This window comes from Arvicanthis niloticus, chromosome 30 (assembly GCF_011762505.2).
Source record: "Arvicanthis niloticus isolate mArvNil1 chromosome 30, mArvNil1.pat.X, whole genome shotgun sequence".
NCBI lineage: Eukaryota > Metazoa > Chordata > Mammalia > Rodentia > Muridae > Arvicanthis > Arvicanthis niloticus.
Genome location: NC_133438.1, coordinates 24769779 through 24841867, shown reverse-complemented (window position 1 = coordinate 24841867; position 72089 = coordinate 24769779). Strand labels below are relative to the sequence as shown.

The 72089-nt window shown below is 38.4% G+C and overlaps 2 protein-coding genes and 1 pseudogene across 2 annotated transcripts; all 3 read right to left on the bottom strand.

Annotated features, from left to right (window-relative positions):
• Nucleotides 1-12780: 12780 nt before the first annotated feature.
• Nucleotides 12781-17369, bottom strand: LOC143441059 (uncharacterized; annotated as a pseudogene).
• Nucleotides 17370-35293: 17924 nt separating this feature from the next.
• Nucleotides 35294-65871, bottom strand: LOC143441056 (uncharacterized). Its single transcript, XM_076928132.1, has 6 exons — nucleotides 65792-65871; nucleotides 65535-65595; nucleotides 40704-40898; nucleotides 37914-38040; nucleotides 37653-37713; nucleotides 35294-36513 (listed from the first exon to the last, which is right to left on the bottom strand). Exons 3-6 carry the CDS (start codon nucleotides 40761-40763, stop codon nucleotides 35610-35612), a joined length of 1152 nt encoding a protein of 383 aa, XP_076784247.1. The 5' UTR covers nucleotides 40764-40898; nucleotides 65535-65595; nucleotides 65792-65871; the 3' UTR covers nucleotides 35294-35609.
• LOC143441057 (uncharacterized) lies at nucleotides 59423-65869 on the bottom strand. Its single transcript, XM_076928133.1, has 3 exons — nucleotides 65792-65869; nucleotides 65535-65595; nucleotides 59423-64987 (listed from the first exon to the last, which is right to left on the bottom strand). The coding sequence occupies exon 3, from the start codon at nucleotides 64458-64460 to the stop codon at nucleotides 63528-63530; it is 933 nt and encodes a 310-aa protein (XP_076784248.1). The 5' UTR covers nucleotides 64461-64987; nucleotides 65535-65595; nucleotides 65792-65869; the 3' UTR covers nucleotides 59423-63527.
• Nucleotides 65872-72089: the final 6218 nt, after the last annotated feature.

Below are 72089 nucleotides of genomic sequence, written 5' to 3'. Positions count from 1 at the left end.
TGAAGCAAACAGCTGGCTCAAGTTATATCCTTTTGTGAGGGGCTATGGAATATTGTCCAACTCATAATAGATCCACATTTCACCTGATAAAACATAACCCATGTTCATAATGATGCTAGGAGTATTTCCTCAAAATTCTTCATATATTACATAGGATTATAATAGAAGAGAATCAGTGGTTGAATATAACCTTATTAGGGGTTGTCCAAAATTCCTCAATATTTTTTCACCAAACTACTGGCCTTACAAGAAGGTCAAAAATATCAGTCTTCTAACACCTAATACAAAGCATGACATTGGTTTTTAGGTGGTACTCTTGCCTATTTTCTTCCTATAATAAGCGTAATGCTGCCCGAATTATGTTAACTACATCCTGAATGGAAATATGATGGTCCTAACAGTCTGGTTTTTGTGTATTGTGGATGTTACCTGACTCGCATAACAGAATCCTTCCATGACTGTCTTATTTTGAGAATCTTTGTCATTTCTTTTGTTTTATTTTGTCCCCTTAGAAGGACTCTTCTCTGAGGCACCATAACTGCTACTCTTTCTATATCACCCCTTTGGTCAGTTTAACAATGTAGAAGGATCCGTTGCACAAACACCAAGAATGACAGATATCCTCTCAAAGGTGACTGCAGTGCCAGTCCACTCATATTTATCTTGTCACAGCATCACCAGTGATGGATTCATGGAAAGACAGGAGAATTTGTGAGAAACCTGAAGAATGGGAAAGGCTAAATACAGGAATGTAAGACACGTTGACATACAATCATTTCTTCAAATGAGATAAGGAAGGTAGCTCAGGTATTTGCGGTGGCCGTGCAAGCCAGAGGATCTGAGTTAAATAAAATGGACCCTTGAAAAACACCTAAGATGCTGATTGGAACTAATACTCTGTGTGAGTTATGGATTACATGCAGATCCATTGAGAAAGCTTGGGAATGAGGGAATCTGTCGTACATATCACCCTCTGTGACTTTGATATATCTATTCCTTTAACATACCTGGATTTATCAAATTGTGTATACAAAGACTATAAAAATTCCCAACACAGGTGTCATCAAGTGCTCACATACACACCCCACTCAGACAGACACACACATAAACAAACACACCCACACAGACACACACACATGCACACAACACACAGACAGATAGACACACACAAACATAACCACACACACCCACACAAACACACAAGCACACACACACTGACACACAGACACAGCTCGACACACATACACACACAGAATGAACACAGACACCTACACAACACAGAAACACAGAGACACACACAAATAAAAGTTCCTACAACATGAGGAACTTCACTGTATTCTGTATTTATTTAATTTCCACTGAAACTGGAATGAGATGTTCTCTCATTTATGTAAGTTGAAGTTTACAGAGAAGGACCAATTTCGTTTACATCAGGAGAAGTATAGAAAGTTTATGCTAAAATCACAAAGTTTAGGATATTTGAAAACTACAATCATTATACAATATTAATGACATGTGAGTCTAAGCCAAAGAAGAGGAAGGAGGAGGAGGAGGAGGGGGAGGGGGAGGGGAAGGGGAAGGGGAAGGGGAAGGGGAAGGGGAAAGGGAAGGGGAAGGGGAAGGGGAAAGAGAAGGGGAGGAGGAGGAGGAGAAGGAGGAAGAGGAAGAGGAAGAGGAAGAGGAAGAGGAAGAGGAAGAGGAAGAGGAAGAGGAAGAGGAAGAGGAAGAGGAAGAGGAAGAAGAAGAAGAAGAAGAAGAAGAAGAAGAAGAAGAAGAAGAAGAAGAAGAAGAAGAAGAAGAAGAAGAAGAAGAAGAAGAAGAAGAAGAAGAAAAGAGGACCATAGAGAAGCCGTCTGACAAGTGTTACCATTTGATGCTGGGAAAGGCCTATGTGCTGTTCTCACTACACGTAATTTCTGATAAACTGTGATCCAGGATGATCTCAAACTCATTGTGTCCTGCCTTAAAATACACTTAAATGTTTTTCTTTCTGCTCCAACTCCTGGGTGCTGGGGTTATAAGCATGGGCACTAAGTCTAATCGTACAGTACTTGTGAATCAGACTAGATCTTTGCTCCCATTAAACAAAAACTCTACAAATTATCACACCTATCAATATGTTTTTAAATTAAATAAGAGTGCAAGAGAACAGAGTTCCCTGAGGAACAGTGCACATGATAAAAACTACACTGGCAAGGTGGATAACAATTAACACTTATGTGGAACATAACAGTTAAAATGATAACATGTATTTTAAAAGAAAAATTAATAATACGTGGGTGTTCAACCTGCTGAATGTCTTTGCACCACATGCATACAGTTCCCAGAGAGGCCAGAAGCAGGCATCAGATTCTCCAGATTCCGAGTTAAAGAGGTTTGTAGCAGTCATGTGCATCCTCTGAGACTGCAACAAATTTTCTTAATGGAGAACACATCTTTCCTGCCCACACTACACTTGACTTTTGTCCTTCCAACCAAGTGTTCTGGTCTGAAAGAGACCAATATTGGTCAACACTGATCAATAACCAAAAGTGGGAAAAGAATTTCTAGAATCGAATGAAACAGACACATGACAGTAGTAGTGATTAAATAAACAAATAGATCATTCATAAATGCTAATCAATAATCAATAGTAATCAATGACCAATATCAGTCAATGCTGATCAATAACCAAAAGCGGGAAAAGAATTTCCATCATTCTTCTCGGATCTCCCCTGCAATCTCCCTTGATTTGAATTCCCTTCTTCCCATTTATTGATTATTGATTGGCATTGATTATTGATTGTTATTCCATCACTGTTGTCCCCCTGCCTCTGCCTCCTGAGTGCTGGGATTAAAGGCATGTGCCACCACCACCCAGTCATCTCCCTTCCTATTTAACTAGGTCTGCAAACCTGTAGTGACAGGTACATGAGTTAGGCATGCTAATTGTCTTACACTGCCACACATGCATGGAAGACTCTTGTGAGTTCAGGATCCAGCCACAGGATCACTGATCATCAGTTTGCAACAAATTTGTCACCTCACATCTAGGATAACAATGCATATTAGGACCATCAGATGACATATACATTTGAGAAGCCCCTCCTGGTTGTGAAGGGGTGTGGGTCGTTGTGGCTGGGAATGGTGAGGGTTCCTCCAGGTAGGAAGTTAGGTACAGTGGCTGTGGCTACAGGGGCTCATTAAAGGCTGTGTCCTTCTTCCTCATGTCAAGGCCCCAATGACAGGAGAAAGTCTTTGGGTTTTTATAGGCTTTAATGACATGGCAGATGGTGGATGGATCTGGATGTGCAATCCCATAAAACCCAGGGCAGACTTGAGCTAAATAGGGAGGGCGAGAAAGGGGAGGGGCTGGGGAAGAATGCTTAATTGGCTCCACCCTCTGGCCTTCAGGCATCTCATTAGTATGTAAATTTCTCTAGGGCCTGAGGCTTTTTCCTCTAATAGCCATAGTCCTCTCTGTGGGAGGGGCTGTGGAGGGCTGAAGCTAAATGAAAAAAACCAGGGCCTGGGAGCAGAGCCGAACTCCTGTAGTCCAGTAAGGGTCTGGGGTTCCAGGCTTATGCTCGACCAAGCACCCAGCTGCTTCTATAAAGCCACCACCCCACAAAGGTGGGTAAGAGAATGGTGAACATCCAGGTAAACAATGTTGAGAGAATCTTTACTACTAGCTGGAGTGGATAGAGCATGCCTCAGGGTTTACATGCATCTGGTGGAGAGTGAGTCTCTGCAAGGCTAAGAATGGAGAGGGTTAGTTAGTGCTGCTCTCTCACTGCTGGAGATCTCACAGCACACTGAAGAAGTGTTTCTTCTAGTGCTTTATTCTTGTGAAGATCCCTAGAACGAATCTGATTTCTGAGACTGGCAGTGAATCAGCCAGTCAATGTGTGGGACAAGAAATCTTACAGGTCTCCAGACTGGTGCTGTAAAATCCAGACTGATGCTGTAAAATCAAAGAATCTCCTGTTATCTGATCTTCATGTGAGTAGGGGTGCCAGGTCTTGGCCTACAGAAGCTAAGACATCTGGTTTCCCATTCCTCACTTAATCTTGAGTCTCTCTATCTGAGGTCCTTGTACAATTGTATTATTTGTGTTACATTTTTTCACTTTTGCTATTGACTTTCTTTTCCAATAGCTGAAACAGCCCAGCATCAAAGTATCACCTGAAGAAAAGGTTAAGGGAAGGTGGCCATTTTGAATTTGTATCTGAGCTGAGATGGTTGTGAGGCCCAAACTGCTCTAAAAGTATTCAGTGCTTGCCTAGTATATTAGTCAGAGTTCTATAGAATACCAAACTAATCGAATAAATATCTCTTTATTTAAAGGGTATTGTTTAGAATGACTTAGGGCTGTGATGGTCTGGCTAATTCAACAATAACTAGCTATAAAGGCCAAGTGCAAGGATGCAGTAGTTGCTCAGCCCACAAGGCTTGATGTCTCAGCTTAAGTTTAGAATAAGCTGGAATTCCAAATAAGGTGACCCTAATGTCAGTGAAGGAATGGACTTGCTACCAAGTTGAGAGGAAGCAGCTAAAGAGCGAACGCCTTCTGTTGTAGTAGTTATTTTAAAACAGCAGCCACCAGTTAAGTCAACTGGTTAAGCTGCAGAGTCTCTGTCCAGCTCAGCCAACATATTGCATGGCCAGCTAGAAATGGTCAGCCAGAAACACCAGCCCTGCCACCGATGGGATGCCAGCGTGGGAGATGGCTCTGTCAATTTTCCACTCTGTCTCTGCAAGGCTGGGCATTGCCCAGACCATCCTGCCAATCACTTGGGCTCAGTACAAATGAGACGCTAATGCTTAGATTATCCAAGGCTTATATATTTAGTAAAGTTCAATAACAAGATGTCCTTACAATCAGAGGTGTAACCCAGTACCCAACCTAGATATACCAACTACCTTTGACTGCTACAGACAAGCAAACATCAGCCTCTGTGTTCCACTCTCTCATCCTCCATCTCACCCTTAGTTCCTCCTCCCACTTCTCCTCCTCTCCTTACTCCTCCTCTTCCTCTCCTTGCTCCTCCCACCTCAGCTCCTCCCACAACCTTCTCCTTCCATGTCATTATATAGGCTTGCAGTACAAGTCATGGATCAGATTAGAGCTGGGGCTTTTTAGCTCAAACATCTGAATTAAAGCTGTGTCTTCCACTATCAAGATTCAGATTAAAGTCACTTTTAGGGTTTTAGTTATTTCCAGACGTAATAGAGTTAACAATCAAGACAGCAATCTCAACTCTACCCCATGTCAACTTCACACACAACCATATCTTCTTTGTCATGGTAAATTTCCAAATGAAAAAAAAATGTCATAATAATGCCTAAATATTACTATTCCAGCCAAAAGGAAAACCATTATGTATTGTACCAGGTTACAATTATGCCTAAAATGATTTAGCTACCCCTTGTACAAGGACAGATTCATAAAAATGCACACAGCTGGCTTCTCACAGAATAGATCACCCTAACTACTTGGTTACTGAGTGTATACTCAGCTGAACTTACCTTTTGGTCAGCATTTACATGGGATATAAGTATCTTTACATCCTTTGACCATTGTGAGAGATTTATCCACATACTGCTTCCTTTTATGTGTCTCTCAACAATATTCTAATCGTTCTGTTTCCAAGTCTCTGACAGTTAAGCCATCCCACTGTTTATAACTGATGATTCAGTGAATAATCACACATTTCCAAACAAATGCATGAGCATGACTACTGCATGAAGCTCTGAACTGTGGTGATTTCCCTTTACTGGTGTCTTTTAGGATTGTCCCAGAAACATGTTTTCATGCTGCAGTTGTTCAATTTTGGATGGGGCCTGCATAACAGGCAGAACCCTTAGTAAAGCAGGACCTAGTTATTTCTTCCTTAGTCACTTGATGATAGGGCCTATACCAGGAAGTTCTAGGTGCACGTATAATACCAGGGGCATTGTACAGGAATATAAACTGGGCTTCTAGGCAAGTCAGGTACCTAGCATTAGTTTCCAAGTTGTCCCCTACCCAGCAAAACTAAAGCCTAGCTTCACTCTCTAGGCTAATCCCAAACAAGACTAGAGTTTCCAAGCTAGACCCTCATCAATACCAGCGTCTCCAGGTTATGCCCCCAACAAACCAGCACTTAGGGTTACAAGTCCATGACTAATAACCTCTAATGCAGAGGGGAGGTGAACTTAAGTTTATGAGGTGACTCCCAGCACCAGCCAATTATGTCAAAGGCCACAGCAGCTTTCCAATTAGATGCTTGCACACATACTCCCCACTTGCTGCTTACAATAAAACCTTTCCTCGATAGACATTTGGGGCTCCACCATCACCAAAACATTCTCGGCTGATGCTGGTGCATTGGGGATGGGGGCAAGCTAGCTCAAATAGAATAAAGACCCTGCTGTGAGTTGCATCAGATTGGCTCCTGGGTGTGTCTTTTGGGGATCACTAACATTTCCCTGGCATGATATGTTCAATTTCTACTAAAATGGAATAGCAGGCCAAGATATTTCTTTTCAAGAGAAGATAGTTGGATAGAGTTGATGGTAGAGCCTTGCTCCTATATTCAAAATCTATAATTCACAATAAACACCTGCCAAAGGCCCCAAACAACATTCTTTGCAGCACTGAACAGCAAAGGAAGGATTGGGTGCTCAAAGCAATTTTCAATTACATACAGAGGCAAGCCTCAGCTACGGGCAACATTCCTATGAACAGAAATAAATAATAAGCAGGAGTTTAAAAAATGGAAAAATCCTTTTTAAAAAAAAAAGATTTATTTATTTTGAGTACACTGTTGCTGTCTTCTGACACACCAGAAGAGGGCATTGGATCCCATTACAGATGGTTGTGAGCTACCATGTGGTTGCTGGGAATTGAACTCAGGACCTCTGGAAGAGCAGTCAATGCTCTTAACCACTGAGCCATCTCTCCAGCCCAGAAAGAACTTCTTAATGACTTGGGATTGAAGGGGAATGAGAACTGATAAGAGAGTATATTAGTGTTGCATTTGAAATCAATAATTGACTTTTAAAACAAATATATGTAGAATGAATTAGGTAGCATTCCTTCTATTTCTATTTTGTGAAATAGTCCAAAATGAATTGGTCTTAGCTCTTCTTGAAGGTCTGGTAGATTTCTGCACTAAAAGCATGTGCCTTTAATCCTGGCACTTGGGAGGCAGAGGCAGGCAGATTTCTGAGTTCAAGGCCAGCCTGGTCTACAGAGTGAGTTCCAGGACAGCCAGGGCTACACAGAGAAACTTTGTCTCGAAAAATCCAAAAAAAAAAAAAAAAAAAATTCTGAACTAAAACTACCTAGTCCTTGCCTTCTCTTGGACAGGAGGTTTAAAATGCCTGCTTTGATTTCCTAAGGGGTTATACTACAGTTTAGATAATTTATCTGATCTTGATTTAATTTGGGTTCATGGTATTTGTCTAGATAATTATCCATTTCTCTGGCTACACATTTCATCCAGTTTGTAGAAAGAACTAATGATTTTTTTTTAAAAATTTCCTCAGTTTCTCTTGTTATATCTCCCTTTTCACTTCTGATTTTGTTAATTTGGATACTGTCTCTGTGTTCTCTGGTTAGTCTGGCTAAGTGTTTTTCTATCTTGTTGATTTTGTCCAAGGACCAAGGTTTTCTTGAGTCTCTGTACTGTTCTCTTTGTTTCTAATTGGTTCAATTCTGCCCTGAGTTTGATTATTTCCTGCTGTCTCTTAGGTGTGTTTGCTTCTTTTTGTTCTAAACCTTTCTGGTGTGCTGTTAAGTTCCTTGTGTAGAATCTCTCTGGTATGTTTATGAGGGCACTTAGTGCTATGAATTTTTGTCTTACCACTGCTTTTACTGTGTCCCATAAGTTTGGGTATGCTGTGTCTTCATTCTCATTGAATTCTAGTCTAGTCTTTTATTTCTTTATTTCTTCCCTGAGCAAGTTATCATTGTATAGAAAGTTGTTCAGTATGTGGCTTTCTGATGTTTTTGTTATTATTGAAGTCCAGATTATTCTGTACTGATTTCATAGGATGCATGAGAATATTTCAGTCTTCTTGTATCTGATAAGGCTTCATTTGTGACAGATTTTTTTTTGTTTGTTTTTTTCGAGACTAGGTTTCTCTGTGTAGCCCTGGCTGTCCTGGAACTCACTCTGTAGACCAGGTTGGCCTGGAACTCAGAAATCCACCTGTCTCTGCCTCTGAAGTGCTGAGATTAAAGGAGTGTACCACAACTGCCTGGTGTTTTGTGACAGATTACATGGTCAATTTTGGAGAAGATACCATGAGGTGCTGAGGAGAAGATATATACAATTGTATGTCTCCCTTTTTATTTCTGATTTTGGTAATTAGGATATTGTCTCTGTGTCCTTCCATTAGTTTGGCTAAAAGTTTATCTATCTTGTTAATTTTCTCTATCTATCAATCATATATACATATACATCATATACATCATATACATATACATACATATGTATATATACACTTATATGTATATATATGTATATATACACACACATATATATTCATATATATATGTGTATTATTATAGGGTGAAATGTTTTATATGGAAGAGTCAGAAGAAAGACTTAAGGAGGTGAAGAGGATGGCAACCTCATAGGAAGAACAACACTGTCAACTAACCTGGACACTTCAGGGCTTCCAGAGTCTAAGCCAAAAAACCAAGGAGCATACAGGGGATGTTTCATGGCCCTGGGCATGTGTGCAGCAGAGGACTACCTTGTCTGGACAAAATGGGAGAGGATGCACTTAACCCTGTAGAAACTTGATACCCCAGGGGAAAGTGAAGGTGGTGGAGGTGACATCCTGGTGGGTAGGTGGGTGGGAGATAAATCTGTCAGAGGCAGCAGGGAAGAAGATGGGGAGAAGACCTCAGGGAAGAGGGACCAGGAAGGGGGCAACTTTGGAATGTAAAAAAAAAATTAAAATTTAATTAAAAATTGAAAAAGAAACATAATTGAAAAATATACATTGCCAGGCGGTGGTGGTGCATGCCTTTAATCCCAGCACTTGGGAAGCAGAGGCAGGTGGATTTCTGAGTTTGAGGCCAGCCTGGTCTACAGAGTGAGTTCCATGACAGCCAGGACTACATAGAGAAAACCTGTCTTGAAAAACATATATATATATATATATATATATATATATATATATATATATATATATATATTGTTTGAAAAAGAGAAGATAGATGGTTTCCTGGCAGAGAAAATGGCGTTAATTCACTACTCTTTGACATGGTTTCTATGTGCAATGTTAGTGTCTGTGATCTGTAACATGACACACAGCTACAGCCAATGGCCTGAGTCTCAATCATCTGACCTGACTTAACACTGAAAGTGCATTGGACATATCTCCAAAGTTGGAAATTCAATATTCCTTGGATTATGCTAAAGTTCCAAAATTATATACATATTAATCTAGTTTGTCTTCATTCACCTGAAATAAACAAATACATGCTGTCAAATTAGAAAATTATTACCCTGTCACCATCAGGTCTTTTTTTTGTAATGGTGATTGCAGGGTTAGTGACTGGAAGCAATCTTATTAAAACCATCATCTCAACAAAGTAACTTATTTAAAAAGTGCTTCATTTGCCTTCCTGTCCAATTTAAGGTGAAAAAAACAACCATGGCATTAATCAAACATTGGGTTAAATGTAAGCTGAATACTTCACGGAATCTATCCTGGAACCTATGGTGGGTACCACCATAAATTTCATTGTGTGGACACAAACTATTGTATATCAAGTACATTGACATAAAACAGACCTTTTAACTTCCAGAAGTTATAGCCACATTCCATTCCATGATGTTGGTACTTGATTATGTAATAAGGAGTAAAATTTATCACCCTCTGGTTAATGAGTGTGAGCCCATTTATGTTGCCAAAGAAGGTCTTAAATATTACAACATAGCTGAAGTACAAGAAAAAGGCTTTGAAAACAACTGTATGAAGATGATAGAGGTCCTTAAAGTGGAAATGATGAAATCACTTAAAGAAATTAAGGAAAGTACAAACAATTGGGGGAAATCAATAAATACCTCAAAGACAGCCAGGAAAACACAAGCAAAAAAGTGGAGGAAACCAACAAATCTTATAAATAAAGCCAAGAAAAACAAACCAAGAATAGAAAAAAACAAAACTGTTTAATACCTAAAAGTGGAAATAGAAACAATAACAAAAGGAATGATGGAAACAAAACTTTAGGACTGCAAAAAGAAAGTATAGAGGTGCCGGGCAGTGGTGGTGCACACCTTTAATCCCAGCACTTGGGAGGCAGAGGCAGGCAGATTTCTGAGTTTGAGGCCAGCCTGGTCTACAGAGTGAGTTCCAGGACAGCCAGTGCTACACAGAGAAACCCTGTCTCGAAAAACAAACAAACAAACAAACAAACAAACAAACAAAAAAGAAACTATAGTGGCAAAATTCACAAACAGAATACGGAGATGGAAGAGAAATCTCAAGCATTGAAAATACAATAGAAGGGATGGAAAATATTATATCTAACCCTTCCTGACATAAAATATCTAGAAAATCTAGGACATTGTGAAAGGATAAAGCATAAGGATACTCGGGCTAGAGGAAGAATATTAGATTAAATTCTCAGAAAATATTGATGACAAAATCTTAGAAGAAAAATTTCCTAACATAAGGAGGGAAGTGCCTATCAAAGTAAAAGAATCATCAAAACACCAAACAGAATGGACCCTAAAATGAAGTCTCCTCTATAATAATCAAAACATCCAGTACAAAGAAAGAATACAAAAAACTACAAAGATCAAAAGCCAAGAAACATACCAGTGAGGATCTATTAAACTGCAGATGATCTCTCAATGGAGTCTCTAAACATCAGAAGAGCTTGGATGTATATGATACAGAAACTACAGATGCCCAGATTATTATATGTAGAAAAAAGCTGGCTGGGCAGTGGTGGCACATGCCTTTAATCCTAGCACTTGGGAGGCAGAGGCAGGCGGATTTCTGAGTTCGAGGCCAGCCTGGTCTACAGAGTGAGTTCCAGGACAAACAGGGCTATACAGAGAAACCCTGTCTTGAAAAACTAAAAAACAAAAAACAAAACAAAAAAAGCTTAATCACTATTAATGGAAAAAATCAGATAGTCCATGCTAAAATCAAATTTAATCAATATCTATCTATACATACAAACTTACACAAAGGAAGTTAACAATCCACATGAAAACACAGGTAGTAAATAACCTCATATTATCTGCAAAAGAAAAGAAAGCACACAAATACCCCAACACCAGCAACCACCACCATCAGCAGCAGCAACAACAAAATACAAGGAGTTAACAATCACTGTTCATTGACTCTCTCAGTATCAATGACCTCAGTTCACCAATAAAAAGACAAAGGCTACCAGAATAGATGCTAATAAAATCTATCCTTCAATTGCAGACAAGAAATACAGCTCAACATCAAGAATAGCATTAATTTAAGGTAAAGAAATGTAAAAAGATATTCCAAGCAGATGGACCAAAGGAGCAAGCTGGTGTAGTCATTTTGAAATGAAGCAAAATAGATATTTAAAAAAATTAATCAAAAGGATTGGAGAAAAACACTATAAATTTCTTAAAGGAAAAAAAAAATCACCAAAATGACATTTCAACTTTTAACATCTATGCCTTAAACACATGGTCAGCAACCTTCATAAAGCAAAGTTTTTTAAAGCTAATATCACATAACATTCATTCACTTATATTCCAAGATTTCAATACCCCATTCTCACCAGTGGACAAATTCTCCAGACACCTCCCCCCACCAAAAGAGAAATATTCCAGCTAGCTGACAACATGAGTCCAGCTGATACTTAGAGAACATTCTACTGAAATATAGGAGAATATGCCTTCTACTCAGCACCTCACAAAACTTACTTGTAAACTGAAAACATATTCAGACACACTGCCAACCTCAATTCATACAAGAAAATTGAAATAACACCATGAATCCTATCAGACCACCATTGATTACACCTGGATATCAACAAAACAAGAAAGAACAAAAAGCTTAAAAACTCATGGAAGCTGAACAACTCACTGTGAATGAAAATTAGCTTAAGACAAACATAGAGGAAGATATCATAGACTTTCTAGAATATGATACAAATGAATATGAAACATGTACAATTTCACAGAATACAAAAAACATGAAACTGGTTCTAAGATGAAGGTTCATAGCACAAAATCCCTGCATGAAAAATTTGGAGACCTCTCATACTGACAATTCAACAGCATGCTTTAAATTCTCGAACAGAAACAAGTGAGCAATGAAAAAAAGGATTAGAGAACAGTAAATTATCAAGTTGGGGCTGAAATCAACAAAATAGAAAGAGAAGAATGCAAAGAATTAATGAAACATGGAGTTGCTCCTTTGAGCCTTTTATTAGATAAGATAGTCAAACCCTTATTAAAAGATAGAGAATATCCAAATTAATAAAATCTAAAATAAAAATGGGGACAAAATAATAGACAATGAAGAAATCTAAAGAATGGTAATGACATAGTTTTAAAAAGCCTCAACTCCATTGAACTGGAATTTCTAAAAATAATGGAAAATTTTCTCAATAGGTTCCATTTACAAAAGTTAAATCAAGCCGGGCGGTGGTGGCGCACGCCTTTAATCCCAGCACTTGGGAGGCAGAGGCAGGAGGATTTCTGAGTTCGAGGCCAGCCTGGTCTACAGAGTGAGTTCCAGGACAGCCAAGTCCATACAGAGAAAGCCTGTCTCGAAAAACCAAAAAAAAAAAAAAAAAAAGTTAAATCAAACTAAGGGAAACAACTCAAACTGCCTAAACGTCTAGAAAAAGAGAAATTATTACAAGTCTGCCAACAAGCACAGCCCAGGGCCATCAATTTTAGGGTAGAATCCTCCCAGACTTTCAAAGAGGAGTTCATGAGAATACTCCTCAAAGTATTCAACAATATAGAAAAAGAAGAAATTTTAGCCAATTTGTTTTTTGAACCCATGGTTACTCAAATATCCAGTCAATATAAAGACTCAGTAACAAATGAGAATTGTAGACCAATTTTTCCTTAAAACCAAATATGTAAAAATATTTAATAAAACAGAAAAAATAAAATAGAAACCACATCAAAAGATCATTCACCATGATCAATGAGGTAGGCTGTGTTCAAGAGGTGCAGGGATGGTTTAACATAATGTGATTAAAGTGTAAGAAAAAAAGTTGTAATCTCTTAGATGATGAAAACTTCTCTGACAATACTTAACCCCACTGTATGATAGAGTTCTTGGAGTGATTAAGGATACAAGGAACATATCTAAACATGATAATGTCACTTTACTGCAAACCTATAGCTGACATTAAATTATGGAGAGAAATTCTAATTAATTCCACTAATTCACAAAGAAGAGAAGGTGATCCATTCTCTCCATATCTATTCAAAATACTATCTAAAATTTTAATGTTAACTAGTGCTATATTGAAGTTACAATTTAATGTTAACTAGTTTTTTACTGCTATTTACAGTTTAATGTTAACTAGTCCTATATTCCAAGTTCTATATTGCAATTTACCATTTAATGTTAAATAAGTTAACATTCAATTGTAAATTTAAGGAGGAAGTAAAATTATCTTTATCTGCAGACGATATGATAGTAAGCACAACTGAACTAAAACTTCTCAAAGGCAATTCCTAGAGGTGATAAACACTTTCAGCAAAGTTGTTGGATACACGATTAACCAAAAAAGAAAAAGAAAAAACAGTGGTCTTTGTATGTACAAATGAGTTTACCAGTGTAAACAAAATAGAGAGACATCGTAAAGTTTGATGATAACAAACTTTACGATAGTTGACATCATAAAGTCAACTGATGGTTGACGCTTGTCAAATTTTTGTTCTACATAATGAATAACCTTGAGTAACTCAGTGTGTGTTGGATAAGATCATACAAATTATTTGTAGTCACAGATTACTTTTGATATTATTGAAGGTGCTTAAAGACTACTGTGATATAGAAAGTCTTTAATAGACTGATTACTTACTAAAGAGTTTAGTCTTCTATAAAGATATCAGAAAGTACAAGACTTTAACACACTGACCACGTTTATGGGGTTTCTCGAATTATGACTTTATCTCATGGTTTCTAGGACGACTGCCACATGCAAAGGCTTTACCACATTGCTTATTCATAGCGTTTTTCTCCAGGATGTGTTCTTTTATGTTCATCGATAACTGTGTTGTGAAAAGGTTTTATCTCATTGATTACATTTGTAAGATATGTCTTCAATATGTGTTCTGCTATGTATTCAAATATGTCTATAATATCTAAATGTTGGGAAGAAGCAAAAGAAACTTGCCCTAAGGACTGCCTTTTTGTTACCAACCTTGACTTAATCATGAAATGAAACTAAGTTCAAGTCTTAGGTCATAGGGGACCTGTGCACTAACAATATCTGACCAGCTTTCATCATTCATGTTTTGTTACCTAAAACATAGCAACTGTTCCTAACCATGATTTCTGTTATTCATGTTTTATTCCTCAAAATTTAATGCATATTTCTAATCACAAAAAAACAAATGGCTGTAATAATGTAGACCATACAACCTACATTCTGTATCCTTTGACATAGAGTAAAACAAAAGCTCGGCTGTCCTTGAACTTGCTTTGTAGATTAACCTTGAACTCAGATCTGCATGGCTCTGTCTTCTGAATGTTGAATAATACCTATGTAACACTTTGCCCATACCTAAGCTTTTTATTACCTAAACCTTGTTCTGTACCAGGATGACTTGAATCAGAGATCTACTTGATGTTCATCTCCTGGGATTTAAGGTATGTACCACCATGCCTGGACCTAAGTATATCCTATATGCTTTTAGAGTTTAAATTGAAAACACAGTATTGTAATCACAATCCATCAATTGTCAAATTGACACATACATGTATCTCCTTATGTTGACATAAAAACAATAACTAGTTAATAATAATGCCTAACATTATACAGTTCTCATCCATACAACTTCACATCCATATGTTTAGGTGGATGGTATCTTACCATATCAACATTTCTTTGATACCATTGTGTATCTTTGATCACAAGATATACCTTAATTCAACTTCCTGGTGAGATTTTCTCTTTGAACTTAACATTTTATATTTTTCTTTTCTAAGATTACTAAGCATGATCAAAACAATCACCATGAGAGTAAATAGAGGCTAAAGACTGTACTTGATGTCCTGAGACTTCCTTTGTCAATGCAATTAACCAAATAAACCTCTTTACCTTCAGGTGAGAGCAAAACACAGCAACATTCTTCAACAAAGCATTATAAAAACTATATACAAAGTTCAAACCACCCTTAGTACATATGTGTTCTACTAGGATGGCCCATGAAGTTCCACTTAATGCATGTACAAACCCAAAGTCTAAAAATCCACATTGCTTCCAACAAAAGCATGGTCAGGCCTTCCAATAAGAATACTTAAACCTGGGGTACCAACTTCTGTCTTAGAATTTCCATTGCTAAAAGAGACACTGGGACCAAGGCAACTTTTTAGTAAATACCAAATAATTTTGGTATTTACTAAAGGTAAATAGTTAATTGAGTCTGTCTTACACTTTCAAGTGTTTAGTTCATTACCAACATAGCAGGAAGAATGTCAGCATGCAGGCAGCCATGATGCTGGAGAAGGAGCTGAGGGTTTTGCATTTTCATGAGAAGGCAGTCAGGAAGACACTGTCTTCCAGCCAGGTGGTAGGAGAGTCTGTTTTGTACTGGCCAGAGCTCCAAAGACCAATAACCTAGGAGTTCACCTCCTTCAAAGCAGTTATATCTACTCCCACAAGGCCAAACATATTAATATTGTCAGTGATAGGAACAGGCTTCTCCACATTTGTTACATGTGTAAGGTTTCTCTAAAAAGTGTGTTACTTGAAGTATTTGGAGAGTACATTGTCATGCAAAGACTTTACCTCATTCATGGCATTCATGCAGTTTCTCTACAGATGTATTCTTTTATGTATCAGGCAATGCCTGTGACATGCAAGGGCTTAACACATTGATGACACTGAGTCACTCTCTTGAATGGGTTCTATTATATAGTCACAGATAAAAGTGAATTGTCAGTTTTTCCACAGTGATAACATTAATGAGGCTTCTCTCCAGTGTGATTTCTTTGTGTATGTGTAAAGAACTCTGACATGCAAAGGCTTTACCACATTGTTAATATTCAAGCAGGTTTCTCTCTGGTATGTGATCTCTCCTGTCACTGCAGATGACTGTGATTTGCAAATGCTTTACAACACTGATTACATTCATGAGGCTTCTCTCCTGTTCCTGTTCTTTTATAATAATAAAGATGCTAAAGTTGTGAAACGTCTTTACCACATTGATCACATTCATGAAGTTTCTTCCAAGAAGGGATCTTTTATGTTTTTGAAACTAGTGGGACATGCAAAGGCTTTAGCACAATGATTACATTCATAGTTTTGTTCTTTCATGTTTTGGGGGAAAATTCTTATGGAAAGGCTTTTACCACAATGATTACATTCATAGGTTTCTTTCCAATATGGGTTCTTTTATGGTTTTGGAGACAAAAACTTTGTGAAAAGGCTTTTACTATATTAATTACATTCATAAAGTTTCTCTCCAGTATGTGATCATTTATGTCTTTAGAACATTTTCACTTATAAGTGGTTTTTTCCACATTGATTACATAACTAAGGTTTCTCTCTTGTATGGGTTCTTTTATGATATTGGAGATGACTTTGTTGTGTAAAGCCTTTACCACATTGATTACATTCATAAGGTTTCTCTCCAGTATGTGTTCTTTTATGTTTTCGGAGACCACTGTGACATGAAAAGGCTTTACCACATTCATTACATTCATAAGGCCTCTCTCCAGTATGTGTTCTTTTATGTCTTTGGAGATGACTGTGATATGAAAAGGCTTTACCACATTGGTTACATCCATAAGGTCTCTCTCTGGTATGTATTCTTTTATGAGATCGGAGATGACTGTGACTTGAAAAGGCTTTACCACATTGATTACATTCATGAGGTTTCTCTCCAGTATGTGTTCTTTTATGTCTTTGGAGATTACTGTGATATGAAAAGGCTTTACCACATTGAGTACATTCATAAGGTTTCTCTCCGGTATGTGTTCTTTTATGACATTGAAGATGACTGTGACATGAAAAGGCTTTACCACATTGGTTACATTCATAAGGTTTCTTTCCAGTATAACTTCTTTCATGCCTGCAACAATAATGGGCACATGTGAAAGCTTTACCACATTCATTAGCTTGATCAATCATTTTACCAATATGAAAAAAATTTACAGTTGGTCTAATAATAAAGAACACTCAGATCTTAAGGTTTTATCACGTTGATGTTCACAGTTGTACTTGCTCCCTGTGGGTTGCTTTACCTCTTTGAAAATACCTGTGATGGTAAGAGCATTTATTACATGGCTCACATTTATAGCCTCCTTTTTCTATATGAGATTTCTATATGATTTTTTTAACATGTCATAAGAAATATGGGATAACTAAGAGCATTAAAACACTGATTGCATTCTTAGTTTTTCCTGTAGTGTGCATCACACAACAGCAGCACTGTGAACCAGGATTAACAAAAGAATTTACAAACTTTTACTACCTATAGAGATTTCCTGCAGTGTGACTTTGGGGATGTTCCCAGTAAAGTCAGAAAACCAATTAATTGCAAACATCTATCATATTCAGAAAGTCTACCAAAGGCAGAATACTACATGTCTTCTCATTGTTCTGAAGTAGATAGAGGTCCGTTGTTCCTTTTAGTATCTCTATGCTCACATGGTTTCATCCATTCTGACAATTGATATACCCATTTAAAAAGCAAAACAAATGAAAGGTTTCCACATTGAATTCACATGCATTGACTTTTTGTTCATTGTAGACATGATTAATGTTTCTCCAGGACAACATTCTTGACTCTCATAAAATGACCTCACAATAAACTTAAAAATTTCACTACAAGAATATGAGTTTCACCAACTTTATCATGGAGTATTTGCTTATTAGAAGGTTATGGATACATGTTTATCACTATTCAATGTGCAATATCTAAATGTTATGAGACTACACAAATTGGTAGTTCCACAACATAGTTCTAATGGAGATACATATCAAATAAAGGAATCTCTTAAAGCATTGTTTCCTTCTCTTTTTTCTTACAGAAATGCCTTGCAAACACAAATCAGATAACTGACATTGAGGTACAGAGTTTTGGGAGAATATTATAATCATAGCTACAATAAAAGAACTGATATTTTACACACTTGCTTTCCTTTAGAGCTTCCAGATCATATTAAAATTTTCTCAGAGGCATATTAGTATCAGCTTACACATTAAAATTACCTTTCATGACTTCTACAAGTTTGACATTGTTCTTCAGTATGATGGACTTCCAAACTATAGCCTAAAACAGGGTACCAGAAAATAAATGATATAGTATTGGAGTTAGGCAAAATTCAAGTTACACTGAATTTTTACAGCAATGAACCTGATTTACTCAACTCAGTATTACTTGCTCTCTATTGAAATAAGAGATGATCATCAGTGATGCAGAAATTTTTTTCCCTTATTTTGAGAAGCAAAAGAAAATTCAGTCTTACCTATAGCAGTGAGATTCCAGTAGGTCTCAAGCATCACATCTTTGTAGAGATTCTTCTGGGAAGGATCCAGCAAATTCCACTCTTCTGCAGTGAAGTTTACATGTACATCATCAAAACTCACTGCTTCCTAAAATATCACATACATGTGTACAACACAAAGCCTGATACTGATATCACTACAATGTAAAGTTATGCTTCCTAGACAATATAATCTTATAATTTACATGATTCCTCCACTTATTTGCTGACACACAAATTATAATATAATCACCATGTCAGTTTAGAAGAAACTTGAAATACTGACATTTGAACCCTTGACACAGGGTTCAGCTGTGTCACTCCTGAACCCTTTGAATAAGATATAGCCTTGCAACACAAATGGCAATTGTGAGAGATATGCAGAGAGAAACAGATCAACTGTACTGAGCAAACATCTAAAAAGCTGTATTAACAATTACTAGCTACAAAAGTGATGGGCAAGCTGCATATATTTGCTCATGTCTTTAATCACAGAGGTACAGGCAGGTGTATGTCATTGAGCTGGATGCCAGCACGGTCTATGCAATGAGTTTCAGGACAGCAAAAGTTACATGTTAAGAACCTCACTCTGGGGGCTGGACAGATGGCTCAGTGGTTAAGAGCACTGACTGCTCTTCCAGAGGTCCTGAGTTCAAATCCCAGCAACCACATGGTGGCTCACAACCATCTGTAATGAGATTGGATGCCCTCTTCTGGTGTGTCCGAAGACAGCTACAGTATACTCATAAATAAAATAAATAAATAAATCTAAAAAGAAAAGAAAAACAACTGTTTAAAAAATGTTTTTTTTTTAAAAAAAAAAAAGAACCTCACTCTGCTACAAAAATAAACCAGGAAACAAAATGATAGAATGAACACACAGTTCTTTACTGAAGTTACTGCAAAGAATTGTACATTCACTGCAGTTCTGTATTCATCTTGCATAAACATAAAGTGAACCAGTTTAAACAACATTAATTAAATTTTGCTAGAAGGGAATGCATGTTTAAACAGTTAAAATGGACAGATATTAGTAATGTATATGTTTTGGTTTTTTGGGGGGGGTTGTTCGGTTTTTTTTGAGACAGGGTTTCTCTGTGTAGCCCTGGTTATACTGGAACTCACTCTGTAGACTAGGCTGGCCACCAACTCAGAAATCCACCTGCCTCTGCCTACCAAGTACTGGGATTAAAGGCATGCACCACCACCACCTGGCAGTAATGTATATGTTGATCAGAAATAAAGAATGTAGGTCAGGAGATATAGCTCAGGAGTTGAAAGATCTTGCTGATCTTCCACATAATGGTGGCCAATTTCTAGCATACACATGTGGACCAACACCTGCCCATTTCTTCAAGATCAGGAGTTCTGAGGCTATCTTCTGACAACAGCAAAAATGAGGCACACATGATATTCATATTCATGCACCCAGCCATAATACACTTATTTATTCAAAAATTTCACAACAAACATAGCAGTTAGGCAAAACATCATACAGCTGCAATTCAATGAATCTGAAGCATCAGATAATATTGATGACATGAGCATAAGCCATCTGAAGAAATAGAATATAATCTATGCATTTGGCTGAATTTCAAAATTGAAGATGTGGATGAAGAGCAGCACAAAAGCATGTGCTTATTGAACAAAAACATGCCAGGGGGCTTATGTGGTTTTTATATCTACAATCAGGACAGAAAGTGCTTCACAGAAAAATTTGGTCTAGAAAACCAAAAACAGAATGAATAAAGTTAAAAATATAAAACCACCAGGTTTGCAAAATAGCATAGCATAGAATAGCAAATGTGTGCACAGTATCTTATGTGATTGAGGGACAGAGTCCAAATGGGGAATGTATGGGAGCATGAGAAGAAAGCTGAAGGATCAGACTCAACCACAACACTGGAGACACCCAGAACAAAATTTGTCCTGTCTAAGAGAAATGCAGAATTAAAGCTGGAGCAGAGACTGAAGGAATGGCCAATGAAAACTCATTCAATTGGAGACACACATGGACAAGCTTGAATCCATGACATTATTAAGGATACTCTGTGATGCTCCCACACAGGAGGCTTGCGTAATTGTCCATTGAGAGGCTCCACCCAGCAGCTGACTGAAGCAGAAGCAGAGATCCACAGTCAAACATTGCATGTACCTTGGTAACTCTGATGGAAGAGTTGGGGGAAGGATTGAGGGCCCTGAAGACGACAGGAACTCCACAGGAAGACCAGCAGACTCAATTATCCTTGATCCTTTGGGACATTCAGAGACTGAGCCACAAACAATAACACACACAGGCTGGACAAAGGACCCTGGCCCATAAGTAGCAGATGTGCAGCTCAGTCTTCATGATGGTCCTCCAACTACTGTAGCAGGAGCTGTCCCTAAAGCTGCTGTCTGTCATTGGAATCTGTTCCTTTAACTGGGCTGCCACATCTGGCCTCAGTGGAGAGGATGAACTTAACTCAATAGAGACTTGATACACCATCATGGATACCCAGGGGCCCACACCCTCTTAAAGGACAAACAGAAGATACAGGAGGGACTCTGTGAAGGCAGGTGACCTAGAGTAGGGACTCCACTAAGTTCATATACATTTTATTTATAACAACTTGAAAATGGAAGGAATTCAGATGTCCCTCAACCAAAATATGAAATAGAATAGAAAATAGAAATAATAAAAAATAATAAAAATAATAGAAATAATAGAAAAATAGAAATAAGAAAAAATAGAAAATGTGGTTCATTTACAAAATGAAACATTATTCAGCTATTAAATACAATGACATCATGAATTTTGCAGGCAAATGGATACAGCTAGAAACTATCATCTCGAGGGCAGTAACATAGCCCTAAAAGTACATGCATGTATGAACTCACTTACAAGTGAATAATCATAAAATACAGGAAACCCACACTACACTCCATAGACCCAAAGGAACTAAACAAGAAGGAAGGCCGAAAGGAGCACAGTTGAATCTCACCCAGAAGGGGGAATAAAGCAAATCATAGGAGGCAGATGGAAGAGAGAGAACTGGATGGGAGAGCAGATAAGAAGGGGAAATCGGGGAGAACCAGGAACAGGTTTGGTGAGAAACAAGAGAGGGCCAGAGGGGGAAATGAATCAAATCTGCAGCTGACTGGGGTGAGGGGTACATTTAGGATGTGCCAGAGACCACGAATTGGAGGACACCAAGGAGTCTATTTGGGGCTAGTAACGAAATCGACTAGTGTGGAGTCTGTTTCATTTCCTCAGTGAGACAATAACAAAATGCAACATACAAAATAGCCACAAGGAGGTGGTAAAGGCTAGCCAGCATATGCCAACACTTGTACAGAAAAGAAAATGAAGATAGGAAGGTAGCTGTCAGCCCTGTAGCAGGGCTGTAAGTCTGCTCTAACCTTTCCAGAAATTAAGACCATGGACACATTATGCCCTACACCAGGCTCTGAACCATCTTCCCAGCTTTTTGTGGCTTCAACTCTACAGTGCATCCATTATACTGTGCTTCCACAGTCACTTTAGTCATCTCCCTCCACAAATACTCAAGAAAAATCCAAAAACCAAGGCACACAGACACAAATCTGACAGACAAGCCACTTACACAAAGAACAATGACACATCTTAACAGGCAGCCTTTCAACCCTTCACTTGGGATTCCTGAGGGTTTCAGGGTTCCAGTCCATGCTCCAAGATGTTGTGCCCAAGTCACTGGGACCCCAAAGACCACCAAGAACCTATTGCAATGTAAATATACAAAGGTCTGTATTATGAGCTCAGTAACAATAATTCGCAACAGTCAATCTCACATCAGGTCCAAACTGAGAGACCAAGTCTAGGGGTGCTGAGTATTTATTGCAGATACAAGATTGGGGCATTAACATACAGGTCAGCAACTTTTTTTTTTTTTAAAGAAACGGCATGTCTGGCATAATTGGGAAGAACAAAACAGGGGACAAAACCATCTGACAACTATGATGGGTAGGATAACCTATTTTTTCCTCTTTAAGGTTTATTAGTTATCTATATGTAGCTAAACCCTGCTGTTGTACCTTGACTGGATGTTGATAAGAAGGTTTTATCATAGAATGTTTGCTCAAGTGGACTTTGTGCAATCTCAAAAACAGAGTTGGTTGCACTTCATAAACTCATCTTTTTGACTAAGCCCCTTATTATCAAAAGATACTACTTTTTACCTGCAAGACACACCTGACAGTAGAACAGGTACTTTATCCAAAGGCCTACTTCACTATCTGTTACTGCAATCCCTAATATCAGTTGCCCTTACAACTAGAACAGAATACCAGTGGCTCTTACCATTGGAAAAGAATATTAGTGGAAATTACCTCTCCCTCTGTGCATGCCTCCTGAAGATACTGCAGACAATCCCCACTTGCCCTTCTTTTCCTGTCTCATCCCTGTATCATAGCCCCAACTTGGGCAGATAGTTCCTGTTCACCCACATGCCATGCTGGAAAGGACACAAGGTAAACTTTCTATAGATCTACCACAATATTTGTTATCCCGAATGCAATTTTCACAATTTTACTGTACTAAACACCAGAAGCAGCTTAACATCACTAATGACAAAGTCTCCTTGTAGATTACTAAGTACATCTCTTCCTGCCCACCTCTTCTCCCAGCTTTCAACATTAGCAAGCATTCCCTCCTGAACATAACAAACAAACAGGTCAGTAAAAGAGGCAACACTCAGCCAAGGCTCTCTGCAAATCCAAACATTAAACAATAACCCAGGAACAAAACTCACACCCAAACAAGACAAATCCAAAAATCAGTACCTAAATCAATAATCACTTCAGAGGCCTAGACACCAGCATAGGAATATAATAAATAACAGCCAGAAGAATAAGTCACCAAAAGCACCAACCTCTCCTATCACAACAGGTCCTGAGAAATTAAAACATGCAACAGATATGGTACAAAAGAGGTTGTTTTGGGGGCAGGGAGATGAGTGAGAATCTGGGGAAGGGATAGAGGCACAGAAGAGGACCTGCAGACAGGCAGACAGACAGGGAGCAGAGAGAGAGAGAGAGCCCTGAGAGTAAAGAAAGAGAATAGAGGGGGGCATGGGCAGAGAAAAGAGACAAGGAACATAGAGAGCTGTATAGCTGGTGGTCCGTGTATATAAAGCACACCTGATAATAGCAGCAGGTGATGGAGGCAGGGAATGACTTAAGCAGTTGCTAAGTCCCTGAGAGCAGGGCATTGAAATTACCTGTGCACTGACAACTAAGGTAAGGTAAGGTAAGGTAAGATAAGGTAAGATAAGGTTCACCCACAGAACAGGAAAAGACGAGAGAGACTCACACATTAAGGATGAATAAAACAAAATGGATAGGTTGGTCAAAAAAAATGTGGATTCTAAAGTATTCTGGTCCTAAACAACCAGGAATTCTGCAACATATGAGAAGGGAAAAACTACAGATGACTGGAATAGAAGAAGGTATCAGCCCAAAGGTCTAGAAAATATTTTCAATGAGACCATGAAGAAAAAATTTTCTAAACCAAAGAAGATGCCTGTTAATGTACAAGAAGCATCCAAAACACCCAACAGATTAGAGAAAAAAAAATCCATTTACCACATAATAATCAAACACTAAACATAAAAAGTAAAGCAACATAAAAAACTGCAACGGAAAAAATTAACAAAAACTAAACGAAACAAAAACAAGTAATGTATGAAAGCAGATCTATTAGGTTTATGCCTGTCTTGTTAAAAACAGGTTTTGTTTGTTTGTTTGTTTGTTTGTTTTCGAGACAGGGTTTCTCTGTGTAGTCCTGGCTGTCCTGGAACTCACTCTGTAGACCAGGCTGGCCTGGAACTCAGAAATCCGCCTGTCTCTGCCTCCCAAGTGCTGGGATTAAAGGCATGCACCACCACTACCCAGCTATGCCTGTCTTCTTAATGTATTCTATAAAAGACAAAAGGGTTTGGACACATGTGCTGCAGAGTCAGAGAAACCACCCATGTTTCTACAGGAAAGCAACTGGTCCAAATGTTTTGGACAGATTCAGAATCAGCCATGACAGTGAAGTTACTCAGAGGTCACCTCCTGATCTAACACGTGAGGGGCATCACCAGGAACCTCATAGGTGGTCACACCTGGCTGATGCTTCCCATGCTTTTCATGAGAGGACCCAGCACCCCAACTCTCACTGCTCAGCCTCCTGCTCCTACCCATTGTGGGCAGTGATCCTGTGCTCACCATGACTCGATTTCAGAGCCTCCCTGAGGTCTCCACACAGCACCCACAGCAGAGCTCAGAGCAGGACACAGATGACCTTTCAAGCCTGCACAGCCACAGCAAATGTGCAGATTGGCACCCGGAAGAACTCGCCTCCTTGTCTGATTGGCAGGTGTGCCTGGAAGCCTCAATTGGCCAGTGAGCCTTACCATTCCTCAAGGTTAAAGTGTGCTACCAGACCAGGGTCAGACCTTTTCCAGAGCTCAGGAGGGGTTTTCACTCCATTAGCTTTTGTTTCTGTCTTCAAAGAGGAATCTCACCTCACCCAGCCCTGGGGGAGAACCCAGCATTCCAGCTCTGGCTGTTCAGCTGCTTGCTCCTCCCCTCTGAGAACAATGACCCTACACCTACCAGGACCTGACTTCAGACCTTACCTGAGATTTCCTCACAGCACTTGCCTTCTTCTTCCTGTAGTCAGGGTGAACAGCTTCCATAGCCCAGTACTCAGTGTGCAGTGGAGGTATCAATCTGACCTACAAGAGGAAGGATGGCCTGGTTATTTGTTAGCATTCTGTCTAAACTCCACCCCAGTTACCTGGCAACAGCCAGGTATGCTCCTCCCCACAGTTACCTGGCAACAGCTGGGTAGGCCTGACCCACTGTAAAGAGGGCTGCTTGTCCCTTCCTCTCTTTTGATCTCTTGACCTTTTGTTCTCTCTTTCTCTAGCCCTCTTAGGCTCTTCCCTTCCCCCTTCTCTCTCTACATGCTCATGCCTGGCCTCTACTTCTCTACTCTCTGCCTCTCTCTGCTTTTCTCTGCCTCTACTACCCTCTTAACTCCCCTCCCCATGTCCTGAATAAACTATATTCTATACTATACTGTCTTGTGGCTGGTTCCTCAGGGGTAAGAGCTGTCTCAGCATGAGGCATGGTCCCTCCAGGGGAAGAAATATTTCAGCAGGAGGCATGAGCCTGCTGAGACATCCCTTTCTCCCACACCTCCCCTCACAACAAAAGACCATATTCCACCTGTCTTTAAAGAGAGGTAACTATGGGGAGGAGCATACCTGGCTGTCATCAGATAACTGTGAGGTAGAGTTTTAGACAGAATGCTAACACCATTAACATTAAAGAGGGATTTTAGGAAACAAGAGTCTAGTTTTGTGGCTTCATGCTGGGCTCATGGAAACTGCAGCTTCCTTCCACCAGATGACAGGTATCAATCAACACTGAAGAAAAGCAAGAAACATAAGGGAAACACAGTTGAGCACTACTTTTAGCCAGCACACCTTCACTAGTGGAAAAGTGAAGAAAAAACACAGTTGTATTAGTACAGGTTCTGTAGATAAACATATCTAAAATTATAGAGAGAATGAATCTATGTACATAGAAAGTGGATTTAATAGAATGCTACAATAAAGGCTGTTGAACAAGGGAAATTAGAAAAACAAGGGCTGGTTGATTTCATACTGCAGGATATTACAGCTGATCTTCAGTGAATACCATAATTCTGAAGAATTAAGTACTTACTAATGCCAGTTTTAAAAGGCAAATAAACAAACAAATCACCTTTGTTTTGTAAAAAAGTAGGTCAAGTACAAAAAACAAAACACCGCCCTGTTCAATGTCCTTTATATATGTAGGTTGTCAAAAAAAAATCTATAACCCAGATTAAAGGTGGATCTGAACATCTCAAAAGATCAAGATTAATAAAGGGTTTCTCCCTTCAACAGTTGTAATTAAGAAATATGCCCCACAGCAAGCAGGGTTTGAGTTAAGGCTAGGGGATTAGACAGTCATGGTTAGGATTAGGATAAGGGTTTTTAGAATTAGGTTTAGGAGGTTAGGAAATTCAGAGGTGAGGGTTAGGATAGGGTTAGGCTCAGGGTTAAGGTTAAGGTGGCCACCATTATTCTTGATGGTCCCACTGTGTCAATATTATTCCTATTACACAAAGAAGAAATATCAGGCCTACAAGGTTTTCATTTTATATCTTAATGGTTTGTTTCATTCTTATTCTGATAACTTCTGTCTTACTTAGAGAAAGGTTTCTCAAAAGAACCTAAAAGTTTTTCTAGCCATTTGCCTCCAAAACTAGCATACTAACAAAGGAAGCAAAGACTTTGATATTCACAGAACCCCACAGATAATCAAAGATTAAGTTTCTGAGAGTCACAGAGCTTGCTGCCAGCAAAGAACATTTATGTTACCCTATCCTGTGTTTCACCATCAGTTATTTCTGCAGTTAATTTTCCTGTGAGATAAAATGTGCTTCAGTACTTTTCTGCTCTAGAGATGTCTGGTTTAATTTCTAACCAACCTAAAAATATATTTACTAAAGATTTCTATGTGAAGTTTTCAGTTGACAATAAAAATTTTTAAACAGGAATCCCAGACAAGCAATAGACACAAAGTCATGGCTTATAAGTTTTGAATTTTTATTAATTACATGTAGAATATACACATGAGACATGGTTTGTTATTCACATCATGTACTTAATAACAAATGAATTACAAGAAAATTAAACTTGTTAACTTGATCCTAGTTCATTTTGTTACTAATGAAAATAAACTTAAAAATTGATATGAAAGGACAAAAATATATTTAATTCATATATCTACACAGGTAGAATAAATATAAACTGATAATATGGGTCTGAATCTTTCCTTGCAATTGGTAACATGTATTAAAGAGTTTACTACTCCTAGACCAGAAGATTTTATTAATATTAGACATTCTCCTCATTCAAACAACACTAACACATCTATGTTTTTAAACTATGACATATACATATTTTAAATTTTATGCAGGCATAAACATGTTAATAATTTAAAAGATATTTATATCTAGTAAAACCTCTTTAAAAACATATGATCATACAAAGATAGGCAGATCCAGCACAGGGCTTATCTTATCTTCTAAATTAAACCACAACCATTTTCATACCTTCAGCTTTGTTGAATTAAAAGAATCACAACAGGGCTTTTTAAATGTTACCAAACCTCTATCAAAAAAATGACCTGACTGGCCAGTATTTGTACAAGTTAGAAGGAGAATAACTGTTTAGGTAATGTAAATTTGTCTCCAGATATACTGAATAAAGTATTTTTAATGTGACAGATTGCAGGATGTCTACAGTCTCATGAGAAATACTTTGTCAATTTTCTGTATGTAAAACCAATTATTTCACCATTATCCTAGGGTGAACTATGATAATTTTGAAATGCGGTGCCACTGAGAACTTAGAAAGAGGGGATATAAATTGCTTATTTCTCACCCCTGAATAAATATTCTCACAATAGATTGTGAATTTTTTGTTTAACCTACTGTATGCTATGAAATTAACATTTATAAAATGTTAGAATGATCTTAAATGTAAATGGCTTCAATAAAGGAGTTATATATAAATTAAGATGGAAATTTCTCAAATGAGAAGAAAAGAAAGCATACAAAGCCACTGGAAGTTCTGAAGGAATAAATGAGGTATTTAAGGCACTTAAATCATAAAAGTTTTGGGAAATACCTATGGGATTAAAGTATCTGTCTTTAGGTCAACATTTATGACAAACTGGCTGTAATCTAAGTTTTATTCTACCCTGTGTCCAGTCTACATTGAGGAGAGTCAAAATACAGGGATGATTCCCTCAGAGCTTCCAAGGGAAGTCACACTCAGCCCAAGCAAGGATATCAAGTAACATTCACTAAGAGGGAAAATAGTACAAAGAAAAGCTTGAATATACAGAGATTCTTCAGAAGATCCAGTGATGATCTAGACAAGAAATTTCAACAGACCTTAATGGAAGGTCAACAGAAGTTGATTTTGCTAAACGTGTAATCTTAAGCAGGCATATGTAAAGTATGATCACTTTCAGAATGCAGTGTGTCTCTTTCACAAGTGAAGGGACACAAGTCCTCAAAAATTTTGTTTGATCTTGTGAAATGTTATTTAGAAAATAAATACTCACTCTTGATTCTCTTTGTCATATATAAATGCATCTCAATATTCCAGATGAAAGAAAAGTCCATGGAATACTTCAGCATGGCAGGGTCTATATACAGCTGAGAAAAACTGAACAACCTTATTAAATACTGAGGTCAAATCTAAAATCTATATTTAGCAAATATAAAACACCATCTCATTATCAAAGAGAACTTCTCAATAATAGATTGTGTTCTTTGTTACACTAACCATGCATGCTCCCTGATTTAAATGATGGCAGGAGTTTCTACCATCAAATGCCCAGATTTATAGAATTATTCAGTATCCTATCTCACGCCCTTGAACTTCAACTGTCTTTTCTTATAATGCAGCAGATACATGTGCTTCATGTGCACAGGGAATCCAGAATGCAACTTGTGTGCTGAGTTGAAGCAGCGCTGTAAAAAGATATTTATTAACTAAGGACAGCCACCTGTGTTCAGGGACATTATCCAGACAAAGTCAAGCAGAGAAAAGGAATTCCTGCTGATAAAGGGAGCCCTACATTTTGAGCTGAATTCCACTGAAACTTGTGGCCTGCGACCTTCACACAGGTTTTCCAAAACCTTGATTCCTGAAACCATGGATCTTAGCTGTGAGAGAAACTGTACCAAATACTGGAAGCTGATTCAAAACACAGACAGCCTAGGACCCTGCCCAGCTCTCCAGGTGCCTGTCCCATAATTGGCTGTGTAAAGGTGTCTTCTAAAGGTCATTCTATTTTTCTATCAGTTCAGCACCTTTATGGTAACAAGGACTATGGTATTAATAGTAATTAATACCATTAGAATCCATGACAATTGGCCCACTGTCTCACTTCTCTGTTGTGAAATGAGTTCCTTGGTCAGAAGCAATACTGTGTGGAATGCCATTGTGGTGAATGAGGCACTCAGTGTGTCCATGGATCATGGATTTGGCAGAAGCAATATGTGCATGAAAGTCAAGATCATAAGCAGAATATGTATCTATTCCAGGAAGAAGAAAGCTTTGTCCTTTGCTCAAAAGAAATGATGCGATGTAGCCAACCTGCCACCAAGTCACTGGCTGGTCAACCCAGGATATAGTTCCATATCTAGGGCTCAGTGTTGGTCTCTACTGCTGGTAGATCTGGCACTCACCAGCAGATGTGGCCATGGCAGGCTTGCTGAGAGGACAACTCTACTGTTGTATCCATGAATAAATCCCACTGGGTCCACCATGGCCACTATGTTCATGGTCCCATTGGAAAATGACAGATATAGCTGAGGACACAGCTGACTTCCCACGGAATGGATCACCCTAACTACTTGGTTACTGAGTGTATGCTCAGCTGAACTTACCTTCTGATCGGCATTTACATGGGACACTATTGATTACTGATTATCATGACTATTGATCACTTTTGGTTATTGACTAGTATTGATTATTGCCATTGATTAGTATTGATTATTGATTAACATAATGATTAATTGTTCTTCCATCACTGTCATCCACCTGCCTCTGCCTCCCGAATGCTGGGATAAAAAGTATGCACCATCAGTTAGTGATCGTTATTGGTTATCAATTACTATTAATAATTATGGGTTACCATTTATTGATTATTGATCAGCATTGATTATTGATCAGTATTCCATCACCAACCTCCCTGTCTCTGCATCCGTATTGATAATTATTGATTACCATTTATTGATTATTGATTATAGATCAGCATTGATTATTGATCGTTATTCTATCACTGTCATCCCCCTGCCTCTGCCTCCCAAGTACTGGGATTAAAGGCGTGTGCCACCACTTCCCGGCTTCTTTGACCATTGTGAGAGATCTATCCACATACTTCTTCCTTTTATGTCTTTCTCAACAATATTCTAATCGTTCTGTTTCCAAGTCTCTGACAGTTAAGCCGTCCTACTGTTTATAGCTGATGATTCAATGAATGATCACACATTTCCAAACAAATACATGAGCATGACTACTGCATGAAGCTCTAAACTGTGGTGATTTCCCTTTACCGGTGTCTTTCAGGATAGTCCAAGAAGCATGTTTTCATTCCATTGCTATGAAGAGAAATCATGAACAAGGCAACTCCTATAAAAACAACAGTTTAATTGGGACTGGCTTACAGTTTCAGAGATTTAGTCCTTTTTCATCATAGCAGGAAGCATGGCAGGCACGCAAGAAAACATGATGCTGGTGAAGAAGCTGAGAGTTTTGCTTTTTGATCCAAAGGCAGCCAGTAAGAGACTGCCTGCCAGGGAGCTAATAGGAGGGCCCATTGTGCACTGGGTGGAACTTCAAAGCCTTCAGTGATGCAGTTGCTCCAAGGCCACATCTCATAATAACTTTCTTCCACTCCCTGAGCCAAGCATATTTATACTACCACATTCCACTGCCTGACCCCCATATGATTGTGCAAACACATGAGTTCATGGAGACCATATTTAAAAATAGCATAATACAAAATATGTGAGGTTTAAATTAAAAAGTCCCCATCATCTATAGAAGTCTCATAAATGTTAAAAGTCCAGAGTACAAAGTCTCTTCTGAGATCATTCCAATCATGTAACTGTAATCCCCTATACTTTGAAAAAAATAGCACATAATATCCATCCAAATTCACAGGATATAGGCCACCATTCCTAATCAACATTGTGAGGAAATACTGGGACAAAAGAAGACCAAAAACCAGCAAGGAAATCTCCAAACTCTGCATCTCCATGTCTGATGTCAAAGTGTTCTTCAGATCTCCAACTCCTTCCTGCTTTGCTCACTGCAGTACAATTCTTTCTCTTTGGCTGATTTTATTTCCTGAAAGTAGTTTTCCTGAGAAGGTACCGCACAGCTCTGGATCCTAAAACTCTTGGGGTCTCCAAAGTAACTTCAAAATTACAGCTTCTTGTTCCAGTATCTGGGATCCACAGATGATCTTCTGTGCTCCTCAAAACAAGCTGGGTCTCTCTCCAGCTCTTCCCTCTATAGGACACTAGGTTCTGCTTGACTCCACTCAACTGCTGCTGCTGTTCTTTCTGCTCATCCCATGGGACTGACATCTTCAATATGTTGGGTTCTTCAGTGACAAACAGTCTTCACTGCATTCCTCTCATGTTCCCTTCATGGTGCCAAGACTCAGCCGCACTGCACGAAACATCCATGCCTTAAAACCAGTGCCACCTGGGTGAGTCTTACACAGGACTGAGTCAAGCTGCACCACGAGGAACAACCTTGGCTACCTCTGGAATACAACTTTTTTTTCCTCTCAGAAAACCCTTACTAGAAGACTTTACCTCAGTGATGCTGGTTTCCTCTTCATCACCACTAATTTTTTAACTATAGCCAACCAGCATCAATTGTCTCAGTCATCCCTTCTATTGTTTCCTCTAAAAGCAGAGCCACATGGACAAAGCTCCTGAGTTCCTCTGCTTGCTGGGGCCCAAACATGGCCCCTTCTATTACTTCATCACCAGCTTTCTATATTCCAACAACTTCACTGCCTAAGCTCGGCTGTCCTTTGTCGTCTCCTGAACCGACCAGCAGACAGAAGACAACGGACACGGGATCTCCTTCCCAACATGGTTTATTCAGGAACCTTGAAGTATCTCGAAAGACCCCGAGCTCTAGCTCCCAGCCCTTAAATCTCTGTGTCCTCTCCAATCAGAACCTGCCACAAGTCATTCTTGATTGGTGCTGAGCACATACGTCACATGGCCTGATCTTACATAACGATGAACAAGCAGAATGCATGCGCAGTAAAGCTTAGCCTATGTGCCACCCAGGGTTCCTGAAATGGTGAACCAACATGCCAGGGGCGTCTGGCACCCAGTCAGGTGCCATCTTGAGTTCCGCTCCCTACAGTCCTTGAACATGCTTTGTAGATTAACCTTGAACTCAGATCTGCATGGCTTTGTTTCCTGAATGCTAGGTAACACATGTGTAACAGTTTGCCTGTACCTAAGCTTCTCTTTAACTAAAACTTGTTCTGTACCAAGATGACTTGAATCCCACATCTGCTTGATGCTCATCTCCTGGGATTTAAGGCTGTAACTCCATCACTGTACTTAAGTATTTTATTTTAGATCTTAAAATGAAAATCCAGAATAGTAATCACAGTTCATTCATAGTCAATTTCACACATACTGGTGACCCTTGCATCCACATGAAAACAATAACAAGGTTATAATAAAGCTTAACATGATACAGTTTTCCTTTGTACAACTGGAAATCCATAAGATTAGGTGGATGGAATCTTGCACTAATGTCACCATTCCTTTAATTCCATTTAATATCATTAATCACAGGATTTAGCTTCATTCAACTTCCTGGTGAGGCTTTTTTCTTTTGACCTAAAATATTATATTTTTTTCTTTCTAAGATTACTATGCTTACTCAAAACAATCATCACGAGACTAAACACAGGTCAAAGGTTTTGCTGGTGTAAGGTCCACCAGAAAAGGAGGAACTCCCTCCTCTCAAACTTCGGGAATTTATGGACACCCAATAACTCATAAGACACTGAACTTGATGATACAGCAAGAGGTATATTTCAATCAACGAGTTGAGGTCGCACTTCTAGCCTGACCTACACAGAGGCAAGCAATGAAGTATGACTCCAAATCAGAAAGGAGTAGAGTTTTTAAAGGGCAAAACTGCAACCCAGGGGAAATAAGGGGGAATCATGATTAAGTATCTATAGAAAGCACCTGTCCAGTGTTCAGCTTCTGTGACAGGTTCAAGAAATGGTCATGGGGAAATATCTTATACAAGCCTATCTTCTTTTAAGAATCAAGTCCCATTCCATTTATTTTGTGGTCAGTTCAGTTCCTGGAACCCAGAGAACCCAGAGTGCATGAACACACTGACCTGAACTCCTATCTCTGGACTCCTGGCTTCGAATCTTATCTAATTTTTCTTGTGGGTAGCCAATTTCCTGAGACCCAGAGCACAGAACAAGCCAATCTGCACTCTTGGCTCTATCTGTGGAAGGTTTAAAAAAATTTTTTAACTCTTTCACTGGCTTTACTGAGACCTCCTTTGTCAATGCCATGAACATCAACCTCTTTAGCTTATCTTCAAGGACACTCTACAGACAAGGGCAAAATGTAGCAACATTCTTTTGCAAAACAACATAAAAACTATACAGAAAGTTCAAATCACCCTCAGTACATATGTGTTTCATATTTCTACTAGGATGGCCCAGTAAGTTCCACTTAATGCATGTACAAACCCAAAGTCTAAAAATCTACATTGCTCCATAAAACAAAACAAAAAAACCCACAGTCAGGCCTATCATAGCAATACTTAAGTCTGGGGTACCAACTTCTGTCTTAGATAGAATTTCCATTGCTAAGAAGAGACATTGTAACCAAGGCAACTGTGTTAAAGGCAAATATTTAATTGGGCCTGGCTTGTAGTTTCAAGTGTTTAGTCCATTGCCATCATAGCAGGAAGAATGTCAGCATGCCGGCAGCCATGATACTGGAGAAGGAGCTGAGAGTTCTGCATCCTCATGGGAAGGCAGTCAGGAAGAGACTGTCCTTCAGCCAAGTAGTAAGAGGGTCTGTTTTGTACTAGCCTGAGCTCCAAAGATCACCACCATAGTAAGTCAATTCCTTCAAAAAGGTAACATCTCCTACAAGGCACATCTCTTAATATTGCCACTTCATAGGGTCAAATTTAGATCACCACAGTTTATTTCTACTATACTTTCTGGTATAGTAAGGCCCCTGTGAAGGGAGGACCTCACCCAAGCCTCGGGAATTTGCAGCCATCCAGTATCTCACAAAACACCGAAATTGATGTAATAGCAAGAAGTATATTTCAATCAGTATACTGAGGTCAACACCCATGACCTATGCAGGGGCAGTGGGGTCTGACCCCGGGGCTTTGGAGACAGAGAGAATTTAAAGGCAAAAACCACAACTCAGTGGGGAAAGCATAAATCAGGGGGAATGAAGGGGGATTATCATGATTAAGTATATATAGAAAGCACCTGTCCAGTGTTCAGCTTCTGTGACAGGTTCAAGAAACGGTCAGGGGGGAAATATCTCTTTCTTCTCTAAAGAATCAAACCCTATTTAATTTGTCTTTTGTTGAGTTCTGTTCCTGGTATCCAGGGTGCACGGGCACGAAACCCTATCTTGTGGCCAGTTCTGTTTCTGGTATCCAGGGTGCATGGGCACGCTGACCTGAATGCCCAGATCAAACCCTATCCAATCTATCTTGTCTTGTAGATAGCTAGTTTCCTAGGACCCAGGCAACAGAGCAAGCTGATCTGCACTCTTGACTCTATCTGTGGAGTTTTAAAATTTTTAACTCTTTCAGTATCTTTATAGAAGACTAAACTCTTTAGTAAGTAATCAATCTATCAAAGCCTTTGTGCATCACAGTAATCTTTGAGCACCTTCAATAATATCAAAAGTAATCTGTGAATGCAAATAATTTGTGTGATCTTACCCAACATACTGACATTGAGTTTCACAAGGTTATTTATTATGAGAAAAAAATGTGACAAGCATCAACAATCATTTCAAACTTTACAGAGATATGCACAGGCTTTACCACATTTGTTAAAGTTTCTCTAAAGCATGTGTTCCTTTAAGTGTTTGGAGAGTACAGTGACATGCAAAGGCTTTATCACATTGACTACATTCATAAAGTTTCACTCTGCACATTTTCTTTTGTGTATTCAGAGATGACTGTGTCCTGGAAAGGCTTCACCTCATTCATGACATTCAGTTTCTCTCCAGTATGTGTTCTTTTATGATATTGGGGACCACTCTGACATCAAAATGCTTTACCACATTGATTACATTCATGAGGTTTCTCTCCAGTATGTGTTCTTTTATGTCTTTGGAGATGACTAGGCCTTGCAAAGGTTTTACCACATTGATTACATTCATGAGGTTTCTCTCCAGTATGTGTTCTTTTATGATATTGGAGACTACTGTTATCTGAAAAGGCTTTACCACATTGATTACATTGATAAGGTTTCTCTCCAGTATGTGTTCTTTTATGGACTTGGAGATGACTGCGATGTGAAAAGGCTTTACCACATTGATTACACTCATAAGGTTTCTCTCCCGTATGTGTTCTTTTATGATATTGGAGACCACTGTGACGTGAAAAGTCTTTACCACATTGGCTACATTCATAAGGTTTCTCTCCAGTATGTGCCCTTTTATGGATTTGGAGATGAGACTGCTGTGAAAAGGCTTTACCACAGATATTACATTCATAAGGTTTCTCTCCAGTATGTGTCCTTTTATGGACTTGGAGAGAACTGTGACGTGAAAAGGCTTTACCACAGAGATTACATTCATAAGGTTTCTCTCCAGTATGTGTCCTTTTATGAACTTGGAAATGACTGCGATGTGAAAAGGCTTTACCACATTGATTACATTCATAAGGTTTCTCTCCCGTATGTGTTCTTTTATGATATCGGAGATACCAGTGACATGAAAACACTTTACCACATTGATTACATTCATAAGGTTTCTCTCCAGTATGTGTTCTTGTATGTCTTTGGAGATTACTGTGACATGAAAAGGTTTTACCACATTGACTACATTGATAAGGTTTCTCTCCAGTATGTATTCTTTTATGTCTTTGAAGATGACTGGATCTTGCAAAGGCTTTACCACATTGATTACACTTATAATGTTTCTCTCCAGTATGTGTTCTTTCATGCCTGCAACAATAATGGGCACATGTGAAAGCTTTACCACATTCATTACCCGAATCAATTCTTTTATCAATATGAATAAATTTTGCAGTTTGTCTAATAATAAAGAACACTCAGATCTTAACGTTTTATCACTTTGATGTTCATGGTTGTACTTGCTCACTGTGGGTTGCCTTACCTCTTTGAAAATACCTGTGATGGTAAGAGCATTTACTACATGGCTCACATTTATAACAGCCTTTTTCTATATGAGATTTCTATATGATATATTTTACATGTTTGAAGATATCAGGGCATTAAAACACTGATTGATTTCTTAGTTTTTCCTGTAGTGTGAATCACACCGCAGCAGCACTGTGAGCCAGGACAAACAGAAGAATTTCCAAACTTCTGGTACTTATAGAGATTTCTGCAGTGTGACTTGGGCTTTTCCCTGGTAATGTCAGAAAACCAGTTAATTGCAGACACCTATCATATTCAGAAAGTCTAACAAAGAATGCTACATATCTTCCCATTTTTTTTTTGGAGTAGGAAGAGGTATGTTACTTCTTTCAACATCCCTATGCTCACAATGTTTAATCCATTCTGACAATTGATATACTCATTAAAAGAAGGACGAGTGAAAGGTTTCCATATTGAATTCACACCATTTGACATTTTGTTCTTTGTAGACATGTGGTATATAGATTAAGGTTTCTCCACGACTTTCTTCACTCTCACTAACTGACCACTCAATAAACTTAGAAATGTCACTACAAGAATATGAGTTTCACCAAATTTACCGCGGACTATTTGCTTATTGGATGGCTCTGGATATATATTTATCACTATTCAATGTGCAACATCTAAATATTATGAGACTATTCAGATTGGTAGTTACACAGCAAAGCTCTAATGGAGCTACAAAACAATTAAAGGTATCTCTTAAGGCATTGTTTCCTTGTCTACTTCCTTAGAGGAATGCCTTACAAACATAAATCAGATAACTGACATTGAGGAACATGGCTTTGTGAGAATATTATAATCATAGCTATACTTAAAGGACTGATTTTTTTTTTTTACACATTTGCTTTTCTTTAGAGCTTCCAGAACACATTAAATTTTCCTCACAGGCATATTTGTATCAGCTTGTACATGAAAACTACCTTTTATGCCTTCTAGAACTTTGATGTTGTTCTTCAATATGATGAACTTCCCAACTGTAACCTAAAAAACAGTACCAGAAAATGAATAATATAGTATTGGAAATTAGGTAAATTTCAGGTTACTATGAATTTTGACAGCACTGAACATGATTTATTCAGCTTAATCTTCCTTGTTCTCAATTGAAATAACAGTGAATCATCAATACCCAAGAATCACTTGTTCCATTATTTTGAAAAGCAAAACAAAATTTCCAGTCTTACCTATAGCAGTGAGGTTCCAGTAGGTCTCCAGCATCACATCTTTGTAGAGATTCTTCTGGGAAGGATCCAGCAAATTCCACTCTTCTGCAGTGAAGTTCACATGCACATCATCGTAAGTCACCACATCCTAAAATATCACATATATGTGTACAACAGAAAGCATGATCGTGACATTACTGTAAATAAGTGGATACTTTCTAGACAATGTAATAATGTAATTCTGGTGCTTCCTCCACTTATTTCCTGAAACAGAAGTTATAATCTAATCATTCTGTCATTTTAGAAGGAAACTGAATTATAAGTTTCACCTGTGTTGCTTCTGATCCCTTTGAATAGGATATAGCCTTGCAACACAAATGGCAACTGAGAAGGATATGCAGGGGGAAACAGATCAACTGTTCTGAGCACACATCTGAAAAGCTGTATGAACAATTACTAACTACAAAAATGATGGCCAAGCTGTGTTTATGGTTGAATCTCACTCAGTTGTCCTCCAACAACTGTAGCAGGGGCTGTCCCTAAACCAGCTGTCTATCTGTGGAATCTTCTCCCTGAACTGGGCTGCCATGTCTGGCTTCAATGGAAAGGATGAACTTAACCCAGCAGAGACTCGATACACCATGGTGTGGAGATACCCAGGGGCCCACAGCTTCTCAAAAGAGAAACAGAGGATATTAGGGGGAGGGATTCTGTGTGGGCAGGAGACCTAAAATACGGATTTCACAAAATACATAGCCATTTCATTTACAACAGCTTTAAACTTGAAGAATCCAGATGTCTCTCAACCAAAATATAGATATAAAAATGTGCTTCATTTACAAATGAAACATTATTTAGCAAGCATTCCCTCTTGAGGATAACCCCCAAAGAAGTCAGTAAAAGAGGCAAACTCAGGCAAATTTTGCTATAAATCCAGACATCAAACAGTAACCCAGGAAAAAATTTCCACCCAAGAAAGACAAATGCGGAAATCATTACCTAAATCAATAATCACTTCAAACCCAGAGGCCTAGACACCAGCATAGGAATATAATAAATAACAGCCAGAAAAATAAGTCACCAAAAGTGTCAACCTATCTTACTTATCACAGCAGGTCCTGAGAAGTGAAAACATGCAACAGATATGGTGCAAAAGAGGTTGTTTGGGGGCAGGGAGATGAGTGAGAACTTGGGGAAGGGATAGAGGCAAAGAAGAGGACCTGCAGACAGGCATACAGACAGGGAGCAGAGAGAGACCTGAGAGTAAACAAAGAGAATAGAAAGTGGTCATGTGCCAAGAACAGGGACAGGGAATAAACAGAGCTGTGTAGCTGGTGGTCCGTGTATATAAAGCACACCTGACAATAGCAGCAGGTGATGGAGGCAGGGAATGACTTAAGTAGTTGCTAAGTCCCTGACAGCAGGCCATTGAAATTACCTTTGCATTGACAGCTACAGAGGCAAGGTTCACCCAAGGAACAGGAAAGAGGACTCTCAGACATTAAAGATGAATAAAACAAGATGGATACATCAGTCAAAAATAAATGGAGATACTAAAAGTTTCTTAGCAATAAAAAACCAGATTTTCTTCAACATATAAGAAAGGAAAACTACAGATGACTGGAATAGAGGAAAAAGAATATCAGCCCAAAGGTCTAGAAAATATTTTCAATGAAATCATAAAAAAAATTTCCTAAACAAAGAAGATGCCTGTTAATGTACAAGAAGCATCCAAAACACCCAACAGATTCGAGGGGAAAAAAGTTCCTTTACCACATAATCAAACACTAAATGTAAAAAATAAAGCAACATAAAGAACTGCAATGGAAAAATATTAACAAAAAGTAAACAAAACAAAAACAAGTAATGTATGAAAGCAGGTCTGTTAGATTTATGCCTGTCTTCTTAAAAACAGGTTTTGTTTTGTTTATTTGTTTGTTTGTTTTTGAGACAGGGTTTCTCTGTGTAGCTCTGGCTGTCCTGAAACTCACTCTGTAGACCAGGCTGGCCTTGAACTCAGAAATCTGCCTGCCTCTGCCACCCAAGTGCTAGGATTAAAGGCGTGTGTCACCACTGCCCAGCTATACCTGTCTTCTTAATGTATTCTATAAAAGACAAAAGGGTTTGGACACATGTGCTGCAGAGTCAGAGAAACCAACCATGTTTCTACAGGAAAGCAACTGGTCCAAATGTTTTGGACAGATTCAGAATCAGCCATGACAGTGACATTACTCAGAGGTCACCTCCTGATCTAACACGTGAGGAGCATCACCAGGGACCTCACAGGTGGTCACACCTGGCTGATGCTTCTCATGCAGCTCCAGAGAGGACCCAGCACCCCAGCTCCCACTGCTCAGCCGCCTACCCCTACCCATTGTGCGCAGTGATCCTGTGCTCACCATGACTCAATTTCAGAGCTTCCCTGAGGTATCCACACAGCACCCACAGCAGAGCTCAGAACAGGGCACAGGTGACCATTCAAGCCTGCACAGGCACAACAAACTTGCAGAATGTCACTCAGAAGAACCCGCCTCCTTGTCTGATTGGCAGGTGTGCCTGGAAGCCTCAATTGGCCAGTGAGTCTTACCACTCCTCAAGGTTAAAGTGTGTTTCCGGTCCAGGCCAGACCTTTTCCAGAGCTCAGGAGTGGTTTTCACTCCATTAGCTTTTGTTTCTGTCTTCAAAGAGGAATCTCACCTCACCCAGCCCTGGGGGAGAACCCAGCATTCCAGCTCTGGCTGTTCAGCTGCCTGCTCCTCCCCTCTGAGAGCAATGATCCTGCACCTACCAGATCATGACTCCAGACCTTACCTGAATTTTCCTCACAGCACATGCCTTCTTCTTCCTGTTATCAAGGTGAACAGCTTCCATAGCTCAGTACTCAAGGTGCAGTGGTGTTGAGGCCTAGGTTGGCCCACTTTGGGTAGCCAAAAATGTTGAGGCCCTCTCCACTCCAAGCTTGGTGGCCACTGTTTCCCGGCCCAAGCTGCCGCTCCAGTCTGTGGTCTGCGGGTCAGGTTTCAGCAAGAGAGAGAGAGTGAGGACTCGAAGAATGGAGACCAGACAGAGTGTGATTCAATCCCGTTTATTCTTCAGTCTCTCTTCCTAGTCCAAGTTCCAAGTCTTGAGTTTCTAGTTCCTAGTTCCTAGTTGTACTCCTGTTGTTCTCTTCCGAGTGTCTAATGTCTACTCCTACTCCTAGTGTCTGAATCTCTGTTACTCCAAATTGTTCTCTATAGAGCCAAGTGTCTTCTACCTAATGTCAAGTAATCTGTTGCTTTCTCTGTCTCCTCTAGCCTTTTAAATGTCTCACTTCTAAGCCACGACTTTTGGTCACGCCTTTATGTCATGCCCTTAGGTCTGTTCTCTAAATCTGATCTCTAAGTCTCACTCTTAAGTCACACACCTTTAATCTTACACACCTTTAATCTCACACACCTTTAATCTCACACACCCAAGGAAAGTCCTGGGTATCTAAAGCAAGATGTTATCAGAGTGTGCTCAGCTGTTGTAGGCTGATGTAATCCAAGTCTCATGTCAGGGTATATGGCTCAAGATGGCTGCAAAGCTGATAGCCACTTTCTGCTAAAACTCAGCTCCCAACACAGTGGAGGTATCAATCTGACCCACAAGTGGAAAGATGTCCTGGTTATTTCTTAGGATTCTGTCTAAACTCCACCCCAGTTACCTGGCAACGGCCAGGTGTGCTCGTCCACACAGTTACCTGGCAACAGCCAAGTAGGCCTGACCCCCTGTAAAGGTGGCTGCTTGCCCCTTCCTCTCTTTTGATCTCTTGCCCTTTTGTTCTTTCTTTCTCTTGCCCTCTTAGGCTCTTCCCTTCCCCCTTCTCTCTGCACATGCTCATGCCCGGCCTCTACTTCTCTACTCTCTGCCTCTCTCTGCTTTTCTCTGCCTCTACTACCCTCTTAACTCCCCTCCCTATGTCCTGAATAAACTATATTCTATACTATACTGTCTTGTGGCAGTTGCTCCTGGAGAAGAGCTGTCTCAACATGAGGCATGGTCCCTCCAGGGGAAGAAATATCTCAGCAGGAGGCATGAGGCATGAGGCATGAGCTTGCTGAGATATCCCCTTCCCCCACACTTCCCCTCACACCAAGAGAACATATTCCACCTGTCTTTAAAGAGAGGTGGCTATGGTGAGGAGGATACCTGGCTGTCACCAGGTAATTGTGAGGTAGAGTTTTAGACAGAATGCTAACACCATTAACATTAAAGAAGGGTTTTAGAAAACAAGCTTCATGCTGGGCTCAGGGTAATTAAATCTCTGGTTCATCAGATGATAGGTATCAATCAACCCTGGAGAAAATCCAGAATCATAAGGGAAACACAGTTGAGCACTACTGTTAGCCAGCACATCTTCATCAGTGGCAAAGTAAAGAAAAACCACAGTTGGATTAGTACATGTTCTGTAGATAAACATAGCTCAAATCATAGAGACAATGAATCTTAGTATACAGAAAGTCTACTTGGTAGAAAGCCACAATAAAGGCTGTTAGACAAGGTAAATTAGAAAAAGAAGGATTGGTTATTTTCTTTTTTTTTCTTTTTTTTTTTTTTTTTTTTTTTTTTCGAGACAGGGTTTCTTTGTGTAGTCCTGGCTGTCCTGGAACTCACTCTGTAGACCAAGCTGGCCTCAAACTCAGAAATCCACCTGCCTCTGCCTCCCAAGTGCTGGGATTAAAGGCGTGCGCCACCACTGCCTGGCATGGATTGGTTATTTTCATGTTGCAGGATATTACAGCTGATATTCAGTGTATATGGGATTCTGAAGAGATAAGTGATGTAGAGTGAAAAATTATAAAGACCATTTTATGAAATATATACAAGCTTTTTCTTTACCCTAGACCTGAGCAAAAGAATGCAGGTTCCAGAAGGCAAAACTGAATGTAAGATTTCAGGCCCTCAAGCCTCAGGGAAAAGAACCCACCTTGGGTGGGGAAGGCCCAAAGCAGGAAGACACATTCCTGACCACAAAGAAAGATGCAAATCATCTGGGTGGTTCCAAGAACTTACTAACTTTCCACTGTTCTTGGTTACCCCTCTCTCCCCTTGAGGTTTTCCCAGCATTACAGCCTGCTGATGTTCAAAATTTGTAAAGCAACCAACCATGTGTAACTGCTTGAAAATTCCTCCCATTCTCCACCCTGTGGGAAAAAAAAGCCCCTCAGCTTGCTGGCCTTTTGTCAAAATTCTGTTCCTGCGTCGACAAGCATTTTGACCATTGGTTAGCCAACTCTCCCCAATAATCCTCTGCTGATTGCATCCAGGTATGGTGTCTTGTGATTTTTGGGTGGCCATGATTTCCTGAGATTTGAGTAAGGGTGTCCCGAGTTTGAGGGTCTTCAGTACTTTATAATGCCAGTTTTAAAACACAAATAAACAAACAAACCACCTTTAATTTGTAAAAATTAGGGCAAGTACAAAAAACAAAAACAAAAAAACCAACACACTGTTCAATGTCCTTTATATATGTAGGTTGTCAAAAGAATCCGTAGCCCAGATTAAAGGTGGATCTGAACATCTCAAAAGATCAATATTAATAAACGGTTTCTCACTTCAACAGTTGTAATTAAGAAATATGCCCCACAGCAAGCAGGATTTGAGATAGGGTTAGGGGATTAGACAGTTGTGGTTAGGATTAGGATAAGGGTTTTTAGAATTAGGTTTAGGAGGTTAGGAAACTAAGAGGTGAGGGTTGGGATAGGGTTAGGCTCAGGGTTAAGGTTAAGGTGTCCACCATTATTCTTGATGGTCCCACTGTGTCAATATTATCCCTATTACACAAAGAAGAAATATCAGGCCTACAAGGTATTCATTTTATATCTTAATGGTTTGTTTTATTCCTACTCTGAGAGCTTCTCTCTTACTTAGAGAAAGGCTTCTCAAAAGAACCTAAAAGTTTTTGCAGCCATTTACCTCCAAAACTAGCATACTAACAAAGGAAGCAAAGACTTTGCTATTCACAGAACCCCACAGATAATCAAAGGATAAGTTGCCAAGAGCTACACAGCCTGTTGCCAGCAAAGAACATTTATGCTACCCTATGCTGGGTCTCACTGTCTGCTATTTCTGTAGTTAATTTTCTTCTGAGATAAAATGCCCTTCAGTACTCCTCTGCTCTAGGCATGTCTGGTTTACTTTCTTCCCAACCTAAAAATATGCTTACTAAAGATTTCTCTGTGAAGTTTTCACTTTACAATGAAAATTCTGAAACAGGAATCCCAGACAAGCAATAGACAGAAATTCATGGCTTATTAAAAATTGACTTTTTATTAATTACATGTAGAATATACACCTGAGACATGGTTTGTTATTCACATCATGTACTTAATAGCAAATGACTTACAAGAAAATTAAACTTGTTAACTTGAGTGTAGTTCATTTTGTTCCTAATGAAAATGAACTTAAAAATTGATATGAAAGGACAAAAATACGTTTAATTCTTATATCTACACAGGTAGAATAAATATAAACTGATAATATGGGTTTGAATCTTTCCTTGGAATAGGTAACATGTATTAAAGACTTTACTACTCCTAGACCAGGAGATGTTATTAATACAGGACATTCTCCTCACTCAAACAAGACTAACACATCTATGTTTTTTAACTATGATATATACATATTTTAAATTTTATGCAGGCATAAACATGTTAATGATTTAAAATACATTTATATCTAGTAAAACCTTTTTAAAAACAGATAAATATACAAAGATAGGCTGATTCAGCACAGGGGTTATATTATCTTCTAAATTAAACCACAACCATTTATATACCTTCAGCTTTATTGAATTAAAATAATCACAGCAGGGCTTTTTAAATGTTACTAAACCTCTATCAAAAAAAAAAAAAAACATGACATGGCTGGCCAGTGTTTGTACAACTTTGCAGGGGAATAACTGTTTAGGTAATGTAAATTTGTCTCCAGATATACTGAATAAAGTATTTTTACTGTGACTGATTGCAGGATGTCTACAGTCTCAGAAGAAACACTTTGTCAATTTTCTGTATGTAAAACCAATTATTTCACCGTTATCCTACAGTGAACTATGATAATTTTGAAATTCAGTGCCACTGAGAACTTAGAAAGAGGGGATATAAATTGCTTATTTCCCACCCCTGAATAAATATTCTCACAATAGATTATAATTTTTTTGTTAAGCTGATTGTATGCTATGGTATTAACATTTATAAAATGTTAGAATGATCTAAAGATGTAAATGGTTTTGATAAGGGAGTTATATATAGATTATGATGGAAATTTCCCAAATGAGAAGAAAAGAAAACATACTAAGTGGTTGGAACTTCTGAAGGAATAAATGAGGTATTTAAGGCACTTAAATCATAAAAGTTTTGGGAAATAGCTATGGAATTAAAGTATCTGTGTTCAGATCAACATTTATGACAAACTGGCTGTAATCTAAGTTTTATCCTATCCTGTGTCCAGTGTACATTGAGGAGAGTCAAAATATAGGGATGATTCCCTCAGAGCTTCCAAGGGAAGTCACACTCAGCCCAAGCAAGGATATAGGGTAATGTTCACTAAGAGAGAAAATAGTACAAAGAAAAGCTTGAAGATACAGAGATTCTTCAGAAGATCAAGTGATAACCTAGACAAGAAATTTCAACAGACCTTAACAGAAGGTCAACAGAAGTTGATTTTGCTAAACATGTAATCTTAAGCCGGCATATGTAAAGTATATCACTTTGAAAATGCAGTGTGTCTCTTTAGCAATTGAAGGGACAAGAGTCCTCAAAAATTATGTTTGATCTTGTGAAATGTTATTTAGAAAATAAATTCTCACTCCTGATTCTCTTTGTCATATATAGATGCATCTCAATATCCCAGATGAAAGAAAAGCCCTTTGCTTACTTCAGCATGCCAGGGTCTACATACAGCTGAGGAAAACTGAACAACCTTATTAAATACTGATGCCAAATCTAAAAACTATATTTACCAAATATAGAACACCATCTCACTATCAAAGAGAACTTCTCATTAATAGACTGTGTTCCATGCCTGCTCCCTGAGTTAAATGTGATGTAGGAGCAGCAGGTACATGCTCTTCATGCAGGGTTCTGATGAAGCAAACAGCTGGCTCAAGTTATATCCTGTTGTGAAGAGCTATGGAATATTGTCCAACTTATAATAGATGCACATTTCACCTTATAAAACATAACCCATGTTAAAAATGATGCTAAGTATATTTCCTCAAAATTTAATTCTTCATATATTACACAGATTGTAATAGAAGAGAATCAGTGGTTGAATATAAACTTGTAATGGGTTGTCTAAAATTCCTCAATATTTTTTCACCAAACTACTGGCCTTATGTAGCCACCTGTGGACACGAATCAACTAGGTTTACCTGAAAGGGGGATTGGGAATAAAAGGGGATGGAGGGCGAGAAGAGATGAAGCCAAGACAAAGTTCTCTGATCAAGGCTCTAAGTTTTAATGTTCAGCTCTCAATTTAAAGGGGGGAGGCCCAACACAAAACCCCTCCTGGTTTCAGCCAGAGATGGGTGGGATAATCTATAATCCATTCTTGGTCATGGATGGAGATATCTCAAGGCAAGTCCAGGGGCAGTTCTGCTTCTGTGTTCTGTGAGGCTAAGGTGTGTAACTCCACCTAGATTCTATCACTTGGTCTGTAGTGGTAAACAAGTTCTCTCAGGCCTGCTCAAGGCTGGGGGAAGGACACAGCCTTACAAGAAGGCCAAAAATATCAATCTTCTAACACCCAATACAAAGCATGATGTTGGTTTTTAGGTGGTACTCTTGCCTATTTTCTTCTTATAATAAGCATAATGCTGCCCTAAATATGTTCTCAACTACATCCTGAATACAAATTATAATGGTTCTAACAGTCTGGCTTTTGTGTATTGTGAATGTTACCTGACTCACATAACAGAATCCTTCCATGTGTCCTGCCTTCCATGACAGTCTTATTTTGAGAATCTTTGTCATCTCTTTTGTTTTATTTTGTCCCCTTAGACGGACTCTTCTCTGAGGCACGATTACTGCTGCTCTTTCTATATCACCCCTTTGGTCAGTTTAACAATGTAGAAGGATCCATTGCACAAGCACCAAAAAGGACAGATATCCTCTCAAAGGTGACTGCAGTGCCAGCCCACTCATATTCATCTTGTCACAGCATCATCAGTGATGGATTCATGGAAAGACAGGAGAATTTGTGAGAAACCTGAAGAATGGGAAAGGCTAAACACAGGAATGTAACACACATTGACATTTTTCCTACTGGGCCACTAAGGGTGGTAGCTTTCTTGTGGGTCTTCTTTATTCTTGGGTGGTTGTTAGCCACCAAACAGTGAGGACAAAGGGAGCAGCAATGGCAATCTGGCTTGATATGGCTGTGAGTATTATAAAATTAACTTCAGAGACCAGCACAGTGAGTTGATTCTACTCTATTGTTCCAGAAATAAGGTATATGAGGGCTTTTATGGGTACAAGTGGAAAGGATTAATTGGTCATAGTAGTATACATAATTATCATGTGGGAAGGGAAACCAGAATGGAACTTGTGTGCTGAGTTTAAGTAGCTCCACGCAGGGACATTCTTTTGATAAGGACAGCCACTTGTGTTCAGGGACATTGTCTAGATAAATTGAGGCAGAGAAATGGAATTTCTAAAATAAATAAATAAATAGATAAATAAATAAATGATAAAACAAAGAAATGGAAGCCCTTCTGATAAAGGGAGTCCTCCATTTTGAGCTGAGTTCCACTCAGACTTGGGGGACTGTGACCTTCACACAGTTTTCCAACAACCTTGATTCCTTAAACCATGGATCTTGGCTATGAGAGAAACTGTACCAAATACTGGAAGCTGATTCAAAATACAAACAGCCTAGGACCCTGCCCAGCTCTCCAGGTGGCTGTCCCATAATTGGCTGTGTAAAGGTGCCTTCTAAAGGTCATTCTATTTTTGTATCAGTTCAGCATCTTGTAATACCATTAGAATCCATGATCATTGGCCCACTGTCTCACTTCTCTGCTGTGAAATGAGTTTTTTGGTCAGAAGCAATACTGTGTGGAATGCCATTGTGGTGAATGAGGCACTCAGTATGTCCATGGGTCGTGGATTTGGTAGAAGCATTGTGTGCATGAAAGTCAAAATCATAAGCAGAATATGTATCTATTCCAGGAAGAAGAAAGCTTTGTTCTTTGTCCAAGAGAAATGATCCAATGTGAGAGGATGACTTTACTGTTGTAGTGGTCCTATATTGCAAATTACAATTGAATGTTAACTAGTCCTAGATTGCAATTTACAACTTAATGTTAACTAGTCCTAGATTGCAATTTTCAATTTAATGTTAACTAGTCCTAGATTGAAGTTTACAATTCCAAGTTGACTAATTGTATGTTGCATTTTACAACTCCATATTGATGAGTCCTAGATTGCAATTTCCAATTCTTTGTTAACTAGTCCTATATTGAAATTTACAATTTCATGTTACCTAGTCCTACATTGCACTTTACAATTTAATGTTAACTAATAATATATTTAAATTTACAATTTAATATTAACTAGTCCTAGATTCCAATTTCTAATTCCATGATAATTAATCCTAGATTGCCATTTCCAATTCCATGTTAATTAGTCCTGTATTGAAATTTACAATTCCATGTTAACTAGTTCTAGATTGCAATTTTCAATTTTATGTTAACTAGTTCTATATTGAAAATTCCATTTATTATTAAGCAGTCCTATATTGAAATCTGCATTTTAATATTAACGATTCCTGTATTGAAATTTCCAATTTAATGTTAACTAGTCTTATATTGAAAATTTTAATTTAACATTAAGTAGTTCTATATCCAAATTTCCAATTATTTTTAACTAGTCCTATATTGAAATTTCCAATTTTATGTTAACTAATCCTGTATCAAAATTTCTAATTGAATATTAACTAGTCCAATATTAAAAATTCCAATTTAATATTAACTAGTCCTATAATAAAATTTACAATGTAATTTTAAATAGTCCTATATTGAAAGATCTAATTTAATCTTATCTAGTCCTATATTGAAATATCCAATTTAGTGTTAACTAGGACTATGTTGAAATATAATATTTTTTGATATTTCCAATTTAATAGTAACTAATCCTATATTGAAATTTACAATTTAATAATAGGTAGTCCTATATTTAAATTTACAATTTAATATTAACTAGTCCTATATTGAAATTTACAATTAAATGTTAACTAGTCCTACACTAAAATTTCCAATTATTTTTAGCTCATCCTATGTTTAAATTTCCAATTATTTTTAACTAGTCCTATATTGAAATTTACAATTTAATATTAACTAACTAGTCCTATGCTGAAATTTCCAAGTATTTTTAACTAACCACATATGGAAATTTCTAATTAACATGAACTAGTCCTATATTGAAGTTTCCTATTCAATATTAACTAGTCCTTTATTGAAATTTACATTTTTAGGGGGCTGGAGAGATGGCTCAGTGGTTAAGAGCACTGACTGCTCTTCCAAAGGTCCTAAGTTCAATTCCCAGCAACCACATGGTGGCTCACATTTTAATGTTGACTAGTCCTATATTGAAATTTCCAATTTAATATGAACTAGTCCTATATTGAAATTTACAATTTAATCTTAGCTAGTCCTACATTGAAATTTACAACTTAATATTAACTAGTCCTATACTGAAATTTACAAGAACTTTCACCTAGTCCTTTATTGAAATTTACAATTTTATATTAGCTAGTCCTACATAGAGATTTACAATACACTTGATCATGTAGAGACATGATGCCCCAGGGGGGTGAGGTGATGGTGGGTGGATGAGAGGAGTGGAGGTGGGGGTAATGGAGCTCACTCTCAAAAGCAAAGGGGAGGGGAATAGGATAAAAAATTCTGGGAGGGGGGAACAGATAGTTGGGTAATATTTGGGTGGCAAATAAATAAAACAACTAAAAAGAAAAGAGAGAGAGAGAGACAGAGAGAAAGAGAGACAGAGAAAGAGAGAAAGAAATAGACAAAGAAAGAGAAAGAGAGAGACAGAGAGAGAAAGAGAGAAAAAGAAATAGAGAGAGAAAGAGAGAGAGAAAGAAACAGAGATAGAAACAGAGATAGAGAGAAACAGAGAGGAGAGAAAGAGAAAGAGAGCGAGAGAGCAAGAGAGAGAGAGAGAGAGAGAGAGAGAGAGAGAGAGAGAGAGAGAGACTGATGTACAGGGGGCTAGCCTTATCAAAAAGTCTTTCCATGAGGCCCTCATGTACAGAGTCCTTCTCAAACCCAGGAACACACTTGGCAGAGTCAATAACAGTCTGGGGCCTGGGCCTGAGGAGCTCATCCTGAGGCCCCAATGGATTGAGGATAAAATAGAGTCCTTTTCTAAAGCCAGGAATATCCTTGGGAGAGCTGGTGATGGTCTGGAGAAGGGCTTTCATGACATTTTATGTCCCCAGACCCCAACTCTTTCTACCATATGGGGCTGTGGTTATCAGTCCTAAGGCCACCATAGGCTTGGTCAGGAATGTTCTTGAGATAAGGTACATTATCCTTCTGCAGCATTGTTTATGAGACTCCTCCCAAGTTTGTCCTGTCCTGTGATAGTTTCTGCTGGCTTCTTAGAAGTCTCCCATTTCTTTCCATTTTCCTCTGTAAGTAGTATACAAGATGCTATTCTTTTTCTTTTGTTTTTCAGGACAGGGTTTCTCTATGTAGCCCTGGCTGTCCTGGAACTCACTCAGTAGACCAGGCTGGACTCGAACTCAGAAATAAGCCTGCCTCTGCCTCCCAAGTGCTGAGATTAAAGGTGTGCGCCACCACTGCCTGGCCAGTTAGAATAAATATAAAATGATAATATGGGTCTGAATCTTTCCTTGGAATAGGTAACATAAAGATGGATAATTAAATTTTAACATCTACTTTGAAAAATATGAGCCATGCAAACATTCAGTTCTGTGTACAGTGATATCTCTTTGAATCCTGTCCTATTTCTAGTACACAACATGGTGTCTATCCCTTAAGATACTAAGTTACTTTTAAAGAATTTACTACTCCTAAACCAGAAAATGCTATTAATATTGGACATTGTTTTCACTCATATAATAAAATGTCTAGTTTTTTATTAAGATATATACATGTTTTAAATTGTATGCAGGTATAAACATGTTAATAATTTAAAAGATATTTATATCCAGTAAAACCTCTTTAAAAACAGATAAATATACAAAGATAGGCAGATCCAGTACAGAGCTTATCTTGTCTTCTAAATTAAACCAAAAACATATCTTTGGCTCTGTTGAATTGAAATAATCTCAGCAGGGCTTTTTAAGTATTGCTAAACCTCTATGAGAGAGAGAGAGAGAGAGAGAGAGAGAGAGAGAGAGAGAGAGAACATTGCTGGCCAGTATTGGTATAATATGGAAGTGGGATAACTGTTTAGGTAATGTGAATTTGTCTCCTGACACACTAAGTAAAATATTTTTGATGTGACTGATTGTTTCTCCCAGTACTTTACTCTTGTGAAGATTCCCTAGGAAAAAATCTGATTTCTGAGCCTGACAGTGAATCACCAAGTCAATGTGTGGGACAAGAAACCTTATGGGGCTCCAGACTGGTGCTGTAAAATCAAGGATGAAAAGAATCTCCTGTCACGTGACCTTCATGTGAGTAGGGGTGCCAGGTCTTGGCCTACAGAAGCTAAGATATCTGGTTTCCCATTCCTCACTTAATCTTTTCTTTTCTTTCTTTCTTTCTTCTTTTTTTTTTTTTGTTTTTTTTGTTTTTTTTTTTGTTTGTTTGTTTTTGTTTTTGTTTTTCGAGACAGGGCTTCTCTGTATAGCCCGGGCTGTCCTGGAACTCAGTCTGTAGACCAGGCTGGCCTTGAACTCAGAAATCTGCCTGCCTCTGCCTCCCAAGTGCTGGGATTAAAGGCGTGCGCCACCACCGCCCGGCTCCTCACTTAATCTTGAATCTCTCTTTCTGTCCTTGTACAATTGTATTATTTGTGTTACATTTTTTCACTTTTGCTATTGACTTTCTTTTCCAATAGCTGAAACAGCCCAGCATCAAAGCATCACCTCAAGAAAAGGTTAAGGGAAGGTGGCCATTTTGAATTTGTATCTGAGCTGAGATGGTTGTGAGGCCCAAACTGCTCTAAAAGTATTCAGTGCTTGTCTAGTATATTAGTCAGAGTTCTATAGAATACTAAACTAATAGAATAAATGTCTCTTTATTTAAAGGCTATTATTTAGAATGACTTAGGGCTGTGATGGTCTGGCTAATTCAACAATAACTAGCTATAAAGGCCAAGTGCAAGGATGCAGTAGTTGCTCAGCCCACAAGGCTTGATGTCTCAGCTTAAGTTTAGAATAAGCTGGAATTCCAAATAAGGTGACCCTAATGTCAGTGAAGGAATGGACTTGCTACCAAGTTGAGAGGAAGCAGCTAAAGAGCGAACACCTTCTGTTCAAAAAAGCAGCCACCGGTTAAGCCAAGTGGCTAAGCTGCAGAGTCTCTGTCCAGCTCAGCCACCATATTGCATGGCCAGCCAGAAACCAGCAGCCAGAAAACCAGCCATGCCACCCACTGGACGCCAGCGTGGGAGATGGCTCTGCCAATCTTCCACTCTGTCACTTCAATTGCCCAGATCATCCCACCAACAACCTTGGCTCAGTACAAGTGAGACTCTAATGCTTAGATTATCCAAAGGCTTATATATTTAGTAATTGTCAATAACAAGATACCCTTGTAATCAGAGGTATAACCCAGTACCCAACCTAGATATACCAACTACCTATGACTGTGACAGACAAGCGAACATCAGCCTCCATGTCCCCTCTCTCATACTCTGTCTCACCCATAGCTCCTCCTCTTTTTTCTCCTCCTCTTCTAATTCCTCTTCCTCTTTCTCTCCTTACTTCTCCTCTTTTTCTCCTTACTCCTTCCACCTTAGCTCCTCCTACAACCTTTTCCTTCCATGCCATTATATAGGCTTGCAGAACAAGTCATGGATCAGATTAGAGCTGGAGCTTTTCAGCTCAAACATCTGGATTAAAGCTGTGTCTTCCTCTATCAAGATTCAGATTACAGTCACTTTTGGGACTTTTGGTCTGGGCCCGAGCACTGAGCAGCTCTGCACCCAACCTCACAAAGCCCAGATGAAGCCGGGCTACCAGGAGCTCTACCCAGGGCAGTATCTCAGTATATATGTATATACAAATACTGATAAATAAAGTGTTTTTAGTTAAAAAAGAAAAAAGAAAAAAAAGTCACTTTTGGGGTTTTCGTTAATTCCTGATGTAATAGAGTTAACAATCAAAACAGCAATCTCAACTCTACCCCATGTTAACGTCACACACAACCATATCTACTTCACCATGGTTAATTTCCAAATAAAAAACCTGTCATAATAATGCCTAAATGTTACTATTCCAGCCAAAAGGAAAACCAATATGTATTGTACCAGATTATAATTATGCCTAAAATGATTGAGCTACCCCTTGTACAAGGACAGATTCATAAAAATGCACATAGCTGACTTCCCACAGAATAGATCACCCTAACTACTTGGTTACTGAGTGTATGCTCAGCTGAACTTACCTTTTGATCAGCATTTACATAGACATAAGTATCTTTACATCCTTTGACCATTTTGAGAGATCTATCCACATACTTCTTCCTTTTTATATCTTTCTCAACAATATTCTAATTGTTCTGTTTTCAAGCTGTCCTACTGTTTATAGCTGATGATTCAATGAATGATCACACATTTTCAAACAAATGCATGAGCATGACTACTGCATGAAGCTCTGAACTGTGGTGATTTCCCTTTATTGGTGTCTTTCAAGATTATCCCAGAAACATGTTTTCATGCTGCAGTTGATCACTTCTTGATGGGGTCTGCATAACAGGCAGAACCCTTAGTAAAGCAGGACCTAGTTATTTCTTTCTCAGTCACTTGATAATAGGGCCTGTACCAGGAAGTCCTAGGTGCACATATAATACCAGGGGCATTGTACAGGAATAGAAACTACAGGTTTTTAGGAAACTCGGGTACCTAGCATTAGTTTCCAAGTTGCCCCTCCCCAGCAATACCCAAGCCTATCTCCACTCTCTAGGCTAATCCCAAACAAGACTAGAGATTTTAAGTTACACCCTCAACAATACCAGAGTCTCCAGGCTATTCCCCTAACAAACCTGTATGATGGTTACAAGAGCATGCCTAACAACCACTAATGCAGAGCGGTGGTGAAGTTAAGTTTATGATGTGACTCCCAGCACCAGCCAATTATGTTAAAGGCCACAGCAGCTTTCCAATTAGATGCTTACACACATCCTCCCCACTTGCTGCTTACAATTAAACCTTTCCCCACAGACATATGGGGCTCCACTACCATCAAAACAGTCTTGGCTGATGCTGGTGCATTGGGGATGGGGGCAAGCTAGCTCAAATAAAATAAAGACCCTGCTGTGAGTTGCATCAAATCGACTCCTGTGAGTGTCTTTTTGGGAATCACTAACATTTCCCTGAAACAACATGTTCAATTTCTACTAAAATGGAATAGCAGGCCAAGATATTTTATTTCAAGAGAAGATAGATGGATAGAGTTGATGATAGAGCCTTGCTCTAATATTCAAAATCTATGATTCACAATAAACACCTGCCATAGGCTCCAAACAATATGCTTTGCAGCACTGAGCAGCAGAGAAAGGATTGGGTGCGCAAAGCAATTTTCAATTACATACAGAGGCCTGCATCAGCTACAGACAACATTCCTATGAACAGAAATAAATAATAAGTAGGAGTTTTAAAAATTGAAAAATCCTTTTTTAAAAAAAAAGATTTATTTATTTTATGTATCAGTACACTGTTGCTGTCTTCTGACACACCAGAAGAGGGCATTGGATCCCATTACAGATGGTTGTGAGCCACCATGTGGTTGCTGGGAATTGAACTCAGGACCTCTGGAAGAGCAGTCAATGCTCTTAACCACTGAGCCATCTCTCCAGCCCAGAAAGAACTTCTTAATGACTTGGGATTGAAGGGGAATGAGAACTGATAAGAGAGTATATTAGTGTTGCATTTGAAATCAATAATTGACTTTTAAAACAAATATATGTAGAATGAATTAGGTAGCATTCCTTCTGTTTCTATTTTGTGGAATAGTCCAAGGTGTATTGGTCTTAGCTCTTCTTGAAGATCTGGTAGAATTCTGAATTAAAAGCCGGGCAGTGGTGGCACGTGCCTTTAATCTCAGCACTTGGGAGGCAGAGGCAGGCAGATTTCTGAGTTCAAGGCCAGCCTGGTCTACAGAGTGAGTTCCAGGACAGCCAGGGCTACACAGAGAAACTTTGTCTCGAAAAATCCAAAAAAAAAAATTTTTTTTGAACTAAAACTACCTAGTCCTTGCCTTCTCTTGGACAGGAGGTTTAAAATGCCTGCTTTGATTTCCTAAGGGGTTATACTACAGTTTAGATAATTTATCTGATCTTGATTTAATTTGGGTTCATGGTATTTGTCTAGATAATTATCCATTTCTCTGGCTACACATTTCATCTAGATTTTCCAGTTTGTAGAAAGAACTAATGATTTTTTTAAAAAATTTCCTCAGTTTCTCTTATTATGTCTCCCTTTTCACTTCTGATTTTGTTAATTTGGATACTGTCTCTGTGTTCTCTGGTTAGTCTGGCTAAGTGTTTTTCTATCTTGTTGATTTTGTCCAAGGACCAAGGTTTTCTTGAGTCTCTGTACTGTTCTCTTTGTTTCTAATTGGTTCAATTCTGCCCTGAGTTTGATTATTTCCTGCTGTCTCTTAGGTGTGTTTGCTTCTTTTTGTTCTAAACCTTTCTGGTGTGCTGTTAAGTTCCTTGTGTAGAATCTCTCTGGTATGTTTATGAGGGCACTTAGTGCTATGAATTTTTGTCTTACCACTGCTTTTACTGTGTCCCATAAGTTTGGGTATGCTGTGTCTTCATTCTCATTGAATTCTAGTCTAGTCTTTTATTTCTTTCTTTATTTCTTCCCTGAGCAAGTTATCATTGTATAGAAAGTTGTTCAGTATGTGGCTTTCTCATGTTTTTATTATTATTATTGAAGTCCAGATTATTCTGTACTGATTTCATAGGATGCATGAGAATATTTCAGTCTTCTTGTATCTGATAAGGCTTCATTTGTGACAGATTTTTTTTTTTTTTTTTGGTTTTTTTCGAGACTGGGTTTCTCTGTGTAGCCTTGGCTGTCCTGGAACTCACTCTGTAGACCAGGTTGGCCTGGAACTCAGAAATCCACCTGTCTCTGCCTCTGAAGTGCTGAGATTAAAGGAGTGTACCACAACTGCCTGGTGTTTTGTGACAGATTACATGGTCAATTTTGGAGAAGATACCATGAGGTGCTGAGGAGAAGATATATACAATTGTATGTCTCCCTTTTTATTTCTGATTTTGGTAATTAGGATATTGTCTCTGTGTCCTTCCATTAGTTTGGCTAAAAGTTTATCTATCTTGTTAATTTTCTCTATCTATCAATCATCTATACATATACATCATATACATCATATACATATACATACATATGTATATATACACTTATATGTATATATATGTATATATACACACATATATATTCATATATATATATGTATGTATTATTATAGGGTGAAATGTTTTATATGGAAGAGTCAGAAGAAAGACTTAAGGAGGTGAAGAGGATAGCAACCTCATAGGAAGAACAACACTGTCAACTAACCTGGACACTTCAGGGCTTCCAAAGTCTAAGCCAAAAACCAAGGAGCATACAGGGGATGTTTCATGGCCCTGGGCATGTGTGCAGCAGAGGACTACCTTGTCTGGACAAAATGGGAGAGGATGCACTTAACCCTGTAGAAACTTGATACCCCAGGGGAAAGTGAAGGTGGTGGAGGTGACATCCTGGTGGGTGGGTGGGTGGGTGGGTGGGAGAGAAATCTGTCAGAGGCAGCAGGGAAGAAGATGGGGAGAAGACCTCAGGGAAGAGGGACCAGGAACGGGGCAACTTTGGAATGTAAAAAAAATTAAAATTTAATTAAAAATTGAAAAAAGAAACATAATTGAAAAATATACATAGCCAGGCAGTGGTGGTGCATGCCTTTAATCCCAGCACTTGGGAGGCAGAGGCAGGTGGATTTCTGAGTTTGAGGCCAGCCTGGTCTACAGAGTGAGTTCCATGACAGCCAGGACTACACAGAGAAACCCTGTCTCGAAAAACAAACAAACAAACAAACAAACAAACAAAAAAAGAAACTACAGTGGCAAAATTCACAAACAGAATACAGAGATGGAAGAGAAATCTCAAGCATTGAAAATACAATAGAAGGAATGGAAAATATTATATCTAACCCTTCCTGACATAAAATATCTAGAAAATCTAGGAAATTGTGAAAGGATAAAGCATAAGGATACTCGGGCTAGAGGAAGAATATTAGATTAAATTCTCAGAAAATATTGATGAGAAAATCTTAAAAGAAAAATTTCCTTAACATAAGGAGGGAGGTACCTATCAAAGTAAAAGAATCATCAAAACACCAAACAGAATGGTCCCTAAAATGAAGTCTCCTCTATAATAATCAAAACATCCAGTACAAAGAAAGAATACAAAAAACTACAAAGATCAAAAGCCAAGAAACTTACCAGTGAGGATCTATTAAACTGCATATGATCTCTCAATGGAGTCTATAAACATCAGAAGAGCTTGGACGTATATGATACAGTATATGATACAGAAACTACAGATGCCCAGATTATTATATGTAGAAAAAAGCTGGCCAGGCAGTGGTGGCACATGCCTTTAATCCCAGCACTTGGGAGGCAGAGGCAGGTGGATTTCTGAGTTTGAGGCCAGCCTGGTCTACAGAGTGAGTTCCAGGACAAACAGGGCTATACAGAGAAACCTTGTCTTGAAAAACAAAAAAAAAAAAAAGGGCCCCCCCAAAAAAAAAAAAAACCAAAAAAAAAAAAAAAAGAAAAAGCTTAATCACTATTAATAGAAAAATCAGATAGTCCATGCTAAAGTCAAATTTAATCAATATCTATCTACACATACAAACTTACACAAAGTTATATCCAACCAAAGGAAGTTAACAATACATATGAAAACACAGGTAGTAAATAACCTTGTATTATCTGCAAAAGAAAAGAAAGCACACAAATACCCCAACACCAGCACCACCATTAGCAGCAGCAACAACAACAAAATACAAGAAGTTAACAATCACTGTTCATTGACTCTCTCAGTATCAATGACCACAGTTCACCAATAAAAAGACAAAGGCTACCAGAATAGATGCTAATAACATCTATCCTTGCCAGGCGGTCGTGGCGCACGCCTTTAATCCCAGCACTTGGGAGGCAGAGGCAGGCGGATTTCTGAGTTCGAGGCCAGCCTGGTCTACAGAGTGAGTTCCAGGACAGCCAGAGCTACACAGAGAAACCCTGTCTCAAAAAGACCAAAAAAAAAATTAAATAAATAAATAAATAAAAATAAAATCTATCCTTCAATTGCAGACAAGAAATACAGCTCAACATCAAGAATACCATTAATTCAAGGCAAAGAAATGTAAAAAGATATTCCAAGCAAGTGGATTAAAGGAGCAAACTGGTGTAGTCATTTTGAAATGTAGCAAAATAGATATTAAACAAAATTAATCAAAAGGATTGGAGAAAAACACTACAAATTTCTTAAAGGAAAAAAATCACCAAAATGACATTTCAACTTTTAACATTTATGCCTTAAACACATGGTCAGCAACCTTCATAAGCAAAGTGTTTTAAAGCTAATATCACATAACACTCATTCACTTATATTCTAAGATTTCAATACCCCATTCTCACCAGTGGACAAATTCTCCAGACACCCCCTCAAAAAAAGAGAAATATTCCAGCTAACTGACAACATGAACATGAGTCCAGCTGATATTTAGGGAACATTCTACAAAAATATAGGGGAATATGCCTTCTGCTCAGCACCTCATGAAACTTACTTGTAAATATGAACACATATTCAGACATACTCCCAACCTCAATACATACAAGAAAATTGAAATAACACCATGAATCCTATCAGACCACCATTGATTACACCTGGATATCAACAAAACCAGAAAGAACAAAAAGCTTAAAAACTCATGGAAGCTGAACATCTCACTGTGAATGAAAATTAGCTTAAGACAAACATAGAGGAAGATATTATAGACTTTCTAGAATATGATACAAATGAATATGAAACATGTACAATTTCACAGAATACAAAAAACATGAAACTGGTTCTAAGATGAAGGTTCATAGCACAAAACCCCTGCATGAAAAATTTGGAGACCTCTCATACTGACAATTCAACAGCATGCTTTAAATTCTCGAACAGAAACAAGTGAGCAATGAAAAAAAGGATTAGACATCAACAAATTATCAAGTTGGGAGCTGAAATCAACAAAATAGAAAGAGAAGAATGCAAAGAATTAATGAAACATGGAGTTGCTCCTTTGAGCCTTTTATTAGATAAGATAGTCAAACCCTTATTAAAAGATAGAGAATATCCAAATTAATAAAATCTAAAATAAAAATAGGGACAAAATAATAGACAATGAAGAAATCTAAAGAATGGTAATGACATAGTTTTAAAAAGCTTCAACTCCATTGAACTGGAATTTCTAAAAATAATGGAAAATTTTCTCAATAGGTTCCTCTTACCAAAGTTAAATCCAACTAAGGGAAACAACTCAAACTGCCTAAACGTCTAGAAGAAGAGAAGTCATTACAAGTCTGCCAACAAACACAGCGCAGGGCCATGAGATTTAGGGTAGAATCCTCCCAGACTTTCAAAGAGGAGTTCATGAGAATACTCCTCAAAGTATTCAACAATATAGAAAAAGAAGAAATTTTAGCCAATTTGTTTTTTGAACCCATGGTTACTCAAATATCCAGTCAATATAAAGACTCAGTAACAAATGAGAATTGTAGACCAATTTTTCCTTAAAACCAAATATGTAAAAATATTTAATAAAACAGAAAAAATAAAATAGAAACCACATCAAAAGATCATTCACCATGATCAATGAGGTAGGCTGTGTTCAAGAGGTGCAGGGATGGTTTAACATAATGTGATTAAAGTGTAAGAAAAAAAGTTGTAATCTCTTAGATGATGAAAACTTCTCTGACAATACTTAACCCCACTGTATGATAGAGTTCTTGGAGTGATTAAGGATACAAGGAACATATCTAAACATGATAATGTCACTTTACTGCAAACCTATAGCTGACATTAAATTATGGAGAGAAATTCTAATTAATTCCACTAATTCACAAAGAAGAGAAGGTGATCCATTCTCTCCATATCTATTCAAAATACTATCTAAAATTTTAATGTTAACTAGTGCTATATTGAAGTTACAATTTAATGTTAACTATTTTTTTTACTGCTATTTACAGTTTAATGTTAACTAGTCCTATATTGCAATTTATAATTGAATGTTAAATAAGTTAACATTCAATTGTAAATTTAAGGAGGAAGTAAAATTATCTTTACCTGCAGATGATATGATAGTAACCACAACTGAACTAAAACTTCTCAAAGGCAATTCCTAGAGGTGATAAACACTTTCAGCAAAGTTGTTGGATACAGGATTAACCAAAAAAGAAAAAGAAAAACCAGTGGTCTTTGTATGTACAAATGAGTTTACCAGTGTAAACAAAATAGAGAGACATCGTAAAGTTTGAACTGATGGTTGAAGCTTGTCAAATTTTTGTTCTACATAATGAATAACCTTGAGTAACTCAGTGTGTGTTGGGTAAGATCATACAAATTATTTGTAGTCACAGATTACTTTTGATATTATTGAAGGTGCTTAAAGACTACTGTGATATAGAAAGTCTTTAATAGACTGATTACTTACTAAAGAGTTTAGTCTTCTATAAAGATATCAGAAAATACAAGACTTTAACACATAGGCCACGTTTATGGGGTTTCTCGAATTATGACTTTATCTCATGGTTTCTAGGATGACTGCCACATGCAAAGGCTTTACCACATTGCTTATTCATAGCGTTTTTCTCCAGGATGTGTTCTTTTATGTTCATCGATAACTGTGTTGTGAAAAGGTTTTATCTCATTGATTACATTTGTAAGATATGTCTTCAATATGTGTTCTGCTATGTATTCAAATATGTCTATAATATCTAAATGTTGGGAAGAAGCAAAAGAAACTTGCCCTAAGGACTGCCTTTTTGTTACCAACCTCAACTTAATCATGAAATGAAATTAAGTTCAAGTCTTAGGTCATAGGGGACCTGTGTACTAACAATATCTGACCAGCTTTCATCATTCATGTTTTGTTACCTAAAACATAGCAACTGTTCCTAACCATGATTTCTGTTATTCATGTTTTATTCCTCAAAATTTAATGCATATTTCTAATCACAAAAGAACAAATGGCTGTAATAATGTAGACCATACAACCTACATTCTGTATCCTTTGACATAGAGTAAAACAAAAGCTCGGCTGTCCTTGAACTTGCTCTGTAGATTAACCTTGAACTCAGATCTGCATGGCTCTGTCTTCTGAATGTTGAATAATACCTGTGTAACACTTTGCCCATACCTAAGCTTTTTATCACCTAAAACTTGTTCTGTACCAGGATGACTTGAATCAGAGATCTGCTTGATGTTCATCTCCTGGGATTTAAGGTGTGTACCACCATGCCTGGACCTAAGTATATCCTATATGCTTTTAGAGTTTAAATTGAAAACACAGTATTATAATCACAATCCATCAATTGTCAAATTGACACATACATGTATCTCCTTATGTTGACATAAAAACAATAACCAGTTAATAATAATGCCTAACATTATACAGTTCTCATCCATACAACTTCACATCCATATGTTTAAGTGGATGGTATCTTACCATATCAACATTTCTTTGATACCATTGTGTATCTTTGATCACAAGATATACCTTCATTCAACTTCCTGGTGAGATTTTCTCTTTGAACTTAACATTTTATATCTTTCTTTTCTAAGATTACTAAGCATGATCAAAACAATCACCATGAGAGTAAATAGAAGCTAAAGACTGTACTTGGTGTCCTGAGACTTCCTTTGTCAATGCAATTAACCAAATAAACCTCTTTACCTTCAGGTGAGAGCAAAACACAGCAACATTCTTCAACAAAGCATTATAAAAACTATATACAAAGTTCAAACCACCCTTAGTACATATGTGTTCTACTAGGATGGCCCATGAAGTTCCACTTAATGCATGTACAAACCCAAAGTCTAAAAATCCACATTGCTTCCAACAAAAGCATGGTCAGGCCTTCCAATAAGAATACTTAAACCTGGGGTACCAACTTCTGTCTTAGAATTTCCATTGCTAAAAGAGACACTGGGACCAAGGCAACTTTTTAGTAAATACCAAATAATTTTGGTATTTACTAAAGGTAAATAGTTAATTGAGTCTGTCTTACACTTTCAAGTGTTTAGTTCATTACCAACATAGCAGGAAGAATGTCAGCATGCAGGCAGCCATGATGCTGGAGAAGGAGCTGAGGGTTTTGCATTTTCATGAGAAGGCAGTCAGGAAGACACTGTCTTCCAGCCAGGTGGTAGGAGAGTCTGTTTTGTACTGGCCAGAGCTCCAAAGACCAATAACCTAGGAGTTCACCTCCTTCAAAGCAGTTATATCTACTCCCACAAGGCCAAACATATTAATATTGTCAGTGATAGGAACAGGCTTCTCCACATTTGTTACATGTGTAAGGTTTCTCTAAAAAGTGTGTTACTTGAAGTATTTGGAGAGTACATTGTCATGCAAAGACTTTACCTCATTCATGGCATTCATGCAGTTTCTCTACAGTATGTATTCTTTTATGTATCAGGCAATGCCTGTGACATGCAAGGGCTTAACACATTGATGACACTGAGTCACTCTCTTGAATGGGTTCTATTATATAGTCACAGATAAAAGTGAATTGTCAGTTTTTCCACAGTGATAACATTAATGAGGCTTCTCTCCAGTGTGATTTCTTTGTGTATGTGTAAAGAACTCTGACATGCAAAGGCTTTACCACATTGTTAATATTCAAGCAAGTTTCTCCCTGGTATGTGATCTCTCCTGTCACTGCAGATGACTGTGATTTGCAAATGCTTTACAACACTGATTACATTCATGAGGCTTCTCTCCTGTTCCTGTTCTTTTATAATAATAAAGATGCTAAAGTTGTGAAATGTCTTTACCACATTGATCACATTCATGAAGTTTCTTCCAAGAAGGGATCTTTTATGTTTTTGAAACTAGTGGGACATGCAAAGGCTTTAGCACAATGATTACATTCATAGTTTTGTCCAATATGGGTTCTTTCATGTTTTGGGGGAAAATTCTTATGGAAAGGCTTTTACCACAATGATTACATTCATAGGTTTCTTTCCAATATGGGTTCTTTTATGGTTTTGGAGACAAAAACTTTGTGAAAAGGCTTTTACTATATTAATTACATTCATAAAGTTTCTCTCCAGTATGTGATCATTTATGTCTTTAGAACATTTTCACTTATAAGTGGTTTTTTCCACATTGATTACATAACTAAGGTTTCTCTCTTGTATGGGTTCTTTTATGATATTGGAGATGACTTTGTTGTGTAAAGCCTTTACCACATTGATTACATTCATAAGGTTTCTCTCCAGTATGTGTTCTTTTATGTTTTCGGAGACCACTGTGACATGAAAAGGCTTTACCACATTCATTACATTCATAAGGTTTCTCTCCAGTATGTGTTCTTTTATGGTATTGGAGACCACTGTGACATGAAAAGGCTTTAACACATTGATTACATTCATAAGGTTTCTCTCCAGTATGTGTTCTTTTATGAGATCGGAGACCACTGTGACATGAAAAGGCTTTACCACATTGATTACATTCATAAGGTCTCTCTCCGGTATGTGTTCTTTTATGATATTGGAGATGACTGGATATTGAAAAGCCTTTACCACATTGATTACATTCATAAGGTCTCTCTCCAGTATGTGTTCTTTTATGATATTGGAGATGACTGGATATTGCAAAGGCTTTACCACATTGATTACATTCATAAGGTTTCTCTCCAGTATGTGTTCTTTTATGTCTTTGGAAATGACCGTGATGTGAAAAGGCTTTACCACATTGATTACATTCATAAGGTTTCTCTCCAGTATGTGTTCTTTTATGTCTTTGGAGACTACTGTGACATGAAAAGGCTTTACCACATTGAGTACACTCATAAGGTCTCTCTCCAGTATGTGTTCTTTTATGTCTTTGGAGATTACTGTGACATGAAAAGGCTTTACCACATTGAGTACATTCATAAGGTTTCTCTCCAGTATGTGTTCTTTTATGAGATTGGAGATGACTGTGACGTGAAAAGGCTTTACCAGATAGGTTAAATTCATAAGGTTTCTCTCCAGTATAACTTTTTTCATGCCTGCAACAGTAATGGGTACATGTGAATGCTTTACCACATTCATTAGCTTGATCAATCATTTTACCAATATGAATAAATTTTATAGTTGGTCTAATAATAAAGAACACTCAGATCTTAAGGTTTTATCACTTTCATGTTCATGGTTATACTTGCTCACTGTGGGTTGCTTTACCTCTTTGAAATTACCTGTGATGGTAAGAGCACTTATTACATGGCTCACATTTATAAAATCTATATGAGATTTTTATATGATGTTTTTAACATGTCATAAGAAATATGGGATAACTCAGAGCATTAAAACACTCATTGCATTCTTATTTTTTCCTGTAGTGTGCATCACACAACAGCAGCACTGTGAACCAGGATGAACAAAAGAATTTACAAACTTCCAGTACTCATAGAGATTTTCTGCAGTGTGACTTTGGGGATGTTCCCAGTAACGTCATAAAATCAATTAACTGCAAACATCTATCATATTCAGAAAGTCTACCAAAGGCAGAATACTACATATCTTCTCATTGTTCTGAAGTAGATAGAAGTCCGTTGTTCCTTTTAGTATCTCTATGCTCACATGGTTTCATCCATTCTGACAATTGATACACCCATTAAAAAAGAAGAACAAATTAAATGTTGCCACATTGAATTCAAAACATTGATTTTTTTTCATTGTAGACATGGTTAATGTTTCTCAACGACAACATTCTTGATTCTCATAAACTGAGAAAATAATAAACTTAAAAATTTCACTATAAGAATATGAGTTTCACCAACTTTATCATGAACTATTTGCTTATTAGAAGGTTATGGATACATGTTTATCACTATTCAATGTGCAACATCTAAATATTTTGAGACTATATAAATTGGTAGTTCCACAACATAGCTCTAATGGAGATACAAATCAAATAAAGGAATCTCTTAAGGCATTGTTTCCCTCTCTTCTTTCTTAAAGAAGTGCCTTGCAAACACAAATCAGATAACTGACATTGAGGTACATAGTTTTGGGAGAATATTATAATCATAGCTACAATAAAAGGACTGATATTTTACACACTTGCTTTCCTTTAGAGCTTCCAGATCATATTAAAATTTTCTCACAGGCATATTAGTATCAGCTTACACATTAAAATTACCTTTCATGACTTCTAGAAGCTTGATGTTGTTCTTCAGTATGATGGACTTCCAGATGATAGCCTGAAACCAAGGTACCAGAAAATGAATGATATGGTATTGGAATTAGGCAAAATTCAAGTTACTCTAAATTTTTACAGCAATGAACCTGATTTATTCAACTCAATATTACTTGTTCTCTGTGGAAATAAGAGATGATCATCAGTAACCCAGAAACATTTTTCCTTATTTTAAGAAGCAAAAGAAAATTTAGTCGTACCTATAGCAGTAAGGTTCCAGTAGGTCTCAAGCATCACATCTTTGTAGAGATTCTTCTGGGAAGGATCCAGCAAATTCCACTCTTCTGCAGTGAAGTTCACATACACATCATCGAAACTCACAGCTTCCTAAAATATCACATACATGTGTACAACACGAAGCCTGATACTGACATCAGTACAAAGTAAAGGTATGCTTCCTAGACAATATAATCTTATAATTCACATGATTCCTCCACTTATTTGATGACACACAAATTATAATATAATCACCATGTCAGTTTAGAAGAAACTTGAAATATTGACACTTGGACCCTTGATACAGGGTTCAACTGTGTTACTTCCTAACCCTTTGAATAGGATATAGCCTTGCAACACAAATGGCAATTGAGAGGGTATGCAGGGGGAAACAGATCAACTGTATTGAGCACACATCTGAAAAGCTGTATGAACAATTACTAACTACAAACGTGATGGGCAAGCTGCGTGCGTTTGCTTGTGTCTTTAATCACAGAGGTACAGGCAGGTGTATGTCATTGAGCTGGATGCCAGCTCGGTCTATGCAATGAGTTTCAGGACAGCAAAAGTTACATGTTAAGAACCTCACTCTGCCACAAAATAAACCAGGAAACAAAAATGATAGAATGAACACACAGTTTTTTACTGAAGTTCCTCCAAAGAATTATACATTCACGGCAGTTCTGTATTCATCTTGTATAAACATTCAGTGAACCAGTTTAAACAGCAACATTAATTAAATTTTACTAAAAGGGAATACATTTTTAAACAGTTAAAAATGGACAGATGAAAATATTAGTAATATATATGTTTTGTTTTATTGTTTTTTTGCTTTGTTTTGTTTTTTTTCGAGACAGGGTTTCTCTGTATAGCCTTAGCTGTCCTGGAACTCACTATGTAGACCAGGCTGGCCTTCAACTCAGAAATCCACCTGCCTCTGCCTCCCAAGTGCTGGGATTAAAGGCGTGTGCCACCACCATGCAGCAGTAATGTATATGTTGATCAGAAATAAAGAATGTAGTTCAGGAGATATAGCTCAGGTGTTGAAAGATCTTGCTGGTCTTCCACATAATGGGGGTCAATTTCTAGCACACACAAGTGGACCCACACCTGTCCATTTCTTCAAGATCAGGAGTTCTGAGGCCATCTTCTGACAACAGTAAAGATGAGGCACACATGATATTCATATTCGTGCACCCAGCCATAATACACTTATTTATTCAAAAATTTCACAACAAAAATAAGAGTTAGGCAGAACATCATACACCTGCAATTCAATGAATCTGAAGCATCAAATAATATTGATCACATGAGCATAAGCCATCCAGAGAAATAGAATATGATCTATGCATTTGGCTGAATTTTAAAATTGAAGATGTGGATGAAGAGATGCACAAAAGCATGTCCTTATTGAACAAAAACATGTCACGGGGCTTATGTGGTTTCTATATCTACTATCAGCACAGGAAGAGCTTCACAGAGAAATTTGTTCTAGAAAACTAAAAACAGAATGAATAAAGTTAAAAATATAAAACCACCAGGTTTGCAAAATAGCATAGCATTGAATAGGAAATGTGTGCACAGTATCTTATGTGATTGAGGGACAGAGTCCAAATGGGGAATGTATGGGAGCATGAGAAGAAAGCTGAAGGATCAGATTCAACCACAACACTGGAGACACACACAGTACAAAATTTGTCCTGTCTAAGAGAAATGCAGAGATAAAGCTGGAGCAGAGACTGAAGGAATGGCCAATGAAAACTCATCCAATTGGAGACACACATGGACAAGCTTGAATCCATGACATTATTAAGGATACTCTGTGATGCTCCCACACAGGCACACAGGAGCCTTGCATAATTGTCCATTTTGAGGATTCACCCAACAGTTGACTTAAGCAGAAGCAGAGATCCACAGTCAATAATTGTTTCGATTTTGGTAACTCTGATGGAAGAGTTGGGGGAACGATTGAGGGCCCTGAAGAGGACAGGAAATCCACAGGAAGACCAACAGACTCAACTAACCTTGATCCTTGGGGATATTCCGAGACTGAGCCACAAACATAACACACACAGGCTGGACAAAGGACCCTGGCCCATAAGTAGCAGATGTGCAGCTCAGTCTTCAAGATGGTCCTCCAACACCTGTAGCAGTAGTTGTCCCTAAAGCTGCTGTCTGTCTTTGGAATCTGTTCCTTTAACTGTGCTGCCACATCTGGCCTCAGCGGAGAGGATGCACCTAACCCAATAGAGACTTGATACACCATCATGGATACCCAGGGGCCTACACCCTCTCAAAGGACCAACAGAAGATACAGGAGGAACTCTGTGAAGGCAGGTGACCTAGAGTAGGGACTCCACTAAATTCATAGCTATTTTAATCATAACCACTTGAAGCTGGAAAGAATACAGATGCCCCTCACCAAAATATGAATATAGAAAATGTGGTTAATTTACAAAAGGAAATACTATTCAGCTATTAAATACAAGGACATCATAAATTTTGCAGGCAAATGGATACAGCTAGAAACTATCATACTAAGTGAGGTAACCCAGACCTAAAAGCACATGCATGTATGTACTCATCTACAAATGTATAATAACCACAAAGTAGAGGAAACCTGCACTACACTTCATAGACCCATAGAAGCTATACAAAAAGGCCCAAATGAGCATGGTTGAAGGGGGAATAAAGCAATCGTAGGAGGCAGATGGAAGAGAGAGAACTGGATGGGAGAGCAGATAAAAAAGGGGAATTGGGGAGAGCCAGCAACAGGTGTGATGAGAGACAAGAGAGGGAAAGAGAGGGAAAATGAATCAAAATCTGCAACTGGCTGGGGGCAAGGTGGTACATTTAGGATGTGCCAGAGACCACAAATTGGAGGGTACCAAGGAGTTTAAGGTTGATCTTAGCTGAGATGTATAACAGTTAGATATGGACACTGAAAAGACCACACCCTGCAGTCAGGCAGGACCCTCAGAGGAGAGTTAAAGACACCAACGAATCCAAAAATCTTTCTACCCAAAATTTGTCCTGTCTACAAGAATACAATCTACAACATAGATTCTGTACAGCAGCAAAATAACATTGTTGTTCTAATTTGCTACCCTATTGCTGTGATTGAATCCTCTAAGCAAAACCATCCCAGGTAATAAATGGTTGTTGTACATGGTTCTGTCAGATCACAGTCCATCATTTTGGAGCTTAGATTAGAAAATGAAGGCAAAAAGCATGGACAAACACTGTGTTCTGGCTTGCTCTCTTGCTTGGTCACTGTCTCATGCTCAACTAGCTCTCTCATCCAGCACTGGCCTACTTGCTTAGGGATATTGCAACACTCAGTGGAAGAGCCTTTCTAATCAATCATCAACACTATCTCTCACAGACATAGAACCAGCCATTCTGATGAGAGCTCTCAATTGAGGCTCCTTCAGATGACTGTAGCTCTGAAATGCTGAGAACTAAAGACAACTATGACACAGACACAATAATAAATGAGGAAGTTGTTAGAACACAAAACCAATGATTTAACCATATCAATTATAGGAACGCCTGACACCACAAGAGAGAGTTGAAGTTGTGGCTGAGAAAGGACAAAATAGGGAGGGCACCTGACTCAGAGCAGGGAAGGATACACTGGAATGGGGAGCTCAGAGGCTGTGCTGACCTGGGGTGAGTTTCTGTAACCCTGGGTTCCCAGGCCAGTGCTACCAAAGAGGAGGCTAAAACAGCTGGAAGGTGGACAGAAAAGCAGATTGTCCCACACAACTGGAAATGGCCACCAACAAGACAAGACCTCTTGTCCAAGGAAGATATGCTAATTTTGTGAGACTTGATGAAGAATGACCTTCCATCTTATGACAGCTCCAAGTTCAAAACTAGAGTCACACATGAACTGGGCAGAGGGTAGTTCAGGAAGTAGAAAATAAGGTCTTTGTCTTTCTACCCTTTAAAATAAGGTAGGCAGAGCCTGATTTTGCCCTGGATGCTGTCTTGAAGAGCTCTCTGTCATGGACTAGTCAATGGGTCTAGGTCCTGTTGTTAAGGATTTAACCCAAGGTGTGCGGCTAGAAACTAAATTGAGTAGGGTGGAGTTTGTCTAATTTCCTCAGTCAGAGAATAACAAATTGCAACACACAAAATAGACAGCCACAAGGGGGCGGTAGACACTACCCAGCAGATTCCTCCACTTGGACAGAGGAGAAAATGAAGGCAGGATGGCAGCTGTGAGCCCTGTAACAGGGCTTGAAGTCTGCTCTAACCTTCCCAGAAATTAAGACCAGAGGATCAACGTCCACTATACCAGGCTCTGGAACATCTTCGAAGCACTTTGGGGCTGCGACTCTCCAGCATATCCACTGTAGCAGGGTTCCATGTTCAATTTAGTCATCTCTCTCCACAGATACTCAAGAAAAATCTGAAAACACCAAGGCACACAGACTCATATCTGGCAGACAAGCCACTGACACAGAAACAATGGTGGATATTAACAACCAGCCTTTCAATCCTTTAGTTGGGAGTCCTGAGGGTCTTGGGGGTTCTAGTTAATGCGCTAAGATGTTATGTCCAAGTCACAGAGATCCCAGAGACCAACAAGAAGCCTATTGCAATGCAAACACATGGAGGTCTTTATTATGAGCTCTGTAATAAGGATTCTTGCCAGTCAGCTTCACATGAGATCGAAACTGACCGGCCAGGTCTAGGGGTGCTGGGTATTTATTGCAGTTACAGCAAGATTGGGACATTAACATACAGGTCAGCAGCTTAATATTTTAAAAACTACATGACTGGCATAATCTGCAGGAACCAATCAAAGGGGCAAAATCATCTGACAACCATGATGGGTAGGCTAACTTTTTCTCTGTAAGGTGTATTAGTTATCTATACCCTGCAGTTGTACCTTGACTGGCTGTCGACAAGGGAGGCTTGTCATAGGATGTTTAGTCAAATGGACTTTGTGAGCTCTCTTAAACAAAACTGATTGGGCTTTACAAACTCATCTTTGTGCCTGAGGTCCTGTTTATTGAAAGATGCTCCTGTTCAACCACAAGCCATGCATGGCAGTCGAAAAGGTAGTTTGTCCAAAGACCTGCCTCACTATCTGTTACTGCACCATCTGGAACTGTTTTCCTGAGCAGGTATCCCACAGCTCTGGAATCTCAAAATATTAGGGTTTCAAAGGTAACTTCAATATTACAGCTTCTTGTTCTAGCATCTGGGATTCATACATGATCATCTGCGATCTTCGAAAGAGATTGGTTCACTTCTCCAGCTCTTCCCTCTATAGTACTCTAGTTTCTGGTTATTCTACTGCTGCTGCAGTTCTTTCTGCTCATCCCATGGGACTGACATCTTCAATATGCTGGGTTCTTCCCCTGCGACTAGGATTCACTGGGTTCCTGTCATACACTCCCTTCACCATGCCAAGCCTTAGCTGCTCTGCATGAGATTTATTCATGCCTTAAAAACCAATACTACCTGGGTGATTCTCACACATGATCAACTCCAGGTGCACAACAAGGTACAACCTTGGCTATCTCTGGAACACAACCTCTTTTCCTCTCAGAAAACGCCTACCAGAAGATTTCACCTCAGTGATGCTGGTTTCTTCTTCATCCCCACTAATTTTTTAACTACAGCCAACCAGCATCAGTTGTCTCAGTCGTCCCTTCTATTCTTGCCTCTAAAGCCAGAGCCACATGGACTCTGAAAAACACACAAAGCTGCTGAGTTCCTCTGCTTGCTGGGGCCAGAACATGACTCCTTCTATTACATTATTACCAGCTTTCTATTTTTCAACAACTTCACTGCCTAAGCTCGGCTGTCCTTGAACTTGCTCTGTAGATGATCCTTGAACTCGGAGATCTGCATGGCTCTGTCTCCTGAATGCTGGGTAATATGTACATACTTTGCCTGGACCTAAGGTTTCTTTACCTAAAATGTGTTCTGTACCAGGAAGACTTGAATCAGCGATCTGCTTGACATTCATCTCCTGGGATTTAAGGCTGTACCACATGAAAATGCCTGTACTTCCACATGAAAATGATAACCAGATGATAATATTGCCTAATGGGATACAGTTCTCCTTCCTACAAGTCTGGGGGCGTGTCCATAGGTCCACCAACCAAGGTACCAGGAAGCAGCTCTGGTCATGCCCGTGCCTCAGATTCACAGGTGCAGCTGCTCGCTCACAGGCAGCCAGGGGCCTCTGCTTCTACCATCCCACCACAGTACCTAAAAGCTCCAGTCATCACCTCAGTATCCGGTGGCCCCGAGTCGGTC

Excerpts from the sequence above, each read along its gene's own strand:
- LOC143441056 (XM_076928132.1), bottom strand. The coding sequence starts at position 40,763 with ATGGAAGCTGTTCACCTTGATAACAGGAAGAAGAAGGCATGTGCTGTG. Across the intron at positions 38,041-40,703 it reads GTGCTGTGAGGAAAATTCAG|GATGTGGTGACTTACGATGA; the intron begins GTAAGGTCTGGA and ends GTGATATTTTAG. Across the intron at positions 36,514-37,652 it reads AGTTCTAGAAGGCATAAAAG|GCATGAAAGAACACATACTG; the intron begins GTAGTTTTCATG and ends TTATTGTTGCAG.
- LOC143441057 (XM_076928133.1), bottom strand. The coding sequence starts at position 64,460 with ATGATTGATCAAGCTAATGAATGTGGTAAAGCATTCACATGTACCCAT.